General features: G+C 34.1%; 3 pseudogenes; 2 read left to right on the forward strand and 1 right to left on the reverse strand.

The window, feature by feature from the left end:
- Positions 1-10,204: 10,204 nt before the first annotated feature.
- LOC120143326 lies at positions 10,205-15,665 on the forward strand (annotated as a pseudogene).
- Positions 15,666-17,641: 1,976 nt separating this feature from the next.
- Positions 17,642-19,173, reverse strand: LOC120143327 (annotated as a pseudogene).
- An 18,097-nt stretch (positions 19,174-37,270) lies between these two features.
- Positions 37,271-53,393, forward strand: LOC120143301 (annotated as a pseudogene).
- The last annotated feature ends 12,616 nt before the right edge of the window (positions 53,394-66,009 follow it).

Genomic DNA, 66,009 nt, shown 5'->3' on the forward strand with positions numbered 1-66,009 from the left:
CATGACGTTGACTTCACAACACATTTCGTTATCTTTTTTTTAGTTTATGGTGTAACACGACGTTCCAATGTTCCTGTAAATTTAAATAAATAATCATTAGTAAATATATGATAAGTTACGAATTTAAAGAAATAATACCTACGTGGTTTCTTTTCTTGTAGTACCACTATTGAATAGAGGCTCGAAAAAACTCCATTAACATAGTAATGGGTAATTTCTGGGAATGACGACTTAGAGCGTTGATTGATTCTGCACTATTAGACGTCATGAAACCATATCTTGCTCCAAGTTGATGTACTCTTGACCATCTTTCAAACCCAACATCTTCTAATGTTTGAGCACATTGAGGCAAAACACGTTTTAAAATTTATATGCTTATTAAAATCCACTTCCCGATAAGCTTTTACAGCCTTCCAGTATGTCCATTTGTGATTTTTATACCAGCAGACCTTGATTTTAGATTTCTGTACAAATGAACACCACAAAGTCCATGAAAAGCATCTGGGAAACACTTCTAATAGCGTTGTCAATGAGTTTGCCCTATCGTATATGATTGTCAGATTGCTAATAGGACCTATGTAATCCCTAAGATACCCATAAAGCATGTCCATGAATCAGAGGTTTAGATTTGCCAACCCCGTAAGCTATTGGCAGTATCCCATTGTTAGCATCCATGGCTGCTAATAAGTTTACACCAAGGTATCAACCTTTCAAATGTGCTCCGTCAACTATAATAATTGGGCGCATGCAAGTAATAAACGAACGAATCTACAAAAATCATACACACAAGAAATATAATCATTTAAATGTAAAATGCATGCAACTAACAAAATGAGTCAACAAAATTATAATTATTACTAATCGCAGCACCAATGGCGACAAACAGCAACTCAAAGCGTCCATCTCTATGTTTTGATATGAGTTACCAACCCAGGATTTTTTCAGCTTTAAATTATGACAAATAAACCGGCAGTTGGCCAAACAATGCTTCTGGCGACCCCCTCAATAATTCCAAGGCATAACATTTGGCTCTCCAAGCTTGAGAATATGAGATACTAATCTTGAACTGAGCATTCATGTCAGTCATAATTTCATGTCCCTGATATACCCTTCTATTCAAAAATATTAACTCAGCCAGAAAACCACCCAACACCTTTTTGTTTGCTTGTCTATGGTGAGGAAAAAACTTGGGTTCTTGAACATATATATTATCAATAAAAGTCCTAACTTGAAACATTTCGCAATCTTTTATCCTCTTTGCAATCATACGCCGTATAGTTTTTTTCAATCATACACCTTGTTTCGAAACGATCTTGCTTGATTTGTTAACTTTTAGTTGATAGACATCTTCACACATTTCGTATACAAAGCTATCTTCAAGTCTTCCTTTGTATCAAAACAATCATCTTTCTTGATACGAATAACTTTTGTGTAACAATCAACTGCTATCTTACCAATCTTCTTCGGTATCTGAAGTAATTGGCATATTCCAGTTATACTCCCGTGGCATTTCTTCTTTTTCTTTTCTCGGGGACTTCTTCTTCTTCTTTTCTTCAGAGTTATATGAATTACAGAATGGATGTTCAACATGTTCATTCACAGTCGTAACTTCCACCTCATTATCATCAACAACATATCTCGGCTCGGGCTGTTCATCATCAAAATTCGGGTATTGACCAATATCAAATCATTACATGCAGGGTCTGTTTCTTCTTCCATCACATCATCAAAATGAGTATTGACCAAGATCAAGTCCGGGTATTGACCAAGATCAAATTTGAATACTGACTAGTACTCACAATTTTTTCTGTTGGCTCATAATCGTCTAACTGGTCATACGAAAACCAGAATTTGTGCTGAAAGTTGATTGGGATTTGGATTAGGAAAATGTGTGGGTTTTGAGATTGTGTTTGGTATTGAAAATGTGTGTGAAACAAAATTTTCTTAGTGATGAAATTGTGGTGGAAACCATTAAATTTTGAGGTTGATACAACGTTGTACATTGTGCACCATAAACTGGGGTTGAAGAACTTAGTTGATTACTACCTGCTACTGACCCAACTTCACTACTTCTAGGTTCACACAACATACAATGTAACATCATCTTCTTGCGACACTAATGTAAGCAATGAATCGTTCAACATCTTCATTGTCGGTTAACAAATAAACTTTACCTTTTCTCTGATAAGATAGCCTAAATCCACTTAGAGGCTCTAAATTCAATTTCTTTGCAACGTAACATTAGAGTTTCATAAGTTAACTTTTTTAATGACATTTTAGTGAAGATTCATGGGTAAAGAACATATTGTAAAACACCATGAACATTCTCCCATGACCCTCCAAAACACAAATCTATCCAAACATGATCAACATTAGATGATTTCATTCTACAATTGTAAACTAATTTACTAAACAAATGAGCTAAACTAGATATCATCACTACTTAGAGAAAACATACCTTTATTAAGTTGATAGTTGATAATGGGAGAGAATTATTGACAAATATATATAAATAAAATTATGTAAAAAAATTAGAGATGGGGAAGGATGTCGTGGATATAGGAACGGATGTCGCCGGAGAGAATGATAGATGGAGATGGAATGAGTTGTTGATTTAGGGATTTAGGTTATGAGTTGTTGCTGCTGCGTTGTTATATACCCAAAAAATCTGTATTGAGAAACTAAACCTGTACGAAATTAATTCGTGTTGCGAATTTGAAATTCAGTTGCGAATTTGAAATTCAATTGCGAATTTGAAATTCATTTGCGAATTTGACTTTGTGTTGCGAATTGACTCGCGTTGCGAATTTGACTTCTGTGTTGCAATTTACAAATTCGTGTTGCGAATTTGACTATCGCGTTGTGAATTTGACTTCGTGTTGCGATTTACAGATTCGCATTGTGAAATTGGAAACTGGGTTGCGAAATTAGAGTTCGCGTTGCGAATTTGTTGGTCATTTGGCAAACCAAAAAAAGTTGGTTAAATCGTATATAAGAATTTTCAGTCACTGAGGTTATTTTCTCTTAATAATGATAATTTTTTGTATAATTAAAAATATGATTAAAAATTATAATATTTTAAGCAGGATAAAATTTAAAATATTATAATTTTTTTATTCTTGGTTAAAATTAAATATTTCAGAGAATATAAATTTTCAATTGTCAACTGAAAATATTGTAAAAAAATAACATTTGAATTCAGCCGAAAATGTAAAGAAAATATAACTTTTAAGTTACGTTCAATTTAAAATATTATGATTTTATTATATTTTAATTGAGTTTAAAATTATCATGCTTTAACTTAAATCAAATTATCGTTCGTTAAATTTTCCTGAATTCTACATAAAAATTCAAATAGGTAATTTCATTTCACTTAAAATTGCATACACAGACACCAAAGAAAAAAAACTGACCTAAAAAAATTGCATACAGAGACACCAAATTTAATCTCATCTTTCTTACATAAAATTATATTCAAATAAAATAATAAAAAATGTTACTTTATACCAAAAACATACCATATATTAAAATCTAATCAAGTTAATATTTTGTTATCAATATTTTTTGGTTGCCACTAGTTTCAAGATTTGTCCTGACTAATGTGAACTGACTCGAGTCACACTCATAGCTTTGGTGGTGAGTCTCCAACGAGAATTTTTTACATACACAAGAACTCGAACCTAAAACCTTACTTAAGCGATTACAAGTACTTACCACTTGAACCAATCTCGTTAGAGTTATCAAATTTTGATATCCTAAAATAATAAAGATTCAAAATTTTCATTTCTATTTATTTTCTTACCCATCAAAACAAAAAGAACATAAACAGACGATAAAATAAAATAAATCCATGATTCTTCAATAAGAATAATATATATATATATATTATATATATATATATATATGTGTGTGTGTGTGTGTGTGTGTGTGTGTGGTGGAAAACTAAGGTGAGAAACTAGATTTTTATCCAAAAAATATACTTTTTTTAATCAAATATTATTTCCCCTAATTTACCGATCTACACCCTTTCTGACGGAGAGAGAATAATGTGCATTAGCTTTACATGAAACGCGTCTTGCATACGTGGAAGAAAGGCGCGTTGTTGGGGTCATACCTTTTATGGGTTCTGGCTGAGTTGGTGCTACAGTGTATGCTATAAGACACACCTTTGAAGGCTTGTTTAGGGGCACGCGCATTTTAAACCATATACTGTTTAAAGTTTTTGGTTTAAAGTTTTATGGGGTTAAAGTGGTTTAGGGTTAGGGTATTTTATGTTGTAGTGGTTTAAGGTTTTAAGTGATTTTAAGGTTAAGTGGTTTAAGGTTTGTTTAAATGATTTAGTGTTTTTTAAAATTATATTAGTGTTTATTTTAAGGTTTAGGGGTAAGATAAAAATTAAAACTTGATTGTGAGAAATAAACCTTAAACCAAAAATAATGAATTTTAAGCATTAAATTGCAAAAAAAATGACATATTTTACAATAAACAAGCTCAAATTACATTAATTGAAAGTAAAAAAATAAAATAACACAAACAAAGATTCAGAAATTATAATTACATGAATGATGCTCAACGGTTAAGTGCTGATTAAAAAGAGATTGACAGTTTTTCCTATTGTGGCATAGGTTTCTATAATGCCCACATACTTGTTTTCTTTTGATTCATATCGTAATGAATTCGAGTAGATTTGGACGACTGCCTCCCTTAATAAGAATGGATCTGGTACAATCGTAAGCCAAGTCTGAATCTCTAGGTCTTTCTCATTACTATGGGGGAAACTCAAATTCATATACCTTGAATACTTCTGAAAGTTTGTATACGAGATCCACAAAAACGTTTATAGTCATGAGGGGAATGTGAGCAAGCTTCTATGACATTGGAGCATGAATGCTTTAAAGCTTGAAAAAACCACAGTCACACCACCTTTCTTGTAGATTAACTCTGAATAGTTAGATTCAAATCCTTAAAGAGGCCGTGACATTTGTGCCACAAAATAATTCATGGGTTCGAGAAAGTTTGTTACCAACATTCCATTTAATGCGACAACTTTTTTCTGTAGATTGCTAGTAATATTGGGTGATAAACATGGTTGTTTGCATCCAAGTTAGAATTTATCCCCGATCTTGGCAAAAAAATGCTCCAAATAAAAAAACATCATTTAACCAAAACAGATACTGGTAAATAGCGCCCCTTTAAGGTCGAATCAATAACCTCAACCAAGTTGGTTATGATATATTCATATTGATAGGAAAAGTAATTGGTGTTCATCATTCTTCTTAAATTTCCGATAGTTTGCAATAATATGTTGGATACAGTATAATGTTATACATGGGGTGGTTTCCACATTGGACCAAAGAATTATTATTGCTTTGATCCCAACTCTGCAGTCTAAAATGATGTATATGTTAACCATCGTGACAATATGTAAACGTGAGTTTTTTAAGAAAAAAAACCCAAGAATCTATATTTTCTCCTTAACAAGGTAAAAGAAATGGGAAGAATGTTGCGATTACCATCTTAGAAAATGTCAATAATAAAATTTGCTTGTATTTTTCATACAAGAATGTTCCATTAATTTGGACCATAGACTTACAGTATTTCACAGCACTAATGCATTGTGGCTAAGTCCAAAAAAGATGGTAGAATTAGCTTCGATTGTGAAGCACTGGTCTTATCGTATGCATGGCGAGTTTCAAAGTCAACTATGTCCCAAGATTCAATTTGTGCACTACATTAAACTAACTTGGTAGTTTTTTGTAAAATGAATCCCTCACATTGTAGTTTTATAATGGCATATTTTCTTTCCATGCTTTCCTTAGGAAATAGTGTACTTATATTAAGACTGTATAGCTGAAATCAGCACACAATAGCTATGTGGGAGCTTGCTTGACCATGAGCATGATAGCTTGGCAAATAATGTTGGAGTCCAAGTTGGGATGGTCCTAGTGATCCCTCTAGCACAACATGTATGAAGATCGTTGTATCTTGTTAGTTCTTATATCATCGTTGTATCTGTTAGTTCCTATATCTTATTCTTCTTCTTTGGTACACGAACCATCTAGCTGCATCTGTTATCATATTGGACACAATGGCAGACATACTTTTCGGTGGTGGATCGATCAACTCTAAAGTGAACAGAATTATGAATATTGTAATTCTTAATTGCAATCATAGCTTCATCTTTGGATAGAAACTCTATTCCGATATATAACTCACTATCATTGACTGATGAGTTAAATTCGTAGTCACCAACATTAGGCATATCCGGAAATTCTAGCTCATACATTGAGTCATAGTCAGCTTTAGACATGTGTGTTGGAGGTTCGATTTGTACCGTATTTATGGGAACTTCATATATATCATCATAAGACTCAATGTTGAATTGTAGTGATTCAGGCGCAACGAATAATCCAGTCTCAACACCATCCGCACATGGCTCACGAAGAGGTTCTTCTGGTAGAGATGAGGATTCATCTATGATACCGATGTTTAGGTCGAACAAGCTCGCAGTTGAATGCCTTCCCCTTGAATTTGAAGGCATCGTGTCATATGGGTTTTGAACTGACTGTTGTGTCAAAAGCATCTCCATATTGAGGTTGAAGAAGCTCGTAGTTGAATACATCCCCCTAGAACTTGAAGGTAAATATTAAAATTTAAATATGTACTTCTATAGTAGCCTTTTGATCAATGAGTAACTGAATTTCATCCAATTCGTCTGGTATATCACGATGATTTTTCCTTGTAGATGACCACCTATTCAATGTAAAAATATATATTTCATTATATACTCAAAAAATTATTTATATACGAACTCTATATTAAAATTAGCTTAACAGTAACAGGAAGATAAATTGTTCATTCACGATCGAACATAAAAGGGCATGTGATACCACACCAATGACTGGAGAAGAATGAGACATTGCCAATAGCAATTTCTCGATAATTCGTTACCCGACACATTTCTCTATACATAAATGTCAAAAATACGAAGCCCCAACTCAACGTGTAGGTAACTCAAAAATCAATCAGGTGACACAACCACATATAATGAACTTGGTTGCAAGATTTTTGGGGCATCAAGATCAATCCTATGAGTTGTAATATGTATGCCTGAGAAAATGTATTAGTCTGATCCTCGGAAGAGTTTTCACTCAACTGTTTAAGATTTTTTTGCAGCCATAATAACAATATTTGACCACTATTGAACCCAGGTGGGATATCTCCAAGACACTCCTGACACAACGAATGTCAATTACCATCTGCCACACCAGAAATAACATATTCATCTACCGGAAGCCCTAAATGCATGAAAACATCCTCCAGCGTAATAGTGCACTCCCTACACGGAAGATGAAATGTGTTTGTCTCTAATCTCTACCTCTCAATTAGTGTAGAAATAAGGGTGGATTCAAGTTTACAACGTCTTTCATATTTCGCTATGCAATCAAATTCAGCCTCGGCTAAATACTGCTAGATAGGATGCGATATGTCTATCTCAGTTTTACGAATAAATGGTTCTAATATACAATAATTTCTCTAATTAAATAAATATTCTACGAATTAAAATAAAACTAATAAAAACTTAAATTAATAAAATATTCTCAATAATTAAAATAACACAATTTAATAATGTTATAGCATCGGCAAAATGACTTGAGATATGATTCACATTCACATTCAATCGCAGCATCCCGCCTTTCATTTACAAATACAAGTAATAAAATAATTATATAAAAATATTATAAAAAAAATAAAATATTAAATAAATATAATATAATATAATAAAAAAATTACCTTCTATAAACTATGACAAAACCTACTTAGAGCTTAATTTAAAATGAAGAATGAGAGAGTAAGTGATTTTTTGTGTGGTTTAAGTGTGGATGAGGGGGTGTTTATAAGGATGGGGATGGATTTTTGGGCGGGATTTATGGTAGGGTAGGTAAAAATTAAATGGAAAGCACGCCCCTTGCAATGTGCATTCCCACGTGTCATTGTTTCTCCACAAAAGCGTATAATTGGGAACGCACCTTCTCACCTCGTGCTAGGTCGAAAAAAACCCATGAAAGACACACCCCCTGCAATGCACCTTCCCTCAACGTGTTCATGACGCATTTCACGGAACACGTCTTATTCTCTCTCTGTCAGAAATGGTGTTAGATCGGTAAAACTTGGGGAAGAGGTAATTTTTTTTATTATAATATTTAGGTGATTTTTGGATAAAAAACCGAGAAACTCTCTCTATTTATAATAAATTAAGAAATAAAATGTTTTGTTAGAAATTTATGAGTAGAAATATACATATGTCAAAATTTGACTTATCTAAATTTTTTTTAATACTTTAATAAACTAAAACATAAACTCAAAAAATTACAAAGATTTTAAAAAGATTTAATCTCTTTAAAATAATTCTAAAATTAAATACTTGATCACCAATAATAATTTTAAAATAAGAATTCTCAACTAAATAAATTTAATCATCCAATAATTTGTAATCAGCAATATCATAATAAACCCCAATTTAAGAAACCCTAAATCAACAATCTAATATATAGTTTTATTATTTTCATAGATATATTAGTAATATATACCAATTATATAATATATAAATTTATTACTAAAACTTTGATTTAATTTAATGAATTTAACAAACTCATTGCTTGATATTAAAAAGATTATATTAAATCAATTAATTTTTTAGATATTTTATAGTTATTATAAATTAATATTATTTTAAAAATTTTCTAATTCTATTGATAATGTATATATTTTACAGATATAATTATTCGAATTTAAAATCTAAATTAATTTTTTACATTAAAATTACTCTATGAATTCAACTAGAATTTTATAAAATAATCATTTAGTTCAATTTTTTGTATTTCTTTTCCAACCGAACTCTATCGCATCCTTTATCTACAAGTGTAATGATCTGAGCCTTTTGCTTTGGATATCTCATCGAACGGTTGATATTTACTTTAAATCATGTGACACCATGCTATGGGGAGCACATTATTTTTCTCCTTTTTTGCCCATGCCGGCACGCATCTCCCAATCGCCAAGCTTATCTAGTTTTGAACTGTACTAGTCCACTCGCGTTGCAGCGCGTGTAGTTAGTTCCTCTTTACATTCATATCCGTTTCTATTGCTTGGTAACAACTTCCAATCTAGAAGGATTACATTTACATAGTTGACTTTCGTTATTTAGCGTAGATGTCAAAATCTTCCGAACAAAACCATATAATTAAAATATTATTTTCACATTGGCTTGCCACAAGCAGTTGCTGAATTCTCTACAAGCGCATGTTGAAGAGCAGAAACAGGTGTACAAAAGGATCGTTAACTAACAGTCTTATGATTGGAGAGAAAGTTAAATTTTTTCTTTAATTTTTAAACGATTTATATTAAATCTTGTTCTTTTTTTTAAAATTGTATGTAAAATTTGTAATTACTTTTAAATAGATATATTAATTAATAACATAGTTAAAAATTTTTTTTAAAATTAAATTTGAATTGAATTTCAACTCCATTAATTAATTAAATAAATATATTAAAATTATCTATTAACTTTTAATAAGTATTTTTCGATGAACAACATTATATTTGCATTAAAAATTAAAAATAGTGAATTAAAAATTTTAAGTCCAATTATTACCGTGATGATGATGATAGTTGACGATCATAATAAACAATGGTCATGGTGAAGGATTTTGATTGAATTATATAATTAAATTAATATTTTATTTAAAGTTAAAAATATATCAAATTTTTAATGTATCATTTTATCAAAATAACATGAGTCGATGACTCAAAACCAAAACAAACAAATAAAAATATAAGTGATCAAGCATAACTTTTTAAATTAATGATCAAAACTATACAAAATCAAAACAAATGTGACCAACTTATAATTTACCCTTATATTATTTATTAACAATTTTAAATTTATAACTTTTCACGTCCAATGTTTCCTTCACCGTCACAAAATCTAATACTACAATATTTAATTATATTTATATTATGCCTCAAAAAAAAATTTTATATTATATTTTTATTTTTACCATAAAAATTGATGGAAGAAGTAAGAGACGCACGCGCTTAAATCGAGACGAAAGATTAGCAAAGATAAGGCTAAAGACATATAATATTTATTTTTTATTATATTTTTCCTTTGTTTCCTCTTATAAATATCTTACGCAACTCATCCCGATTTTGCCGTCTTTTCTCGAACTCCAAACAGAAGACTCGTCTCTCTCTCTGATCTTCCTCTCCTCATCCCTTTTGTTTTAGATAGAACCAATGGATAAAGCGATCAGTCGACAGCAAATTCTGCTGCAACACCTCAGCCCTTCACTTCCTTCTTCTTCGTCCGAACAGACTTGCAACCCTGCTCTATCTGTATGCTCTATTATTTTCTTTCTCTGGATTGTGTTTTTTTCACCGTTTCATTAGATCTTGATTACCTTATCTTCGATCCAGTTTAAGTATTTAGCCAATATTTTTATTTAGGACTTTAATTTGATTATTTAATTTTTTTTACAAATATTACTGCATCTTTTATCTAATAAGTTAATGATTGAAAAAAATTCTTCAGGCATCGGCTTGTTTGGCTGGAGATAGCGCTGCATACCAAAGAACTAATTTATTTGGAGATGATGTGGTTATTGTATCGTAAGTAACTTTTTTGAATTTATTGATCTATAGTTTTTGCAATTTTTTGTGGGATAATATGTGAACACACACACACACATATATATATATATATCTATATTCATGATTGTTGTTAAATTTACAGATATGTTGGATGAATACTGTAAATTTCAACTTCCTATAAATATTTGTCAATTTGAAATTCACATTTTCATAGCTTTCGAATGTATAATCATGGTAAATTTTAGTATTTTTGCATCATATGTATATTTCATATTTACAAGAACTGAACCAAACTTAGGGGCCGTTTGTTTGCCTCTTAATGAAATCATTCAGTATTCAGTGTTGATTGATTCAGCAAAACAGTGTTGAATGCTTCAGCACAGAAGTACATTCTGAATGCTTCAGCACAGAAGTACATTCTGAATACATTCTGAATGCTTCAGTTCAGCACAGAAGTACATTCTGAATGCTTCAGTTCAGCACAGAAGTACATTCTGAATGATTCAGCACAGAAGTACATTCTGAATGATTCAGAGCCAGTAAACAAAAGCATGTCACATTCAGAACTAATTTATCCAGAGTCTCTGAATCATTCAGCATTTGAATCATTCAGTTTTTAATCATTTTGAAGTAAACAAATAACCCCTTAAATCCAAAATTTCAAATTCATGCTTTCCAACTTAGCATGAGATTTTTTTTTTGTTTAATTATTGCTTTCTTTTTACAGAGCTTATAGGACTGCCCTCTGCAAATCAAAGAGAGGAGGTTTTAAAGATACTTATCCTGATGATTTACTTGCACCTGTTTTAAGGGTTTGTATCCTTTTCTTTTTTAAAATAGTTTTTCTTTGTTATTTTATTTTTCAATTGATTTATATCTTATTTATTTTGTTGTTATGGGTATGTTGAGATCAGGCGGTGATAGAGAAAACAAATTTGAATCCTAGTGAAGTTGGGGATATTGTTGTCGGAACAGTCTTGGCACCAGGATCTCAACGAGCCAGTGAGTGCAGGATGGCTGCTTTCTACGCCGGTTTCCCTGGTATACAGAGATATTGTTAATTATGTGTTGTGGGTTTGTGTTTATTTTAGTGTTTTGTTTGTTGATTGTAGCAAATTTTTGATGGTACAGAAACTGTGCCTGTCAGAACTGTGAACAGGCAATGCTCATCTGGGCTTCAGGCGGTTGCTGATGTAGCTGCTGCAATAAAAGCAGGGTTTTATGACATTGGTAGGAGGAAACCTGTGTTCAGAGGATATTCCTTTCTCTCTCGCATAAAATGTTTGTGTTGTATTTATTACTGACTACTTGTAATTAATGTAGGCATCGGGGCTGGGTTGGAATCCATGACCGCTAATCCAATGGCTTGGGAAGGATCAGTTAACCCAAGGGTACTCTATCTCTCTCTTTTTTGTGCTTGCATCTATTTATCATTCCTAAGTTACTAAAACTTGGTGTGTGTCAAATATTGGTACTTGTTTGATGCTGGTATGTTCAATCTTTTATAAGTTCTTTTTCACATATTTGGAGGGTACTTGGAGGATCTTATAGTCATACCTATCATTCCCGGTATGATCTTTTGCTGATTTTGTGCAGGTGAAGCAGATGGAGCAAGCTCAGAATTGTCTCCTTCCAATGGGTGTTACATCGGAGATGTTGCTCAAGTTATCTATATAAATTTAATTTCTTCGTTGCTGGTTGTTAGGTTGAATCACACAGGAAAGCGGCAGCTGCTACAGCTTCTGGTAAATTTAAAGATGAAATAATCCCTGTGAACACCAAGGTACCTACACCTTATTCCTTCTTTTCCACCTTATAAATTCAAGCTATGTTCATATACTCTTATGGAATGCTTTGTGCCAGTATTCTCATATTTGGATTGTAATATTTCATGTATGAAGATTGTTGATCCAAAGACTGGGGACGAGAAACATGTCACAATTTCTGTTGATGATGGTATCCGACCTAACACTTCGGTGTCGGATCTTGCAAAACTGAAGCCTGTATTCAAGAAAGATGGGAGCACCACTGCTGGTATCGAATAATGTACCATTTTCTTCCAGGAATTCTTTGCTTCTCTGATGGATTTATCTTATTTGTTTGAATTTTGTTTGTATTGTAGGAAATTCTAGTCAAGTGAGTGATGGTGCTGGGGCTGTTCTGCTAATGAAAAGAAGTGTTGCCATGCAGAAAGGGCTGCCAATTCTTGGTGTATTCAGGTGTGTAATGCCTGGTTCTGTGTCCTGATATATATATCTTATAAATGAAATTTGAACAGTGACCTCATGATGTTCTTGTAGCAAATATAAGCTAGAACTCTCTGCTCTGCTACATCTGTTGTCCTTTGGACTTTTGGAGTGTTTACCATAATTGTTATTGTTTTGAATATATTATGTTGTGAAGGCTATATTCCAAGCTTTGTTTCTTGCTTTATGTGCTTCTAAAGAGATCTGAGTGTTTACATTCACTGTTACCAGTTACATTACTTGGCCTCTGGTGTCAGTGTCGAACATGGGTATAGCTGGTTGCCTGGTTTTTATCTAAGTTTTCCTATATATTTGGAGGATCCTTAGGGTGAGATTCCCATATTCAAGTATCAGACACTCTTTTTCTTTTGTTTTCTTAACTGTTATCTATACTAAATTATTTGATTTCTATTTCTTAATTTGTAACACATTGTGTTAAACTGCATCCTTAATAAAACATGCATGACTGGGTATAGAAGATGGTACTGTGTGTGGCAGTTGCCTTCTATGACAGACTCAGGGTGCGATTGTTGAATATGATTGTCTAATACAGGTTTAGCATTTTTAAAGTTCTTTCATGTTTCTGAAAGGTCTTGGAGAGTTGTGTTCTCATACTCATGTCTGTATTTGTGTTGGACATGGATATTTCAAGAAAAATGAATGGCTGGATTTAAAGGAGGTTGCGTTCGCATGAAATGTTTTTATCTTGTCCATTTTGCATGATGTGTCTGAGAAATTCTCTTTTTCCTGGCTGTATGTTTTATATTACAGCTTTCTATAAGTTTTAATGGGAAAAATCATTCAGGGTCATTTGTTCTATTGACCAGTCAACTTCTCATTCCCTGAACTAATGAAACTTAATATTTTCTATTAACTTAATAAAGCAATTGTCAATCTTGCAGGACTTTTTCTGCGGTTGGCGTGGATCCGGCCATCATGGGTGTTGGCCCAGCTGTGGCAATTCCAGCAGCAGTTAAAGCCGCTGGTCTGAAACTTGATGACATTGATCTTTTTGAGATAAACGAGGTACAATGTTGTTTTTCACATAGCTACAAATTTATTAATTAAAGAGAACATAATAAAAGGAAGTCTCTAATATCTTCGTGTATTGCAGGCATTTGCATCTCAGTTTGTATACTGCCGCAAGAAGCTGGAACTAGATCCGCAAAAGATTAATGTTAATGGAGGTGCAATGGCAATTGGACATCCATTGGGTGCAACAGGTATTTTAACGGAATAATCTTTTTTCCTGATTATTGTCATAATCTGTTTATAGTCTGAAAGTAATCTATGGATAAAAGATTATATCTATCGAGTAAAGCATGCCAAGCCTAAAACGATGCTCGTAACTAGATACTAGAAATTGGAAGAACTCCTTTATGCTATATATTCATTCTCTTAGTGTTGTTAAGTGTGCACATAATTCACCTAGACAATATGTCATAATGTCATGCAACAAAAAAGCCTCGGGTCCTTTTGGGTTTGATTAGATGCATGTTTGGTGCATCTGACTTGCTTTTTATAAGATGATAGACATAGGGAAAGACTGGTAGACACCAAAAGCTTCATAATCAGAGCCCATGCCTTCACACCAAAAGCTTCTTAGACCTTTTCGGCGGCGAGGCACTTCTAATTAGGTGTGTGCATGTATGCCTAGACAAGCTTTTCGTTATAGGTGATAGGAAAAAAAGCCTACCTCTTTAGTTTCTTTTATTTTTAATTTCTGAATTTTTGAGTATTCAGTTGATCTACAAAAGAAAATCAATACATGTTTTTACAGTAATATATATCACTCTCTAATGTTTTTTGCCGCAATTGTGTATCTTGTGCTCATAAACAAAAACACATGCAAATGCATACAAATATCTTCAGTTGGAAGTGCATATTTGTAGGGATCTAGTGTCTGTGGAATACATGTTGTGCCTTTGATAACATTGATCTTTCTCCATGGACATAAGATAGACATGCAAATGTGATGAACTTGCAATAATATATTTGTTGTGGGTTGTGTTTTTTGTATCATGATATTTTATGTTTATACAACTGTTAACAGGTTACTGGTTTGTTAAATGTAAATTTTACATTCTTGTATTTGTGTTTCTTTTCCTTATTATATAAAATTTCTTGTGTTTTTGTTAAATTTTCCAATTTACGGCGTAACCTTACTTTAGTGCTTTTGTTGAAGGTGCTCGTTGTGTTGCTACACTTTGCATGAAATGAATCGGCGTGGCAAAGACTGCCGCTTTGGTGTGATCTCAATGTGCATAGGTACTAAAACTTTTTCCCTGTTGAAAAATCTTGTGACTTCGACACTGACTTGATTTTACGGCTTGATAACGGCATGAAAAATAAATTAACTTGAAGACGAATATAAGATCTTGAACTCGATAATAACATAGAAAACATTACACGGAGTCGAAGATTGTCAGATCTTATTGAGCATATATTTTTACCATTGAAAAACAGGCACAGGGATGGGGGCTGCGGCTGTTTTCGAAAGAGGTGATAGTACGGATGAGCTTTGCAATGCTCGCAAAATTGAGAGTAACAACCTCTTATCCAAGGATGCCCGTTAGATTGGTGCCCCACACACAAAAAATCACTCTACATTGTGGGCAAACTTTCAATAAAACAGTGTAATAAGAGCCTCTATGTCGGCATTGTCTTGAGAATGATAATTTGCTGCTATATATTTTCATGAGAATCCTAGTAGTATTGTTTTTATTTAGTACAATTTTATTGTTAAATTTGATAATCAGTTTATTATAACATCAAAGCAAGTGAATCTTGTCACTTTCCAAACATTTCCAAAGGTGTTCTTCCTATTTAGATGTGGTGCCTTAACATTAATTTGCTCAGTTTCTTCGTCTTCGGTTTTTTTTTTTGGTCTTCTCACTTCTAATTTGGGTATGGTATAGTAGGAATGTTCGTGAAGTTACCACAGAGCACAGCAAATTTGATAGTTTGTGTATGGGTTCGTTTGTATATTTATCATAGTATATCATATTAATAATTTTTGTTGCATAGACTACCTACATATTATATTGGGATTAGATGTCAACGATCAGAACTGAAACCCGAATCTTGGGCTTTGCTTGCCCCAACATTATTCAATCATAAATCAAGTCATTCGCCAGTGTCCAACAGTGAATGCACGGGTCCTCCATATTTTCGAATCTTTGTTTCTTCTTTAAAAATGATGTCGTGATCCATAATTGCATCATTCGCCAAACTTTTGCATACGCCAGCATAGTTGATCAATGATACAACGTAGCAATGTCTACTATGTAATCTTCAAATTCTTCAACGTAAACTCTCTACTCAAAGATTTCTAGAACACGAGAAGTGGTAATCATCATATATCATGGCTATTATATGAGGATATTTCAGACATTTTAGCGCTCGAATTGCTTCTATGTCAATGATATGGATACGCGATGTGGAGGTTCATGTGGCCGAAGATCGCAACTAGCCCTACCAAACTACGACAAAATTGCATTAATAATAGCATGTACTTGGTCAAATCATAGTTGCCGAACCAACCGGGTTTATTCAAGTGGTAAACAATTTGATATCGTTGAAACAATGTCTTATATTTGAGTCATTGTGTATGTAGAAAATTCCCCCGAAGAGATTCACTCACCAAAACCATGTGTGCGACTTGGGTCGGTCCATATTAATCAGGGTGAAGTCTTGGAACTGGAGGGCAACAAAAAAAAAGATCATAGTCTTCTATCAGTGATCTAATCTAAGAGAAAATCGCAATTATTCCATTTTAACTTTTCATTTTCATCGGTGTGACGTCCATCTCTTTTCTTTTTCGTCTTTATTGATAGGCAGCGACACCAACTTTAATGTTGGTTGTCAACCATTCGTATTCTTTATTGTCTTTTTCTTCTCTATATCATATCTTTATTTCCTTTTATTTTTTTTATTTTCAATAAGTATGTCTGTGTTGCACGTTTTTTATATGTTTTTATAACACGTTTTCTTGTGTTTTTGGCATATTTTTCAGTTCTTTGATATTTTTTTATTTATCTTTTTTTTTCTAAGAGTTGATGTGACATCACTACGATTGATCAAGATGACACTTATATGATATCTTGTTGATTTTTCTTGTTTTGGGCCTTCGGATTGGATTTGGATACCCGATTTGTGTTCGTGGATAGCTTTTTACGTTGCTTGAGTATGATTTTCGGTTTGTCTGTGGTCTTTCAATAGCTTGATCCCCTGTGGTTCATTTTTCGATGCGATCAGATCTGCTTGTATCTATCTTTGTTCGAGTTTTTTTGTTAAATTTAATATTTTCTTGTATGATCCTTATATGATCTTAAGTTGCTAGTTTTTTTCAATGATTATAGGAAATTTTCCTAATTATGTGTTTAATTTACGATTGTGATTGTAAATCTTTATTATAATTTGAGATATTTCCTATTTTGAATAAAATTAGTTACTTCTATAAAAAAAACTTTCATTTTCATTTATTTATTTATTTTTCATATTGCTGATTGAGTTTTATGTTGGCCCTTGTTGAATTTTTAAGTTGGATGATAAATTAGCCATTATCCAATCCTGGAGATGCAAGGTAAAGAAATTTGAGACACCATAAAATTCAGCTAAGGCAGTCCACAAAGGCTAAAGTTAACAAGAGTTAATTGTTAAGGGATTTAAATCAAAACGAACCGATAACGTAAGCGACCAAATACACTTAATTTTTAAATCGGTGGCCAAAATTAATCAGATCGAAAACAAATGAGACTATTAGTATAGTTTACCCAATAAAAAAATGTGATAAACACAAAACTTAATAACATTGATTGTGTTTTTATGTGTTACAAAAGGATATGACAAAGCTAAGTTACAAGACACAACATGTAGCACCAAATGTCCCATTGACGGTCATTTTGCAACTTGAAACTCCATCATCTTTCTCCATCTTCCGCAATGCTGTACTTGAATAGCTTCTTCTCCCTACAAAAGTTCATCAGAAAATACCATCCAATGGCGCCAACAGTCATGACTCCACTAACCAAATACACTATTTTAGTTGCAATCACCATAATAACTACCAGGAATGCCGATGGTATTAAGCACATTAAAACCAGTCCTGGAATCCTTAGAGGAACCCTGTAAGGTCTCTTTATTTCAGGCAACTTTCTCCTCAACCAAACAAAAGATGCAAATTCCAGCAGCATTCCCAAATTGTACAAGAAATTCGCCGACGATATGATATCGGTGAAATACATTTACGACATTCCGATTGTGATCAGAGTGGAGATCAGTATTCCCACCCAAGGTGTGTCGAACCATTTGGATCTGCTGCTGAAAAACTTGGGCAGAATCGATAAATCCGCCATTCCCTCCAGTTGATAAGCACAGGCACTTAGTTGAGCTTCGAATAAGCCAATTGCCGATAAAACGGCGCCGACTTCTATCCAGACTTTTAGCCATTTACCGGCAATCATCTCCGCTGCGTATGCGTGAAACCCGGACTCCCAATCGTTTTGGTCGACGGAAACGGCGCCGATGACGGCGAAGAGTGGAACGAGGTAGGCTACGCAAGTGAAGACCACCGCCACTAGAAGAGCTCGAGGGAATGTTTTCTGGGGGTTATCTACTTCGCCGGCGAGTACTGACGTTGTCCCAGAAGTTTAGATTCCAGAAAAGGGTGTTGAAGAAGAGATTACAATCTCTTTTAACGCCTCTCTGACCTAGACTGATCCACCTATGGGGTTGGATCTTGGGGATGGCTACGAGCGACATGATGACGAATGGCGAAAGCGAAACGAGGCCGAGCAAAACAGCGCCACAACCGACGATGGCTAATCCGGTGTAGTTCACGAAAGATAAAATCAGGGTCGAGAGCAAAATAGAGATCTGGCGCGGCCAGCCTGACTCCAAAGGATGGATGATCTTCTCCAGGTAGTCGACGCAGAGAACCGGAAAAGCGGCGATGTTAATGACGCCACTCAAAGAACTTCCAGGATCCCATCAGGGACCCGAAGAATGGACCGATGGCCCGTTCGGCCCAAATAACGAAGCCTCCGTTACCGGGAAAAGCAGAGGAGAGCTCCGCCGTGATGAGAGCTTCGGGGACGCTCCAGATAAAAGGGAAGATGAGGAAGCCGAGAAGTGCGAGAAGGGGTCCGGCAGCCTGGACGGCGGGCTCTTCGCCATAGGGGCCACCGGCGACTTCGAAATAGATGAGGAAGATTAGAGGGATAAGAGTAAGTTTTTTTGGGGTCTTGGGGGAGCAGGTTGTGGAGATTGGTGGTCAAGGTTTTGTTCAACGTCCATGGCTATTGGGTTAGAAAATGGGATCAGTTTAGTAATAATTGTGGGAAAGACAGACAATTTTATGTGTTGCCTCATATTTATTCTTGAACATCCGAATGTGGTATGCTTGCTTTTCCACATCGTCCCTTGCTTTTAGGATTTATCCTTGAACGTCCGGCTGTGATATGCTTGAAACGTCCAATTCACTGGCCTTTCTTATTACATGTAATGTTTTATAGTTACATGTGTATTTGTCCATTGCATTTGTTAGAATTTTCCCTCTATGATCATTCCTTGTGCCTTTGACTTGCATTTTCTAATGTTTCTTGTTTTTTTTAGTTCTCTTGTTGTTCATGATTTTGGACTCTAATCAAATGTCACCAAACTTTCTGGTATGTACACACTATAATTCAAAAGGAGCATGAGTTTGTCTCCGGTGGACACGCCACTGGCTTATCAAGATGTTTAATCTTTAGGAACGGAATTTACAATGTTACCAATATTGAAAAAGAAAACATCCAACCCTAAAATTACTATGAAATATAATGCTCTGTTGGGCATCTGGAGGCGCAGTGGAGGAGCCACAACTTGGTGACGGTGGGCACGCACATCCTAAAATCTGAGTTTTTTTTTAATTAATTACTTATTTTACGGACGAAACCCTCTCCTGAAATTTTATTTGTATCCATCCTATTTAAAAATTATGTTGTTAACATATGCGTGTGAATACACTAAATTTCATCCTTATATTATATAATATATATATTTATTATAAATTATATTTACATTTTTTTTTTCTTCAGGGCCCAACAGTGGACCAAATCCGTCTCCCACGTAACCCTAGCACGCCCCTCATTCCTTGTTTCCAGCCGCTCGAGGACACCACAGCTTGCACGCCTCTCCAACGGTCCCCGAGTCATCCGGCGCAAGAGTCACAACCGTCCTCAACAACCAAAGCAATAATCCAGCATTAGAGTTCCATTAGGATTCAAAAGTGTAATCAAAAATAGGTTTTTTTTTATTATTATAAATAGATGTAAACATCCATTGTAAACGGGGGATTACGAGGAATTTGGTGAGAAAATCACACAAAATATTGAGAGAGATATCAAGCAAACTCGAAGCCTTTTGTAACAAGTTCGAAAGGAAATAAAAGAAGGTTTTTTTTCTTTTTACCTTGCTTTCGGTTCATTCTTTGCTTTGCATGTGTGTCGTTCATGCTCTTTCTTTGTTGGTTCGAAACAAGAAGCCAATGACAGAGGAGGTGGGGATTTTTTTCGAATCTCCGTTCGTAGATCTACCCTCCCCGAGGCCTGATCTAACATAACTATGGATATTTTTAGAACGAGTGTACGAAGAGCTTTCAAAAAATGAGAACTTTTTATATTTTGCCGTCGGAGAGCGGCGGTCGGCGCCGACAACGGTGGCCGGAGTCTGGGAACTACGGCGGCGTTCATGTGTTCATCAAGAACACATGAACCAAGCAGAGAAAAAGAGAGAAATGGGGGAAAGACTCGGTTTGGAGAAGAGAGAAATGATTATTTTGCTAAAAAATTTTGATTTTTATGCTTAAACATCCGCGTGTTTCTATCTAAAATAGGGTAAACTGCCCTTTTGATCCCTGTTACCTCGAAAAGAGCCGTTTCCCCCCCCAAATCGAAATTACCCCTAATATTGCTTTAGAATTTCGACCTCAAACCTGCAGTTCTTTCATTTTAGTCCTTTCTCTGGATTTTAATTTTAATTATCTTTTTATATTACATTATAATATTTATATATATATTATATTATTATTAGTGTTTTACACTCGTATATATGTATTATTAGTATAGTATTATGTCACTTATACGTTTTATTATATATATATATATTATTATTGTTATTATTATTATTATACGTATATATATGTATATATTTTATTTCTTTTTATACTATTTTACCATTTTTATTTTTATTATTATTATTCTTTATATTATCCTTATTATTTCTATTATTACTATTCTTTATTTATTCATGTAATTATATATATATACGTATTTTCTATATTTTCATCTATATACTTAGTGTTAATACATATATATTATTTTAATTAACTTTTTGGTCATTTCTTTATCTAGCTACTACATCTTATAATTTTATACGTTATATGTGTATTTTTTTTATTTATTTACCAACCTTACTCATTTTGTCTTATAATTATATTTCTATTAACATTTTTTTGTATTTATGTATATACATATATATATATATATATTCATTTTACCTATTATTGATATTTTTCCTTTTAATACTTTAATATATATATATTTCTCGTTTCATTCATTAATTATTTATTCCACTTTTATTTTATTTATTTCTCCCTTTTACTTTTTACTATTATTATTATTTATTTATTTATGCTATTATATTATATTTTTATTATTATATTCGTGTATGTATTACCTTTTTTTTTTACCTTTTATTTTTATATATCTTTCATGTATTTTTCATATTTTACATATATGTGTATATATATTTTATTTATTATTTTCATCATTATTATTTCATTACTATTTTTACTATTATAACTGTTATTTTTTATTTATATATTACGCATATTTTTTCTTTTTTCATTTTCATTGTTTTGTATTTTATTTTACTCTGTGTAATTTTTTATCCATTTATGTTTTATTATATTTTTCTTCTTTTTCTTTATTTGTATTTTCGTTTGTATTTCTCTTCTGCATATCTTATTTTGTATTTAGTCATATTTCATTCTTTCCTTTTTGTATACATTGTTTTTTATATTATTTCGTTTGTCCGCCTTATTTTTCTATTTTTATTACTTTCATTACCTAACCCTTTCCTTGCCTTTTTGAGAGAACTTCAAACAATCAGTGGTAAGCAATTTGGATCAATATTTTACCTTTTAATTTAACTTTCAATTTTCTTAATTAAAGACAACTGGAAATTACACAGTACCGAAAGGGCAGTTCAAGGGTGCTAGCCCTTCCTTGACTGTAACCGACTCCCGAATCCGACACATCTCTGGTAAGACGCAGATCAGGTAAGAAATAGGGTATCCGATCAACCCATTTATTTTTAAATAAATGATCGGTGGCGACTCCAATCCACATTTTCCTAAGTCGAAGCCCAATTCCGGGGCCCAACCGAAAGACGGTTGCGACAGCTTGGCAACTCCGCTGGGGACACAGGTAAGTGAGTCAGGCTAAGGTAATTTCCAGTTGTCTTTTAACGAAAAGGGTAAGTTTAAATTTTAAGATAATATTTCGATCCTTATTACTTATTTTTGATTATATTTTTCGAGTAAATAGTTGGACTGACCGTTTTCTAATGATTTCAGCTTTCCAAACATTTTCATCTAAGGCTCTAAACCCGAGCTCCGAATCCGTTTTAAGTGGGGGTGAAAGCGACGCCTTCGTGTGAATTTATTCACCGTATGGGCCTAGCAAGTAGCCTTCGGGATTCATATACCTTATGCCTTCGTGTGAATTTATTCTCCGTATGGGCATAAGGGAATGTGTCCTCTCGAGTTTAACTTAGTCCACACAAGCCTGTGATGGGTTTCGGACTAAGGGTCTGGTCGGTCCAAGGGGGCGCCAGCAAGGAGAACTCGAGTACCGTTTTTTAGAACCCAAACCGGGAGGCTTTGAACAAATAGAGCCTACCCCAAAAACCACATTCCAAAACCTAGGACATTTCTTTCCTAACCTTTCTATTTTTTATGTTTTTTTCATTTACCATTTATTTATTTTTATCTATTTCTATTTTACTAACGCTTTTGCCTTTGTGTTTGTTTTCTAGTATTTGCATCATTACAAGAGGCTATTGATCCCTAAAAAACGTTTGTTATACACAAAATAATTCGAGTTAATGGACAAAGGTGTTGTAATACAAGAGATTGAAAACGCTGAGGCACGACTATGGTCCGAGATGGCTCAGAAAGAGAAGGGAGACAGTCTTCAGGGAAACTATGTGTCAGAACTGGTTAGTTATGCCGCTGTCAGCCTGAAACAGAATAATGTCCAGGAGCTGCGAAACATTTGGGACAGTTGGAAGAATGACAGAAAGCAGAAGTTCAGCCAACGATATGGTGATATCGCCCTCTTGCTCCATGTCAAGACTGATGAGCCCTTACTCCGAGCATTAATTCAATTCTGGAACCCGGGATATAGTTGCTTCACTTTTAACCAAGAGGACATGGTGCCTACCATCGAAGAGTATACTACTCTACTACACTGCGAAAGCATCAAGCTTGAGCGAGCCTACATTAAACACATCAAAAGTCAGCCCTTCAAGAATGCACTGGCCAAAGTTGCAGGAGTAGATGAGAAATGGGTAATCGATCGGACTCAGCGTAGAGGCAGTGGAGAAGGAATTGAATGGATACACATAAAGCAACTAATGAAAAACCACCCTGATGAGTGGAAGACTATAGACCTTTTTGCACTGGGTCTGTACGGTTTGATTATCTTTCCGAAAGCTTTGGGGTGCATTGACGTTGCCGTGGTGGAACTATTTGAGCAACTTTCTAAACGAGTTAACCCAGCACCGGCCATCTTGGCCGAGACCTTTCGATCGCTCAACCATTGCCGAAGAACTGGCGGAGGAAGATTTACCGGGTGTATTCAGCTCCTTCAGGTCTGGATTCACAGCCACTTCTGGAAGACTAACGGAGTTGCCTACCGCCGTTTCAGCACCACCTATTCACCTCTAGGTGAATTTATTACCTTAAAATGGCATGAAGGCGCCTCGAAAGAAAAATGGATGAAGGTCTTTACGCATCTTCAAGACCGAGATATTGTCTGGAGAGCCCCTTGGTTATTCATCAGTGATGTTCTTTTTCGGTGTGGTGACTCCGACACTGTGACCTTACTTGGACTTTGGGGAGCAGTCGGGTATGCTCCGCTATTAGCACTTAGACAGTATGGAGCACGTCAGTTTGTCCCAGTAACATGCGGGTTAGCTAGGTCAGAGTTTGAGTATCACGGCGACAGCTATAAGAAGATGATCAAAGAAGCAGCCGATTCGTGGAGGAAAGTATTCCGGATGGATGTTGTAGCTGCCAGAAGCATGCTCACTCCGGATTATATGGAGTGGCGAAAATTGAGAAAGAATGACAATATCCCGGTGCCAGACTGTGATGACACCCGGACCATGGAAGAACATCTCAGGCATGTCCCTTCTGAACTCGAGATAGCCAAGACCGAGTTTGAAGCCGTGAATAATGAGCTGAAGCAAAGGATAAAGGAACTTGAAGCTGAACGTTATCAGTGGAAGCTCGATGCTGACTCTCAGAAAGATCGGGCAGAAAAACTGGAAAAAGAACAAAAAAGAGTCCGTTTTGAGCTTGAAGACTTGAGAAAGGGGTATCAAGACAAAGTCAAGGATAACTCCAAGTTGAAGGTAACCTCTGAATACTGGAAAGACGAGGCTCATAGCCTGAAAAGGAAGTTTGAAGGGCCTGATGAGAAAGCTTGGAAGGAACAGATGAAGACTGCCCAAAGACGCTTGGCAGATAGTCAATATCAGAACCAGCGCTTGAGAGTCCGGATAGCTGACTTAGAAGAACGACATGAGAAAGATGGCAAGACAATAGCTGAGTTAGAAGCTATTGTAGAGGGGTTCAAGAGGCAAGCAAACGAGCTTCAGATGGTGCCTTTCGACGGAGGATTACAATGGCGTTTCCGTTGGGAACAAGCACAGCGAAGGGTGAGGGCCCGAGACGCAACCATCCGAGATTTCCTGGATCAAGTGCAAAAAGCAGCCCGTCATCTTCACGGCCTAGCAAGGGAAGCGGGTGTGGTTCGACAAGGCATTCAACCAGTGACAGATGAAGGCAGAAGACTTGTTAACCTACTGGAAGCTGTTCGGGGTCTAGAGGATTTAGTCCAAATGTACCTTTAATCTGTTTTTATGTCTTTTAAAAGATAAGACATTTTTGTCTGAACAAGGGTTATTTATAATAATGAACACTTTTCTGGATCAATGCCTCCAATTGCATACATCATGCATTGCATTTCTTGCATTTTATATTTCATGTCTGTTTATTTTATATTTTTTTTCCATGTTTTTACATTCGTATTAACTAACAGAACATGTCTCAGACACCGAGCTTACCACCACAAGCATCAGATACACATCACCCGCACAATACTCGAACAAAAAAGAGACAAATGGAAGCCAGAATGGAGAAAATCGAAGAGCACATGGCAAGACTTCAAAAGGAACTAGAAGATAAGATGGCTCAGAACAGTGAAAGTACTCTTGAGTCCATCAAGAAAAATCAGGAGTCCTTGGTCGACCAAATCGTAGCCAAGTTGTCAGGTCTACAGCAAGCTAGTGCATCAGGGGGCATCTCTTCCGAGGGGGTGGCCATACCACCAACCCCGCAAGTGGTTCTCTCACCCGGAATATTACCAGGGGACGCATCTGCTACTAAAGGGAAAGCAGCACTACCCGGGGACTCATCCGCTACCAAAGTGAAAGTTGCACCTGCTGTGAAGATACAAACTTCTACAATCATCCCTGATGATCATCCGGATGCTTATAATGTCCCAGACTTTGACGAGGAAGATAAAGCCAAAAAGATGGAAGAAAAGATAAAAATATTAGAAGATCAAATAAAGATGGTCCAGGGAGACCATGATTATTATGGAGTGGACGCAATGGAGCTAAGCCTAGTTCCAGACTTGGTGCTTCCACCAAAGTTTAAAATTCCTGAGTTTGAGAAGTTCGACGGGAACAGCTGCCCTTCAGCCCATATCACTATGTTCTGTCGAAAGATGACAGGATATGGAGGGAATGATCAACTCCTGATCCATTGTTTTCAGGAGAGCCTGTCCGGTTCAGCTATTCGGTGGTACAACCAGCTTAGCCGAACTCATATCAAGACGTGGAAAGACTTAGCCAAGTCTTTCCTGGAGCAGTATAAGCATATCAACGATATGAGACCAGACCGGGTCATGTTACAAAGCCTGGAGAAGAAACACAATGAGAGTTTCCGGCAGTACGCACAGAGATGGAGGGATTTATCTGTGCAAGTTCATCCACCTTTGGATGAAAAGGAAACTAGAAAGCTGTTTGTACAGACCCTGAGGGCACCTTACTTCGGGCATTTGGTAGCAATCACGTCGGGGAGTTTTTCAGATTTAGTCATGGCCGGCGAAATGATCGAGTTGGCCATTAAACAAGGAAAGATTGAGGGAGGAGACTCCAGTAAAAAGCCTTCCACGAAAAACAAGGAGCGAGAGATCAACAATGTGAACACCTACAACGTCAACAAGGGGGTTACGATCTCAAGCTCAAATTCCACAGCAGCTGTACCATCCGGTACTTCTAGACAGAACCAGAGAGAACCGAGAAGAGAAAGGGAAAGGGAGCAGTTTGACCCCATTCCCATGACGTATAAAGAATTATACCAACAGCTCTTCGACACCCATGCAGTGTCGCCTTATCCTATGAATCCAATAAATCCCCCTTACCCGAAATGGTATGACGAGAGCGCTCACTGCGAATATCATGGCGGTGTGCAGGGGCATTCGATTGAAAGTTGTCTCGCATTCAAGAGACTTGTGCAACGGATGAGAAACAAGAATTGGATCACTTTCAACTCCGGAGCACCAAATGTCGCCCAGAATCCCTTGCCCAATCATCAAGAGACAGGAATCAATGCCGTTACTACCGAAGGGGGCAGGAAAGTTAAATTAAGTGTTTCAGAGGTTAAATCTCCTTTGGCTTGGGTATGGAGCCAAATGGTAAAGGCAGGATTTCTTGCACCATATTCAGATACGATAGAAAACGAAGATGGTAACCATTGTTGTTACCACAACAAAGAAGGGCATAAAGTGCAAGATTGCCAGAGTTCAGATTGTTAGTCCAGCTCATGATGGATCGAAAGGAGCTGGAGTTTTACGAAGAAATTCAAGATTCTTTGGAAGCAGATGTTTGTGCCACCGGAGAATCATCAGATAGAAAATTTGGTAGGGGTAGTCCTTTGATAATTACCCCTAAGGCAAGCATGACAGTGACAACACCAGCCAAGGTGGTAATCTCCGCACCGAGGCCTTTTCAATATAAGGACAATCGGCAAGTGCCATGGAAGTACGAGTGTCAGGTGAGCACTTCCGGAGGAGGTAATAGTAAAGTGGGGCAAAGACCACTGGAGCCGTTCCAGGAAGATGTGCTAGTTGTCAATGAACCTATAAAGGAGGAAGAAGCTAAAGAGTTCCTCAAGATCTTGAAGCACAGCGAATACAACATTGTAGAACAGCTCCACAACTTACCTACACGTACTTCAATGCTAGCACTATTTTTAAGCTCGGAAGCACACCGAGAAGCGTTGTTAAATGTCCTTAATCAAACGTTCGTGCCACAAGACATACCAGTCAGCAAGATGGATCGACTGGTGAACAATATTCAAGCTGATAATCTCATCTCGTTTTCAGATGATGAGATTCCATCCGGAGGAAGAGGCCGAACAAAGGCGTTACATATTACTACCTACTGTAAGGGGCACGCTTTACCAAGTGTCTTAATCGATAATGGTTCAGCCCTGAACGTGATGCCTTCGATTACATTGAAGAGGCTACCAATAGATACCTCTCATATGAGAGCTTGTCAGAATGTGGTCCGAGCATTTGATGGGACCAAAAGAGAGGTAATCGGAAAGATTGAGGTACCATTGACCATCGGACCAGCCACCTATGATGTTGAGTTCCTTGTGATGGATATCATGCCGTCCTATAGCTGTCTTTTGGGAAGGCCGTGGATTCATCAAGCAGGTGCAGTACCATCCACGTTGCACCAGAAAGTTAAATTTGTCATTGACGGGGCCTTGGTAATCATCAACGCTGAGGAAGATATCGTGGCAAGCGTGACCACAGAGGCTCCATACATCGAAGTAGATGAGGAAGCGGTAGAATGTTCGTTCCGCTCCTTGGAGTTTGTGAATGCCACATTCGTGGCAGAAGGAAAAAGAATCCCAAGACCTCGACTCTCCAAATGCACAAGGATGGAGATCAAGCAAACCCTAGGCCGAGGCGCAAGAACCGGGAGAGGTTTTGGGAAATATTTGCAAGGAATGATCAACCCTGTCCGTCCTATCCCAAAGTTAGACCAATTTGGGCTCGGTTTTCAGCCCAGTTATCATGAAAAGAGAAAGGAGATCCAAAAGAACCGGGAGAGAAGATTAGCCAGATTGACTGGGAACGAATTTCAAAGGAAGCCCATGACATTCCCGCCGCTTTTCAGAATATTCAAGTCAGGTGGTTATGTGTTTGAGACCACCACATCCGAGTTAGAAACGGCTCTGGAAGATCTGAACGTTAATGCCGTGACCACAGAAGATGTTGACAACGGAGATAGATCCGGGATATGCCTTCTGCCACATGGGTTCGTGCCTAGCAGTTGGTCGGTGGAAGAATTACCTGTGGTTTACAAGAATCTTTCAGAGTAATATTCGAACTATCCCTATTTGCCTATACCCGGGGCAATAGGTGATCTTTTGTAAGGGTGAATAAATATTTCGTTTAAGTTTAATAAAAGATGCATTTTTCTTTTCCATGGCAAACAAACTTTTCTTTTATTTTTGAATTCATTCTCTATCTCCTTCATTCCAGTACTTCATTTCCAGTTACTCTCAAAGTTAGTTCTTGACCGTTCCGTGTGGGATATTATCCTCTCACACATGCATATTTTCTTCCTTTCAGGTTCTCAGATAACGATAATGGGGGTACTAATGATCCTGATCCTGAGGTGGATTTTGAATCAACCATTTGTCTTGGGGAATTTGAAGAATGCGATAATGAAGAAGAGTACAACTTACCTACCGAATTGTTGAGAATGATAGAAAAAGAAGAAAAGCAAATACTGCCGCATGAGGAGGCGATCGAAATCTTAAATTTGGGCACTGAGGAATATCGAAAGGAGGTTAAAATCGGCACAACTCTTTCGACTGAAGCAAGAAAAAACCTGATAGCCTTACTTCAGGAGTACGAAGATGTGTTTGCTTGGTCGTATCAAGACATGCCAGGACTAGACACAGATATGGTAGTTCACAAACTGCCAATCAAACCAGAATTCAAACCTGTGCAGCAAAAACTGAGAAGAATGCGACCAGAAATGCTCCTTAAGATCAAGGAGGAAGTCAAGAAGCAATTTGATGCCGGTTTTCTCGAAGTGGCCAAATACCCTGAGTGGGTAGCCAACATAGTGCCTGTGCCGAAAAAGGACGGGAAAGTACGCATGTGTGTCGATTACCGGGACCTTAATAAGGCCAGTCCCAAGGACAACTTTCCTCTGCCACACATAGACACTTTGGTGGACAATACGGCCGGGAACGCCTACTTTTCATTCATGGATGGATTTTCGGGGTACAATCAGATCAAGATGCATCCCGAAGACATGGAAAAGACCACTTTCGTCACAATGTGGGGAACTTTCTGTTACAAAGTGATGCCTTTCGGATTAAAGAATGCTGGGGCAACATATCAGAGAGCTATGGTGACCCTGTTCCACGACATGATGCACAAAGAAATCGAGGTTTATGTCGACGACATGATTGTCAAGGCACAGACCGAGAGTGAACATGTCAAGAATCTGAGGAAGCTCTTCCAGAGATTGAGAAAGTTCCAACTGAGACTAAACCCTAGCAAGTGTACCTTCGGGGTAACATCTGGAAAACTATTAGGCTTTATAGTCAGCAGGAGAGGCATACAGGTCGATCCTGATAAGGTTAAGGCTATCCAGAATCTACCTCCACCACGAACCCAAAAAGAAGTCCGAGGTTTTCTGGGCAGACTAAACTACATAGCTCGGTTCATCTCTCAGTTAACCGACAAATGTGACCCCATCTTTCGTCTCCTCCGGAAAAATAGCCCTGGAGCATGGGATAAAAATTGTCAGATTGCATTTGAGAAGGTAAAAGAGTACTTGTCTCACACTCCTGTCCTGATGTCCCCTATCCCAGGAAAACCTCTGTTTTTGTATCTCTCCATATTCGAGAACTCCATGGGGTGTGTTCTGGGTCAACACGATGAGTCTGGGAAGAAGGAAAGAGCCATCTACTACTTAAGCAAGAAGTTCACCGATGGCGAGGTCCGATATCCTCCTATTGAGAAGGTTTGTTGTGCCCTGATATGGGCTACAAAAAGACTTCGACAATACATGTTGTATCACACCACTTGGCTGATTTCCAAGTTAGACCCATTAAAATACATGATGGGTGTACCTGCTCTATCCGGAAGGTTAGCTCGATGGCAGATGCTTTTGTCTGAATTTGACATCGAATACGTGAGCCAGAAAGCGGTAAAAGGCAGCGCCATATCCGATTTTTTGGCAAGCAGAACTGATGAGAGCTATGAGCCGCTGGACTTTGATTTCCCGGACGAGGACTTAATGGCCATATCTTTAGAGGAAGCAAGCATTTCAATGGACGGTTCCTGGAGAATGCACTTCGATGGGGCATCAAATGCACTAGGACATGGCGTCGGGGCAATTCTAGTCTCCCCAGAAGGGAGTCACTACCCATTTACCAGCAGACTGAACTTTGATTGTACCAATAACATGGCAGAATATGAAGCCTGTGTCTTGGGAATTCGGGCTGCACTGGGACAAAATATAAAGACTTTGCGGGTATATGGAGACTCAGCCTTAGTAATCTATCAGCTCCGAGGAGAGTGGGAAACCAAGGATATAAAGCTGTTAGAGTACCGAAAACTAGTGTTGGATCTGCTCGAAGAGTTCGACGAAGTCACCTTCCACTACGTGCCTAGAGAAGAAAATCAAATGGCTGACGCTTTAGCTACCTTGGCTGCCACATTCAAGGCTGGCGGGGAGTCTGAAATGATGCCAATTAACATGCAGTCGTATGAGTACCCAGCTCATTGTTACCAAATTGAAGAAGTGAAAGATACTAAGCCTTGGTACTTCGACATTCTGCAGTATATCAAGCATCGGAGTTATCCAGAGAAAGCCACCGAAACGATAAGAGAACCCTTAGAAGGTTGGCAGCTGGATACGTCCTTGACAGAGAGGTTTTATACAAGAAAAGCCATAACCAAGTTCTGTTAAGGTGCGTCGATGCTGAAGAGGCAAAAATGATAGTGGAAGAAGTACATGATGGGGTTTGTGGAGCACATGCAAATGGGCATATGATGTCAAGACAAATAATGAGATGCGGATATTTTTGGTCCACACTGGAAAGTGATTGCATCAACTATGCTAGGAGATGTCATAAATGTCAGATTTATGGAGACAAGATAAATGTTCCACCCCATCCACTTCATGTAATGACGTCACCATGGCCTTTTTCCGTGTGGGGCATGGACGTTATCGGGCAAATCCATCCGAAGGCTTCGAATGGTCACCGTTTCATTCTCGTAGCAATTGATTATTTCACGAAATGGGTAGAGGCCGCGTCATACGCCAGTGTCACTCAATCCACTATTTGCAAGTTTCTGAAGAAAGAAATTATATGTCGGTATGGTCTACCTGGAAGGATTATCACCGATAACGCAACAAACTTGAACAACAAGATGATGAGTGCTGCTTGCGAACAGTTCAACATAAAACATCACAATTCCACTGCTTACAGACCAAAGATGAACGGAGCAGTAGAAGCAGCAAACAAAAATATTAAGAAGATAGTGGAGAAAACAACTGAAACCTACAAAGACTGGCATGAGAAGTTGCCTTTTGCTTTGTTCGCTTATCGAACCTCGGTACGTACATCGACTGGGGCAACTCCATTTTCACTAGCCTATGGAATGGAAGCAGTGCTACCCATTGAAGTCGAGATTCCGTCTCTCAGGGTCTTGTCAGAAGTCAAACTAGATGATGCAGAGTGGGCACAATCCAGATATGATCAGCTTAATCTGATAGATGAAAAAAGACTGAAAGCCATTCATCATGGTCAAATCTATCAGAAACGAATGATCAGAGCACACGACAAAAAGGTGCGCCCGAGAATATTCCGTGAAGGGGATCTAGTGCTGAAAAGAATTTGGCCCGTCCAGAAAGATTTCCGAGGAAAATGGACGCCAAATTGGGAAGGACCTTATGTCGTGAAGAAGGCTTTCTCCGGAGGAGCCCTTATCCTGGCTGAAATGGACGGACCTGAGCTGCCACATCCCATTAACTCGGACGCCGTCAAGAAATACTTCGCTTAGGATGAAAACCCGAGAGGGCGTCCTAAGTTGAAAAAAAAAAAAAAAAAAAAAAACTTTAGGGTGAAAACCCGAAAGGGCACCCTAAATTGAAAAAGAAAAAAGAGAAAAAAGAAGAGAAAATAAGGTGGGTTCAAGATGAAAACCCGCAAAGGGCGTCTTGCAACTAAGGATGGGTCCAAATTGAAAACCCGGAAAGGGCGATTTGGATATCAACAGTGGAAACATCCCGGCACATGAATCTTCTACGAACTCAACAAATCGGAGAAATGTTGTACCCTCCCAAACGTTGTCGCATCTTCAAAGATCCTTTGGCAAAGGCTACATTCAAGATCACCAAACGGCTTTTCAACTCAGAAGTGCCCACGTTATCGAGATCTAAGACATTCATTTACACATCATTGTGTATTCATTTTCTAGAATGTTTGCCGTGTATTATTTGTTCTTCTCCTCTCTTATGAATAAAGACCATCTTTCCTCCAATTCCTTTTGAGCATCGTGAATTAGATTTAAACCTAATGGTTTATTTATTTTTATGGAAGATAATCGCATATTACTGTACAAAGATTCATTGAAAAGTACAGGTACCCAGAAGCCGATCAAGGCTCATGCACATGCTTGAGATGGTTGAGGAGCATCTTCAAAAAAAAAAAAAAAAAAAATCATCAAACATTTGAAGAATTCAAGATCAGAGATCGGAACTTCAAGCTCAAGAATCAACAACGACAGGCCACCGGAGATCGAGATTACTCTCCAGAGCTCAGAATAACATATGTTGCATATGCATTTTAGGCATAACTAAGAGCATGACATCCATAACATCACATATATGCATATCTTTGCAGGTTTTACCCAGAGCCAATTTCAACTTCACAACGAAGGATATTGGACTCCAGACAACGCAAGTTCAACTTCACGACGAAGGGACCGCTGGTTGTCACCAAACATTTCTCAAATTTAGAGCCAATTTCAACTTCACAACGAAGGATATTGGACTCCAGACAACGCAAGTTCAACTTCACGACGAAGGGACCGCTGGTTGTCACCAAACATTTCTCAAATTTAGAGCCAATTTCAACTTCACAGCGAAGGATATTGGACTCCAGACAACGCAAGTTCAACTTCACGACGAAGGGACCGCTGGTTGTCACCAAACATTTCTCAAATTTAGAGCCAATTTCAACTTCACAGCGAAGGATATTGGACTCCAGACAACGCAAGTTCAACTTCACGACGAAGGGACCGCTGGTTGTCACCAAACATTTCTCAAATTTAGAGCCAATTTCAACTTCACAGCGAAGGATATTGGACTCCAGACAACGCAAGTTCAACTTCACGACGAAGGGACCGCTGGTTGTCACCAAACATTTCTCAAATTTAGAGCCAATTTCAACTTCACAGCGAAGGATATTGGACTCCAGACAACGCAAGTTCAACTTCACGACGAAGGGACCGCTGGTTGTCACCAAACATTTCTCAAATTTAGAGCCAATTTCAACTTCACAGCGAAGGATATTGGACTCCAGACAACGCAAGTTCAACTTCACGACGAAGGGACCGCTGGTTGTCACCAACATTTCTCAAATTTAGAGCCAATTTCAACTTCACAGCGAAGGATATTGGACTCCAGACAACGCAAGTTCAACTTCACGACGAAGGGACCGCTGGTTGTCACCAAACATTTCTCAAATTTAGAGCCAATTTCAACTTCACAGCGAAGGATATTGGACTCCAGACAACGCAAGTTCAACTTCACGACGAAGGGACCGCTGGTTGTCACCAAACATTTCTCAAATTTAGAGCCAATTTCAACTTCACAACGAAGGATATTGGACTCCAGACAACGCAGGTTCAACTTCATGACGAAGGGACCGCTGGTTGTCGATAAACAATTTCCCAATTTCATCTTCACAACGAAGTATCTTTGGCTAGAAGACGATCCATGAACTACCTCCAGAACTCTGAGTTCGACTTCAACTTCACGAGTTCGATTTCAATTTCACGACGAAGGATTCAGGCTCAGAATCTTCCAGTTTTAACTCAACCTCACGACGAGGGAGCCATCTCGTGTTTTAAAAAAACCAGACTCAACATCGAATTTCAACTCTACGACAGAGGATATTCGATATGGACGAAATTTATGTCTTTTAATCTTTGCTCTATTTTCGTTACACAACAATGAGCAAAGAGGGGCAGCTGAATACACTAAATTTCATCCTTATATTATATAATATATATATTTATTATAAATTATATTTACATTTTTTTTTTCTTCAGGGCCCAACAGTGGACCAAATCCGTCTCCCACGTAACCCTAGCACGCCCCTCATTCCTTGTTTCCAGCCGCTCGAGGACACCACAGCTTGCACGCCTCTCCAACGGTCCCCGAGTCATCCGGCGCAAGAGTCACAACCGTCCTCAACAACCAAAGCAATAATCCAGCATTAGAGTTCCATTAGGATTCAAAAGTGTAATCAAAAATAGGTTTTTTTTTATTATTATAAATAGATGTAAACATCCATTGTAAACGGGGGATTACGAGGAATTTGGTGAGAAAATCACACAAAATATTGAGAGAGATATCAAGCAAACTCGAAGCCTTTTGTAACAAGTTCGAAAGGAAATAAAAGAAGGTTTTTTTTCTTTTTACCTTGCTTTCGGTTCATTCTTTGCTTTGCATGTGTGTCGTTCATGCTCTTTCTTTGTTGGTTCGAAACAAGAAGCCAATGACAGAGGAGGTGGGGATTTTTTCGAATCTCCGTTCGTAGATCTACCCTCCCCGAGGCCTGATCTAACATAACTATGGATATTTTTAGAACGAGTGTACGAAGAGCTTTCAAAAAAATGAGAACTTTTTATATTTTGCCGTCGGAGAGCGGCGGTCGGCGCCGACAACGGTGGCCGGAGTCTGGGAACTACGGCGGCGTTCATGTGTTCATCAAGAACACATGAACCAAGCAGAGAAAAAGAGAGAAATGGGGGAAAGACTCGGTTTGGAGAAGAGAGAAATGATTATTTTGCTAAAAAATTTTGATTTTTATGCTTAAACATCCGCGTGTTTCTATCTAAAATAGGGTAAACTGCCCTTTTGATCCCTGTTACCTCGAAAAGAGCCGTTTCCCCCCCCCAAATCGAAATTACCCCCTAATATTGCTTTAGAATTTCGACCTCAAACCTGCAGTTCTTTCATTTTAGTCCTTTCTCTGGATTTTAATTTTAATTATCTTTTTATATTACATTATAATATTTATATATATATTATTATATTATTAGTGTTTTACACTCGTATATATGTATTATTAGTATAGTATTATGTCACTTATACGTTTTATTATATATATATATTATTATTGTTATTATTATTATACGTATATATGTATATATTTTATTTCTTTTATACTATTTTACCATTTTTATTTTATTATTATTATTCTTTATATTATCCTTATTATTTCTATTATTACTATTCTTTATTTATTCATGTAATTATATATATATATACGTATTTTCTATATATTTCATCTATATACTTAGTGTTAATACATATATATTATTTTAATTAACTTTTTGGTCATTTCTTTATCTAGCTACTACATCTTATAATTTTATACGTTATATGTGTATTTTTTTTTATTTATTTACCAACCTTACTCATTTTGTCTTATAATTATATTTCTATTAACATTTTTTTGTATTTATGTATATACATATATATATATATATTCATTTTACCTATTATTGATATTTTTCCTTTTAATACTTTAATATATATATATTTCTCGTTTCATTCATTAATTATTTATTCCACTTTTATTTTATTTATTTCTCCCTTTTACTTTTTACTATTATTATTATTTATTTATTTATGCTATTATATTATATTTTTATTATTATATTCGTGTATGTATTACCTTTTTTTTTTACCTTTTATTTTTATATATCTTTCATGTATTTTCATATTTTACATATATGTGTATATATTTTATTTATTATTTTCATCATTATTATTTCATTACTATTTTTACTATTATAACTGTTATTTTTTATTTATATTACGCATATTTTTTCTTTTTCATTTTCATTGTTTGTATTTTATTTTACTCTGTGTAATTTTTTATCCATTTATGTTTTATTATATTTTCTTCTTTTCTTTATTTGTATTTTCGTTTGTATTTCTCTTCTGCATATCTTATTTTGTATTTAGTCATATTTCATTCTTTCCTTTTTGTATACATTGTTTTTTATATTATTTCGTTTGTCCGCCTTATTTTTCTATTTTTATTACTTTCATTACCTAACCCTTTCCTTGCCTTTTTGAGAGAACTTCAAACAATCAGTGGTAAGCAATTTGGATCAATATTTTACCTTTTAATTTAACTTTCAATTTTCTTAATTAAAGACAACTGGAAATTACACAGTACCGAAAGGGCAGTTCAAGGGTGCTAGCCCTTCCTTGACTGTAACCGACTCCCGAATCCGACACATCTCTGGTAAGACGCAGATCAGGTAAGAAATAGGGTATCCGATCAACCCATTTATTTTTAAATAAATGATCGGTGGCGACTCCAATCCACATTTTCCTAAGTCGAAGCCCAATTCCGGGGCCCAACCGAAAGACGGTTGCGACAGCGTGTTCATCCTGAAAAATATTTTTGGATCCATCATTGTCTGAATGTCGTGATTTCATTAAAGTTGTTGGGACGAAATGGTGCCTAGAGAAAATTGAAAATTAAGGGACAAATTAAATACCAAATCATTGTTCAAAGATCTAGTTGGTGTTTTAATAATATTTTAAAAGCAAAATTAAATATTAATTTTTTTAGTGTTATCACGTCATCAATTTAATAAGGATGACAATGAAATAATCATTTGTTAAAAATCGTTAATGAATATAATATCACTTGTCAGACTTTAATAGGGGAAATAAAAACTTATGTAAATATTAGTGACCATTAATGTAATTTACCCTTTAGTTTAATGCACTTATAAAAAGAAAGAAAATAATAAATTTTACATATTTATTTTTTGAAAAAGATATTACTATTTAGATTCGATTAGGACCATTACTATTTTAGACAAGTGAGGTCCGTTAGCTGCTGGATGGAGGGTTTTCATGTGTTAATAACAATAGCATCTCATTTTATTTCCAATGAAAGAAAGAACCCAACAACGTGGTGGGTCTATCTCTACCATTCCTGAAAGAGAATCCCCAGGAAAAAGCTGCCTTCACAATTCCCTAAAATAATGATTATACAGTGATCGATCCACGTTTAATAATATTATATAAATTATAAAAAAGTAAAAAATGTGATTGTTTTCTGGTTAGGGTATTCAACGCTTGGTTCTTAATCAATGAACTTTAGGTACTGAATCTTTTTGGTCACTCAACACTTTATTTCTTAACACCGTCAAGACCTGAAACTTTTTATTAATTAATATTTTATTAATTTCTTCTCCCTTCTATCAATTGTTTTAAAAATCGGACCGAATCGGCCTGTTCAATCGGTTCAACCGGGAATTATTATCTAGTCCGGTTTAACTAGATCGGTTGAACCGCTACTAGTGAACCGGTCAGAATCGCTGAACCGTTCAAATCGGACCGGCTGAAAATTAGAAAAAACCAGGAAAAATCGAAAAAAACCGCCAATTTTATTTTTTTTAAATAAAAAAAAATAAATTAAACGACGTCGTTTGTTAAACGAGCCAAGTCGAACTCGAGTATTGCTGAGCTCGACTCGAACTTGAAAAATTTTAAAGTAAGCTCAACTAGATTCAAACTCACAAGCTAAAAATTATGAAGTTTAACTCAAACTCGAAATATAATATTAAAACTTGAACTCGAAAAGGCTTGAACTCAAAAAAAATTTAAAAGCTCGATTGAAGCCTAAAATTCGAGCTTGATTGAAGTGAAAGAATAGTTCACTCAATGCTTATCAAAAGGCTCCATGATTTTGAATGTCAAATTACCTCTATTATTTATAGAAGTTAGTTGGGATGATCTTTTATGTTTCTTAGCCATGTGAGATTGTTTTAAAAAAAAAATTAAACCAAACAATATCATTTTGTTATGATTTTTTTAGCTCTAAATTTATTTTTTAATTATAGTTATATAATTATATTTATTATTTAATATGTTTTACCTTAAATATTATATTGTAGTTAATTTGAATCATTTTGTTTCACTTGATTTTATAGTTTTTAACTTATATATGTTATGACTTGATTTGAATATGAATAGTGATATAAAAATTTATTTTTTATTAAATATTTTTGATATTTTTATTTAATTTTTTAAATAATTATGACGTTTTCCGGTTCTTCTGACTGATCGGACCAGTTCGACCGGTTGAACCAGTGAACCTGTAGCATGTTCGCTAACCGGTCCGGTTCTGAAAACCATGCTTCTATCTCTCCACAATCTTCTCTTCTCCATTTTCCCAGTAACCAAACAGATCAGAGGATTGTTTTTGCAGAACACCCTGGGCTAATATACATGTTCCAGTCGATAGAATTGGTCTGCTGACATTGGAGCTTTAGTTGAACCTATCGAGACCTGATCGAGAAATTTCCATAACAATTAGAAATATCTGCATATCAGTCTATAATCTCTTTAATTAGAGACAATGTGGAAGAAGGTGATGGTTTAGGAATCAAAGACTCGAGCTTTTCTCGAACAGATGAGGAGCTAGCAGGACCACACAAAATCCTGATTATGGTCCTGAAACAGGGGATTCGAGACTTGATAATATCCAAACAGGGTAGTCCTTTACGCTCCGGCGAAGCATCCGGCGTCAATGGAACTGGGTGGTTCTTTACCTCCTTGGAAGATTTAACCCACCCGCCAACCCCCACCATCTTAGCAACCAACCCCATATCGCCATCACTACTTTCCAAGATGGTTTTCAACGTCACCCGATTCGAGTACATCGAAGGCGTCAAAGTGGAGCAGGTAGCCTTTGGTTCTTGAAACTCCATCTTCTATTTTTAAATGGGAACGGAGAAAAAGAGGTGAAACAGGAAGGAAAATGAAGGGAACCAAGTGTTTGCAATGATGGATGATTGGCAACAACATGGCTTGCAGGGTGATGATACATATTGAGAGAGAGGGTTGTTTTTGCTTGATAAGGAAGAGAAATTAATATAAAAATATCAATAATATTAATAAAATATTAATTGATTAAGAAATTAATAAAAATGTCATATCACGACGGTATTAAGAAATAAACGGTTGAATGACAAAAAAATTCAATCTCTATAGTTCATTGAATAAATTGAAAAAATTAAAAGTAATGTGAGTAAAATAGGAGAATGATTAAAGTTTAATGAGTAAGCTTGTAATTTACCCTTTTTATTATTATACTTTTTAGGCAAGGATATCTTAGAGGTTATTGTATTTGGGGGGAATAATGTTATCTTTATATTATTTTTTTTAATGTGGATCTCTAACTCATAAAATAAATTTAATGTGACTTTTTTATTAATGTTTTTTGTTCGATCGTTACAGTGTTGATGTGGCAGTTCACAGTACTAACATGATGTGCTAACATGGTGGTCTATATGCTATATTTGAGTTATCAATTTAATCTATATCTCATGCTATTAACCATCGTGGACTACTACGTTAGCACCATGAACCGTCATGCCAACATTGTGAATTATCATGTCAGTACCATAACGATTAAAGACGAAAAAATAGGTTTGTGAACGAACCGAACGCACACGAACGAAGGTATGTTCATGTTCGTTCATTTAATAAAAAAGAGAACATAAACGAACAAATTTTTTTTGTTCATATACGTTCATTAAGGAATATAACTTGTTCATTTTCGTTCATTAAGAAATATAGCTTGTTCATTTTCGTTCATTTAAATGATAAACGAACGTAAACGAACACAAACGAACGAACATAAACGAACATAATAAATGAACATAAACAAACACAATAAACGAACAACACAAACACAAAAAACAAACTTATTCGAACACAACAAATGAATGTAAAAAAAGTAAACAAGAATAACAACTTAAAATTCATTAATATAACTTGCAACTTTAGAGTTAATTTGTTCGAATACGACAAAAACATACATAAATCATAAATAAGCTATATGAACATAATAAAGTCTTAAAGTTAATTTGTTCAACAAAAATAATCTTCTTGAAATCCAAACAACTTCAATAATTTTTGTAACATATTCAACTTGCCCTCTGTTAGAACATAAATGAACGAACATAAACGTCCATATAATCGAACGTTCACGAATGTATATGAACGAACGAGCCCTTTGTTCGTGTTCGTTCATTTAATTAAACGAACACAAAATCTTGTTCATGTTCGTTCATTTAATAAATAAACGAACATAAACGAACTTCTCGTCGCATGGTTCATGAACGGTTCGCTGAACGTTCAGTTCATTTACAGGCCCAACGAAAAACATTAGTCAAAGAATCACATTGATTTACTTTCTGAGTTGGAGAGATGTTGTTTAGTTAATCGATCGATGGAATAGGCCAAGAGGGGGTGAATTGGCAATAAAAATTTTGGTGGAAGCTTTTGCAGAAAATTGAAAGTAATTGCACAGCGATTTACAGTGGTTCGACTTTATCAACCAAAGTCTACGTCCACTACCTTAGCTATCCACACTAAGGATTTTCCAACAAATTCACTAATTTGTTCTTTCTTTCGAGGCCAAATAGATAACCTTACAATTCCCTCAAGAATATACCCCAATTCTTGAGAACACTCTTTTCTCAAAGAGAAGATTACAAATTTGCAAACTTACAAGAAAAACCTCACAAGGAAAATATGTTTGCACAATTCTAGAACAAAGAAATAACACTCAAGAATAAATACAATTGAGCACAATAAGTGTTCTTGAAAGCAAAATGAATATTGAATGAAAAATAGGCTTGAAATGCTCAAACTTGAGGTTTGATGCTTTCTCTTTGATTCTCTCTTGATTCTAGTTGCTTGATGTTTCTTGTTATTGATCAATGGCTTCTAAGCTTGCTTAAATACACCTTGAATCACTTCTGAACGTTGGGGATCATTAATGAAGTTATTGGAGCCATTTAAGTGTGAAAACAATTAATATTTCTGCTTGGAGCGTGGGGGAATCGGTACCCCCTCATGGGGAATCGGTTCCCTAAGTGTAAAATTCAAATATTTCGACCGTTGAACAGTGGGGGGAATCGGTTCCCTCCGAGCATTCTGTTTTTCTCGGAGCCAAACCATTCAGGGGGAATCGGTTCCCTCTGAGAAATCTGTAATTTTTGGCTTTGAAATGGTTCGAAATATTTTGTAAAATTGTTTTGAAATTATTTTAAGACTAAAACTTAATTTTACACTTGAGTAAGGATTAAAAATGACTTTTAAAATATTTGGAGTAATATTTTGATATTCGAATAATTATATCGAATATACTTAAAAAATCATTTGGAAAATCTTAAAATTCATTTAACTTAATTTGTTATATCGAAATATCAAAATGTTTTCAACAATCTCCCCATTTTTGATGTAACAAAATATTTTAGTAATTTTAAGATTTTGAAATCAAAAACGACGTTTTTGAAATATTACTCCCCTTTACTTTAACACTTCTTCCCCTTTTTGTTAAATCAAAAGGACATTTTAAAAGAATTTAAACAAGGTTTTGAAAAGTAATTAGCCAATTGATTATAAATATAGCTTAAGCTGCTAAGATCATAATCAAGAGAAAGATTAGCCATTAGTTCTATAATCCAATATTCATAAACAATGTGAAATGGCAAAAATTGGTCATAATGCAACTAATATGTAAATGATGCAAACACCCAAAATAAAACAATCCATGAACATCAAAATGTTTCATAATTAAAAGTTCTGAGTTCGGGACGATAAACCCATTGACCCAAAGACCGAGTTTGATAAACAAATTACTAAGGAGACAACCATAAACCAAGGTTTCTATATTCTTGGAAGGAACAATGTTTATGGAAACTCACTAAAGATGATCTGTGGAAGATTAATCTTCTTTTTATGTTGGATACAATATATCCACCATATATCTATGTTCCTAAGGGAGGAGTACCTACCTCCAGATGGTATAAACCACCAAGAGATAAAATAATGAAGGACTCTATCACAATGAGTTCTTAGGGTACTCTCACTATCCTTAGACTTATAGGGTGAATCCACAGTCTCTTTTTCATTAAACCTGAGTTATCTAGTCTAAAATGGGTAGCGATTGTGCCGAAGTCAATAAAAATGAATTGTCATAAAAGATGGGATCGAATTCCTATAGTTTCAGATCGACGCTCGTTTTGGACACATACCACATTGGAATAGAAAAATGCGGACTAATTGATGATAAACCAAAGGTTTGAGTTTAAAGAGTTTATCAAACTTCTAGGATTTAAGAGTAGGAAGATATTGGAAGTCCATATCTTCTATAGCTTGGATCGAAGGGATACGCTCTTCCCAGATTTTGTATGACTCAAAACAAATATGGTACATATGGTATAGATCTTGTCCACAACCAGGTACGTTGAAACAAGAGTTCATAATGGTCATATTTAGGTTATTTGGATTGGGCGGAGGAATAAGAGGTCGATTTTGACTTGAGCTACTAGACAATGTCCTAGGTCGTTTAGGATTTGACATAGTTTAAGAATCAGAATATAATATATAACCTGCAAATTTAAACACATGTATGCAATATAATCAAACCCAAAACTCAAATGAGTCCTTAATATTTCAAGGTTCTCTAAACCTAATCCTAAAGGGCAATGTTTTGAAAAACTATTTGGAAAATAATGTTTGAAAATCATAATACGTATATTTTTATGAAAATATAATTGAATCAAAAACATCAATTAAAACAACAATTTTTGATTTTTTTATTTCAAAATTTAAAGATAGTTTTGAAAAATTGAGTGTTTTTTGACGAAATTGGTTGTAAAATCATTATATAACCAATGCCCGATGTAATGTTCATCTTAGAACTAATCAAAACTAGTCCTAAGTTCAAAAATCAATGAAATAGAGGATTTTGAAATATTACCTTGAAAATTTGGATTTTATGAGAATGTGATGTTTGCTTGATTTTAATGATGCTAGCAGGTTTAGGATTTGAAAAATGATGAAATTCCGACTAGAAATAGATGTTATGAAGCAAAGAGGAGATAGGGAGAGAGAGGAGAAGAGCACGGCGATAATGGAAGAAGATAAAGAGGGTTTGAGAAAAACCCATGGGGGTATCGATTCCCCTACAGGAGGAATCAGTTCCCATTCAAAGGGGGAATCGGTTCCCTTATGGGGGTATCGATTCCCTCTGCCAAATATTTAAAAAATTTGTATTTTAAACATCCAATAGTGCTAAAATAATTAATCCTAGTGGTATTGGCAACTCATATTTCGAAAATTAACTATGTTCAAACAATCAAATTTGTCATTAAACATAATTTGAACAAACAATTAATTTTCACTAATAATCATAAACTCCCCCTAACTAATAACAAGAATGCAATCAAAAATATTATTTTAAGCATTTTTCATTTATTCTTAAAAGTGCTAAAAATTATTTTTAAACACTAAGTGAAGATAGGTCAGTTAAACCTAATTCTCTCCTAAGTGTCCAAAATCTTTCCTTATCTAAGGGTTTTGTAAAAATATCTGCTAATTGGTAAAAAGTATCAACAAATTCTAGAACTACATCTTCCTTAGCGACATGGTCTCTAATGAAGTGATGTCTAATTTCAATGTACTTAGTTCTAGAGTGTTGGATGGGATTTTTAGTGAGACAAATAGCACTAGTATTGTCACACTTAATAGGAATAGTACATACTTCAATTTCGTAATCAAAAAGTTGTTGTTTTATCCATAAAACTTGTGCACAACAACTACCGGCTGAAATGTATTCCACTTCAGTGGTAAATAATGCAACACAATTTTGTTTCTTTGAAAACCAAGGAATCAACATATTTTCAAGGAATTGGCAAGTATCGGAGGTGCTTTTCCTATCTAATTTGCATCCTCCATAATCCGCATCAGAAAAAGCATGCAAACTAAAGCTAGAGTCTCTAGGATACCAAAGTCCTAAACTAGGAGTGTCTTTAAGGTATCTAAAGATTCTCTTAACAGCTAGTAAATGTGATTCCTTATGGCATAATTGAAATCTAGCACATAAGCAGACACTAAACATAATGTCCGGTCTACTTGCAGTTAGATAAAGTAAAGATCCAATCATTGACCTATATAATTTGACATCTACACATTTACCTCCTTCATCTAAGTCAAGCTTTGTTGAAGAGCTCATTGGAGTGTCATGAGGTTTTCCATTTTCCAGTCCAAACTTCTTGAGCATATCTTTGACGTACTTAGCTTGATTGATGAAGATGTCATCTTTTATTTGCTTGATTTGGAGTCCCAAGAAAAATGAGAGCTCACCCATCATGGTCATCTCGAATTCACTTTGCATTAGCTTAGAAAATTCTTGGCAAAGAACATCATTAGTAGAACCAAATATTATATCATCAACATAAATTTGAACTACTAATAAATCTTTACCTTTATGCTTTAAAAACAATGTAGTGTCAACCTTCTCTTTTGAAAAACCTTTTTCTATTAAAAAGTTTGACAATATTTCATACCAAGCTCTTGGAGCTTGTTTTAAACCATAAAGTGCTTTTGTCAATTTAAGAACATGATTTGGAAATTTTGAATCTTCAAAACCTGGATGTTGTTCCACATACACTTATTCTTTTATAAAACCATTTAAAAATGCACTTTTAACATCCATTTGATATAATTTAAATTCATGAAAACGTGCAAATACTAATAACATTCTAATTGCTTCCATCCTAGCTACAGGAGCGTATGTTTCATCATAGTCTATGCCCTCTTCTTGAGTATACCCTTGAGCAACAAGTCTAACCTTGTTTCTCATTATATTATCACTCTAATCAAGCTTATTCCTAAATACCCATCTAGTACCTACAGTAGATTTATGACTAGGCCTTTCAACTAATGTCCAAACTTTACTTCTCTCAAATTGATTTAACTCTTCTTGCATAGCCATAATCCAATGTTCATCATTTAATGCTTCTTTAATATTCTTAGGCTCTATGCATGAGATAAATGCAACATAATTACAAATATTTCTAAGAGAAGATCGAATTGTTACCCCTTTGGATGGATCACCTATGATTTCACCATCCTTGACATAGTTGTACTATCTTGGATAAGATACTTCCCTTTCTTCAATGGTTGGATTCTCAAGATGATCATGAGTTACCTCATCTTTTGTTTCTTCCTTTGATGATGGTTCTCCAAAGTCATGTCTAACTTCATTTGTATTTATAATACCTACATCATCATTCACACAAGAATCCTTCCTCGGAAGGGGATTATCATCGAAAACAACATGTATAGACTCTTCTACAACTAAAGTTTTTTTTATTAAATACTCGATAAGCTTTAGAATTTAAGGAATAACCCAGAAAAATTCCTTCATCACTTTTAGCATCAAATTTGCCAAGGTTTTCTTTACCGTTGTTCAAAACAAAATATTTACATCCAAAAGGATGAAAATAGCTAATGTTAGGCTTTTTATTTTTGAAAATTTCATATGGAGTTTTCTTTAAAATTGGCCTAATCATTACTCGATTTACAACATAACAAGCGGTATTTGTGGCTTCCGCCCAAAAATATTTTGGCAAATTATTTCCACAAAGCATGGTTCTAGCCATTTCTTCTAAAGTTCGATTTTTCCTCTCAACAACTCCATTTTGTTGAGGGGTTCTAGGTGCTGAAAAATTATGGCTAATACCATTAGAATTACAAAACTCATTAAATCCAAGATTTTCAAATTCAGTGCCATGATCACTTCTAACACTAGTGATAGAGTAACCTTTTTCGTTTTAGATTACTTTTGAAAATGTGATGAAATTTTCTAATGCTTCATCTTTAGTACTTAAGAATATAACCCAAGTATATCTAGAATAGTCATCTACCAAGACAAATGCATATTGTTTTTCACCCAAGCTAGTAGTCCTAGTTGGCCCAAAAAGATCTATATGGATCAATTGTAATACTCTACTAGTTGACACATCATTAATGGATTTAAAAGAAACTCGATTTTGTTTTCCTTTAGCACAAACATCACAGATTTTATCATTATCAAATTTTAGTTTAGGCAGCCCTCGAACCAATTCTCCTTGAACTAACCGTTGCAAAACACTCATGCTAGCATGTCCTAGTCTCCTATGCCATAACCAACTATCATGCTCATCCTTAGCAACTAGACACAAATTAGTCATATCAATAGAATCTAAATGCACCATGTAAATGTTTCCTATTCTATGACCAATAAGTATAATCAAAATAGATGCAATGTCAATTAATTTTGCAAACACTTAATTTAAAAATAAGACATTGTATCTTTTGTCAAATTTATCTAATCAGATTATGCTTTAATCCATTCACATACAAAATATTATGCAATGTTGATTATCGATATTAAAAGCACATGCATAAAGTTTTTGAAAATGTTATGCATTTAAAAAAAATCTATGCATAAACATTAAGAAAAATTTAAGGTCAAAATTTTGTAGAACCAAAGTTCTTGAAAAATCGATATCAATTGTTAAATATATTTCAATTACATTTTAAAAACCAATTTTGACCTAAAAAAATTAATATGATGAACTAGAGTTTATAAAACATTACCAAAAATTACTATGTTCATCATACAATATTTTTCAACATATATGAGATAAAACATAATCATTTAGAATTATTCAACAGTTAAAACCTCATGCATGCATAAACTAAATGAGCAACCAAATAAAATAAAAACATTAAGTTTAGAGGTTACCCATTCATTTTTCATGTGTGGCTAGAGCATCTTGAATATCATCATCTTCATCACCATTGCTCCCACACACACCTACAAGAGACATTTAAGTAGATTTTGGTATCCAAATTGCTTTGGATCCTTTAACATTAGTTTCAATACCTCTTGTTCCTTTTGGAACACATACTTGTCTAATTTTAAATCGTTTTCCTTTCTTTAAAGGATAAGTATGTTCCTTATAACCATGATAATGACAATGTGAACATATTGTCATTATTGAACTACATGAATTATTTAAAATGATCTCTTTTTCTTTTGTTAAGCATTCAAGCTTAACTTTCAAATCGAAGTTTGCATTTTCAATACTTTCAAATTTCATTTTTGAAAGCTCTAAATCCTTCTTCAAGATTTCATTTTGATTTTCAAAATCCATTTTCGTTTCCAGAAGAAGTTTGTTTAATTTGAAAATTTCTTTTTCAAAGTTTTCAGATTTTATTTTTGAAAGATCTAAGTCCTTTCTCAACATTTCATTTTGATTTTCCAAGTCTGTTTTAGCTTTCAAAAGATCATTTTTAGCAATAAATTTAGAAATAAGATTTTTATATTTGGAGTTCATGGTCTCAAACTCCGAAAATAATTCATCATAAGCATCTTGTAACTCATTAAAATTTTTTGAATTTAATCTATTTGAGTTAGAAGATACCTTTGGCTTTGTGAGAGCTAATAGAGACATCATCTTTATCGGTTCTTCTTCTTCCTTGTCTCTATAGATCTTCTCAAGCCCATCCCACATCTCCTTGGCATTTGAATAAGAAGAAACTCCTTTATATACATTAGGATCAATTGTACAACACAACATGTGCAGAACCTTTGTGTTTTGTTGAGCTTTCTTCCGTTCTTGATCACTCCACTTCTTTGCCTTCTTTGTAGGAGAAGAATATCCTTTCTCGATCATCATCCAAGCTTCCATATCAAATGCTTGGATAAATATCATCATAAGCTTCTTCCAACGACGATAATTTGTTCCATTGAAGTGTGGAGGCACGCCAATTAGTCTGGATTCTTCCATGGAGAATGAACCGGAAGTGGACGCCATCTTTATCGATTTAACTCTTCCCGGATCACTCAAGAGGCGGTTAAACCTTCAAATGATTCAATATCTGATGCCAATTGTTGAGTTAATCGATCGATGGAATCGACCAAGAGGGGGGTGAATTGGCAATAAAAATTTTGGTGGAAGCTTTTGCAGAAAATTGAGAGTAATTGCACAGCGATTTACAGTGGTTCGACTTTATCAACCAAAGTCTACGTCCACTACCTTAGCTATCCACACTAAGGATTTTCCAACAAATTCACTAATTTGTTCTTTCTTTTGAGGCCAAAGAGATAACCTTACAATTCCCTCAAGAATATACCCCAATTCTTGAGAACACTCTTTTCTCAAAGAGAAGATTACAAATTTGCAAACTTACAAGAAAAACCTCACAAGGCAAATATGTTTGCACAATTCTAGAACAAAGAAAGAACACTCAAGAATAAATACAATTGAGCACAATAAGTGTTCTTGAAAGCAAAATGAATATTGAATGAAAAATAGGCTTGAAATGCTCAAACTTGAGGTTTGATGCTTTATCTTTGATTCTCTCTTGATTCTAGTTGCTTGATGTTTCTTGTTATTGATCAATGGCTTATAAGCTTGCTTAAATACACCTTGAATCACTTCTGAACGTTGGGGATCATTAATGAAGTTATTAGAGCCGTTTAAGTGTGAAAACAATTAATATTTCTGCTTAGAGCGTGGGGGAATAGGTACCCCCTCATTGGGAATCGATTCCCTAAGTGTAAAATTCAAATATTTCGACCGTTGAACAGTGGGGGGAATCGATACCCCTGGGGGGAAACGGTTCCCTCCGAGCATTCTGTTTTTCTCGGAGCCAAACCATTCAGGGGGAATCGGTACCCCCTTGGGGGGGAATCGGTTCCCTCTGAGCAATCTGAAATTTTTTGCTTTGAAATGGTTCGAAATATTTTGTAAAATTGTTTTGAAATTATTTTAAGACTAAAACTTAATTTTACACTTGAGTAAGGATTAAAAATGACTTTTGAAAGATTTGGAGTAATATTTTGATATTCGAATAATTATATCGAATATACTTAGAAAATCATTTGGAAAATCTTAAAATTCATTTAACTTAATTTGTTATATCGAAATATCAAAATGTTTTCAACAGATGCATTAAGAGAAAAAATAATGCACGAGTCACACTAATTTTCTTTAAAGTACAAAGCCTCTTATTTCTTTTTTCCCACTTTTAATTATTAATTTATAGTTTTAATTTATTTAAACTAAAAATAATTAAAATTTATTATTTGATTATCAAGTATAAGGTTAGTTTATATATATATATATATATATATATTAAAATAACTATTATTTTCTTTAATTGAATGGACTCAAATTAAACTCAAACTCGAGTTGACTTCTTAACAAGCCGAAGTGATTTACTTGATATTTGATTCAAAAAGTTCGCGAGTAACTCGAAAAAAATTATATTTTTATTTTTTTTAATTAAATTATTAATAATATTAAAATTTATATGTTGCTTTTAAAAGGATAAACTACTCAGTTGACCATTTAACTATTTATCCCTTTTACTTTTGTCACCGATCTTTCAATTTTGTCAATCACACCACTTAATTATTTAATTTGTTCAATCAAACCACTAGCCGTTAATATTTGACGAAAATGCTGGAGCGGCAGTTAAAATAATTGGTTTATTTTTACATTTAGTCCTTAATATTTATATATTATCTCAATTTGGTCTAAACTTAAATTTAATTTAATAAATCAATCATTCAATCAAGATTTGACATGTGTCGTTAATGACACATGTCAATACATGATTGGAGGATATTTTTTTATTAAAATAAATTTAAATTAATAATCGGATATCCAAATAAAAAAATAAATAATCAGATTAGATACGGATGAACAAAAATTTAATTTTAAAATATTCGAAATCCGATAAAAATTAGCCTTTAAAATATTTTATCCAAACCCAACTATTCAAGCCAGCCCACCCCAATAGCCAGCGCCCCGGCTTTAGCCTTGTTCGACCCATGAGTAAATCTTTTGTATATTTTTATATATGATGTATTTTATATTTTGACAGAGAGTCCCATGCATTTTATATTTTTATCTAATGAGTAAAATTGACGTGTAAAATGGAATTCTGGGGACCACGTTTTATATTTGATAAATCTTCTGTATATTTAAGATTTTATTTAATAAGTTTTATATTTTTATATCTTATATGTTTTATATTTCGGTACAGTTTTGAAATGACTCCATTAATTTTTTATATTTTTATATTCAATCATCATATTTTTACAAATTAAAATGAATTTTATAATTTTGTAATTTTATGTATCGATTATAAAGATTTTCAGTTTTTCTTTTTTAATTTTTAAATTGCTTATTTTTCGAACTTTAAAATGACATAAGAACTTATATTAGAATTATTTAAATATATTTTGATAAATATGTATAGTAGGAATATAAAACATATTTAATTATAAATTTGATTTTTTTATCAAATTAAAGTTTATATTTGAATCTGATGTTTTAAAAAAAATACATTATTTAAATATTTTAATAAATATATTGTATAAAATTATAAAATATTTTAATTTTGTTATTAAATTTAAGTTTATATTCAGATTCGGATATCGAAATATCCAATTCAAAAATTCGGATATCTGATTTTTCGGATCAAACATGGATCACAATTTTAAATGATCCGAATTTTTGAGTATCCAAATTTTGAGATTATATGATATTATGGAAATGGAATTGTACACTGATAATGTTGGATGCAGGTTTGTATGATTTAATATAATGAAAGTAAATAGAGTAATAAATAATTGATAAAATATAAGAGAATAAATGAATATTTTTAATTATAAATAAATGTATTTTATACTAAGCCCGGAAATAAGTGTTTTTGGCCGATAGAAAAATGTCTAAAATGTAATTAATGAACAGAAAAAATGTTATGAGTTATACCCATAACAGAAAAAAAAAACTTAAAGAAAGTTAATTAATGGTAAGTTTTGGATTAAAAAATAACTAGACAAATTCTCACATGGAAATATTAAACATAATAATAAATGAATGATATGCTTTAAACCATTGTAAGTTCTCTTTATTTACCAGAAATTCTAGAAAGAAACATGCCTTGACGTTTTTCCATGTAAGCCAAAGTTTGATGTATAAATATTAGTTCTGCTGAGTTGAAATACAATTAAATTTCGAGTGTTTTTCAAGAGATCGTAGCCTCACAAGGTAAGTCCTTTTTTTTATTTATATTACTTTTTCATTAGCTTATAATATTAACATCTTTCTTTCTTCTTATTTCATTTTTATTTTGATCAAAAAGTTAAATTGAAAAGATGATCTAACTTGAGGTATTAAAAGTTGCTTTATCCATAGTTTTCATTAGGTTAGAGAGAAAGACAGATGCACCTAATTCACATGTCATTTGGCATGCAATCTTATGTAGTTGCAGGTTTTAAAGGCTTAGCTCTCAGCTTCCCGCCTCTTCAAATCTCTTATTTATATGCACCAAAGCTCTTTGCAAGCTTCAACAGCAACACTCTTCCATCAACCACACATAGCCAGCTTATCAAATCCATTCCATCGCCACCGCCGCCACCTTCGTTTCCGCCTGCTCTTAACCTTTCATTAATTTTTTTTTGAAACAGAAAAGAATGGTGACAGTTGAAGAAATCCGTAAGGCACAACGTGCCGAAGGACCGGCAACCGTGTTGGCGATCGGCACATCGACTCCGTCGAATTGCGTTGATCAAAGCACGTATCCTGATTATTATTTTCGTATCACAAAGAGTGAGCACAAGGTGGAGCTGAAAGAGAAATTCAAACGCATGTGTAAGCTTTTTCTCTTGTATATCTTGTAAAGCGCAGAAACTTGGATGCTAAAATGATCTTCTTGTTATTATTCTTTGCAGGCGAGAAATCGATGATCAAGAAGCGATACATGTACTTAACGGAAGAGATACTGAAAGAGAATCCTAATATATGCGAATACATGGCACCTTCACTCGATGCTAGGCAAGTCATGGTGGTGGTTGAGGTGCCAAAGCTGCGCAAAGAAGCCGCCGTTAGAGCCATTAAAGAGTGGGGACAACCCAAGTCCAAGATCACCCACCTCGTATTTTGCACCACCAGTGGCGTCGACATGCCTGGCGTCGACTACCAGCTCACCAAGCTCTTGGGCCTCCGCCCTTCCGTTAAGCGTCTCATGATGTACCAACAAGGCAGCTTCGCAGGTGGCACGGTTCTGCGGTTGGCCAAGGACTTGGCCGAGAACAACAAAGATGCTCGAGTCCTCGTTGTTTGTTCCGAAATCACCGCCGTTACCTTCCATACGTGGACCTAGTGACAGTCATCTAGATAGTATGGTCGGTCAAGCATTGTTTGGGGATGGCGCTGCTGCTGTCATCATTGGTTCAGGCCCGGTGGTTGGAACCGAGAAGCCATTGTTTGAACTTGTTTCAGCGGCTCAAACGATCTTGCCGGACAGCGACGGTGCCATCGATGGTCACCTTCGTGAAGTGGGGCTTACGTTTCATCTCCTCAAGGATGCTCCTGGGCTTATTTCTAAGAACATTGAGAAGAGCCTAGTTGAGGCGTTTCAGCCATTGGGAGTCACCGATTGGAACTCCCTTTTCTGGATAGCCCACCCGGGTGGTCCGGCCATATTGGACCAGGTTGAAGCCAAGTTAGCCCTTAAGCCTGAAAAGCTTCGAGCCACAAGGCACGTTCTTCGGAGTTTGGCAACATGTCGAGCGCCTGTGTGCTGTTCATTTTGGATGAGATGAGGAAGAAATCAAAAAATGATGGGGTTCAGACAACAGGTGAAGGGCTCGAGTGGGGAGTTCTGTTTGGGTTCGGACCAGGGCTCACGGTTGAGACGGTGGTGCTCCATAGTATCCCTGCTTAAACATGGCCCTGCACCGCCGCCGCAGTCGTCGTCATCTTGTTATATCTGGTGTCACTTGCCTTGTTGGGTTTATATGTTATTTCCTTTGAATTTGTATGGTTGTTAAAATATTTGATGGTGTAGGTGCGCTTAAGGCCAACCGAACTCATGTACCAACTTATATTGCGATAATAATAAATTCCCATTTCAACGTTGCCCTGACATTAAATATGATATCTCCATAATATCCACCGTTGCAGGAGGCCCGGGAGAAATAGTTTTTCTTAATGTTAGACACTTTTCTAAAATTTGTCTGTTGTAGTTAGGTATTAAGTAATAAAGATTTCTAGGTAGTCGATTGGTTTTGGTGGTACATGAACGTATGCTTTTTTTTTCCCTTTCTAGGATGCCCAGGTGAATTAGAAACATCCCGATCTTTTATTGGTATTTTCTAGTGTTTTAAAGGGCCATAAGAAGATTACCAGACCATTGTTGACTGAGGCTAAGGTCTGTAACTGATGACTGTGACCAGGACTAGGTCTAGGAGTGACTCAATTTATATATGTATGTATGTTGCAGAGGGTTTGATGATGAAATTAGGGCAGTGGTTGCTAGGAAGGGGAATAAATATAACTGTGTCTGATTTTGGGGATTGAATTGTCTACATCTGAAATGCCCTTCTTTAAGTGACACTTTCTGTAGTGCATTTGCTTTTGTTCGTGTACTATGTTAACATTTTCCATATCAACTATATGAAATATGATTTTATTTTTGCAATTTTCCTTTGTTAAGGGTTTTGTTGGATTTAATTGCTTTGTGTATGTTCTCGCACACTGGCAGAGACATGTATATTTATGTTAAAAAGAGTAAATTTATAAAAAAAAAAATTAAAAAATAATTTAATTTTTTTAAAAAAAATATTATAATCGAAATTATAAAAAATAATCTAAAATATAAAAAAATTAAAATACTCTGTCCACCAATCCATCCCTGCTCGCATATCGTCTAAAAGCAAGAATTGTATAAACTAGATTATTACAACACCGGTGTATATCCATCTTTATCTCGCAGGTGGACCGTGGATGTGTACTAATGCACTAAGGCGGATCAGAAATAATTTTTTTAGAGTGGTCACATATTCGTGAATAATATAAATTTTTTTAAATGAAATAAATATAAATAAAATTTTAAAATAGATACCGTCCATAAAATAATTTATTAATCGAAAAAAATTTAATTTTCAAGTTGATCACAATAAATTTCAAGTTAAAACTATTAATAAAATAAATAATTGATTGAAGAAAAATTAAATTTTAATAATCATCCTCGCCTAGCTAAGACTCCGATACTGTTCACTAACATTCCCGTACATGGGCCGTTGGTGTGTTGAACGTTGCCTAAAAACACTTGTCTAATACAAATTTGATATCTAAAATATTTTTTTAAAAAAAATAATTATCCCAATCCATAATATATGAATGTTAAAAAAGCAAATAATTTTATGAAATACATATTTAAAGGATTTTTATTTTTATAATTAAATTGCCATGGGCGTAGAACTCACGCTCCTTCTATGCCAATGGGTTTGTTTGCTCTTATCATATTGTATAGTATATATAATATATTCTGAAGAACAAAATAAGTGCATTTTCCACGTGGCCACTTGAAAAGGTATCCAATGTCCATCTTCCCGTGAGTCGTGAGATAATGAGATTTAAGTCCTACGATTATGCTCAAAATTAGGATGTCATGTACTTTAATCTAACATTATTTATGATATTAATCTAATTACGAAAAATATTATATATTCAAACTAAATATGTAGTAATTTTTGTACGCTTAAAGAATAAATTTTTGTACGTTTATAGAATAAATTTTATAAATTAATATTTATATTATCATACATTATTAAATTTTGTATTTTAATATGTTTTTTAAGGTAAGTTTGGTACAATTTTTAAAAATTGACTTTTGAAAATATTGTATAAACAAATTTTTAAAAGGGTTGTATAAAAGTGAAACTTAAAATTTAATTGTTTGAGATTGATGTTAAAAAGTAAGTTTGAAAAGATAAAGTATATATGTTAGACATTATATTATAAATTAAAAATAATACAAATTTATATTTGCATTTACATATGAATCATTTTTTTGAAAGATAATAATATTAATTAAAAATATAATAAATTAAAAAACTAATATTATATTTAAATTATATCAATTTAAACTATAACATGAATATAAAAATACAAATAAAAAATATAATTATAATAAAAATATATTTTATATAATTAACTATTAATATTCTAATATATAAGTTATAAATTGTATTTATTTTTAAATGCTTAAAATAAAATATTAAAAGTAATTTTAAGGAGGTTAGTAATAAATTATTAAAATAAAATGTAAATACATAATTGAGTGAAACTCATGCATTAGTAAGAGTAAAATTATAGTTTGTTTCTAAACGTAAAGTTAAAATTAAAAAATTAAAAATCCTAACTTTTGTGGTTGATTTAAAACCACCGTTTTTACCATAATTTTATTTTTATTCGTTTGATATTGATTTTATGATCAAAACAATCATTTTAGCTTAAAGTAATTTTAAAAAGATTTATCAAACGCACTCTAAGTATAGCTGAGGACGTATGCTAACATATTTTACATTTCAAAACGGATTAGTATGGGAGTATATTTTTATTTTATTTTTTTTATAATGGGATTGAATGTTAAGAATTATTATTTAATTTACTTGTTAATTTAAAAAAAATTAAATTTATGTATTTAGAAAAAATAAATTAGGTGAATTCAAATATCTTATGGATAATATTATTTGATTTAAATTATATTTAGTTAGGTTTAATTAAATGATAAATAAATCAAATTATTATTTGATGCACTTTCTTTAAAAGAAATTCACAAATACCTTTGAAATGGAGACAAGTATTCTATTTAATTATGTTTTAATTTTTTTAAATAGATGAAAAAAAAACAAAAGGTAACTTTTGTCCATGTATTTATTATGCTCAATTTATCACTTTCGTCCCTATTGTATTTTCGCATCAATTTCGCTTTAGAAGTTGCTCGATGACATCATTTTATATCCTACCCTTAACTTAAAACCCTAAATCATAACCCTAAGCTTCTAAACCATAAACCTTAAATCTTAAAAACTAATTTAGGATTTATAATTTAAGGTTCTAAATTAGGGAAAGTGTATAGAATAATACAATTAAAGAACCTTGAGGATTAAATTGATGTGAAAATACAATAGAGACAAAAATAATAAATTAAATTTACCACAAGAGGAAAGATGATACTTAAACCATAAAAAAATACATTTGTCACTAGTTCAATTGTGATTGTGAAAACTATTTTTCGCGCTTTACGTGGAAAAATAACTCGTACATGTTTTGACAATTGTCTCGTTTAATTATATTTTCAACTTTTAGATAGATTAAAATATATTTGTCATTATTTCAAATACTTTTTTAACTATTACATCAAATAACTGTCCTTAAAATAGAAAAATTATCGCATTAGCTCTTATATTATTTTACAAATAAGGTATCTTTAGTTTTTATTTCATCTATCACTTTAATATTTCTATTGTTAATTATACATAATGATTGGTCCCATTGGAAGAACTATGTTCCAAGTTCCATCTCATTAAAAATTTTATCTATAAAAAAATCATATAATATTTGTTCGAAAAATAATAATATTTTAATATAAATTTACACTTGTAGGTAGTAAAATTTAAGACGATTACCATTGATTTTCTCAAGTAGAATTGAATTCCACGACTTACAGTAAAATGGTTAAAGAAGCCACACAAGGCTCATTATCATCTACAAAATTGGAATCTACGGCTTCATGGCCAACGTCATTTTCCAGGTCTTGTTTGAGCAAAGCACCTTCTTCAAGAGGTAATAAGTAATGGCGATAAAAGATGAACCAAATCTTGTCCAGCTAGTGTCGTTGTTGATGAAGATTGCAGACGTTGTGCCATAAATGCATTTATGAACAAGTTCCCAGATTATACTGTCCACTTCCACTCTTCAAAAGAATGTTAAAAGGGAGCTGAAGGAAATATAATTTTCTGTTCTAACAGCATCAAAAGGTATTGGGAAATTGGATTTGAGAGGGTTTATCCAAGATTATGTTAATGAAGATGATATATTGAGTTGTTCTAGTCTAGAAAAGGTATTCCCTAAATTATATGTGATAAATAGTCGTGGTAAATGAAATGGATATGATATAAAAAAATCGCAAAAATAGAATAATAATTTTAATAGATGGGTGTGATTGAATATACGTATAATGTAAAAAAATATCACTAATGTTTATTAAATAATCACTTTAACATCTATTTTTTACAATATTTTGATCTCTAATATTTTACTTTAGAGTAAAAAAATCTTTAATATTTAATTAAATAGTCACCTTGATTCTATTTTTTTAAAATATTTTGGTTCTCAACATTTTATTTAAAGATAAAATGACTCATATTTTAGAGCGTTAACCGTTTGTTAACTAATAATTTTCATCAACAGATGAGTTTTTACCCTAAAATAAAATATCAAGACCAAAATTATCCAAAAAAAAAGAAGCAAAATGATTATTTAATCAAAATTTAGGCATATTTTTGATATTATATCTTGATTATATATTAATATTTTATAATTTTCATTCATTATTATATCAATTTTTAATTAAATATTTAACATAAAATAATATTATATTTAAAAAATTAATAATTTATTCTAAATTTCAAATTTCGATGATTGGTTGGCGTTTTTACTTCAAAAGTACACAAATAATCAATAATTACCTGTCAAACATCCATTAACCAATTTTTACCGATCTAACACCCATTTGTTGACATGGACGGAAGGCGTAGATCACCAAATACGCTTTCTCTAGGTTTTCATCTGAGCTGGAACCACGCGGGCAAAGTGCGGATCACCATCAGCGTCTTCGCGGGGAAAACTGACACACGGCGGAATGAGCGTATCACCATCCGTGCCTTTTATTATTCACAATTATTGGGTACTTCATTATTATCCAGGCCTTAAAGTTTGGCGACTCACCCATCTCCATCTCCTATAAATACCCCAAAATACAAACATCAAACCTCACCAAAATTACTTCAAGCTAAGTAGATTTTGTTATAGTTCTTAGAATGTAAAACTAATTTTTATTATATTATATTTATTTTATATTTAATTATTTGACCAAATTTTTTGAACTAACTATTTCATATTATTTTTTACAGTTATAAATGAAAGGTTGGATCAAATCTGGAGACATTTTACCGATACGATAACACTATTAAATTGTGTTATGTAATTTACAGTTATTTTTTTAAAAAAATTTTAGCATTAGTTTATATTTTAATTTTTATACTATTTATTTAATTAGGTGTATTTCAACTATTGTTTTTGCAGATATAAGACTCCCAATCTTTCAAACTTTCAAACTCTCAAAATAAGGCGTATTTCAGCTATTGTTTACTATGATGGAGAAATTTGGGAAGATGAAACCGACGTTGTCTTCGCATCAAATCATTCTGTCAGAATATATTTCAAGAGAAACATCATTATTGAGAATCTGATCACTAAAATTTAAGGAAGGTTCATGTTGAAAGTATTAGAAGACTATCCTCATTTCAATACAGATTTCCAACCACAGTATTCTGTTAACTTATACTGCGTTCGAACTCTCCAATAATGACGATGTTGTTATGATGATTAATTCTCAGAATCAGAATTCAGACGTTGATACAAAAATGTATGCGACATTTGTTGAAGTGTATGCGGTTCGTGGTATGTCATTATGCTCCCACTATGAGCTGGCTCAACAAGTTGATCAAGTTGACAGCCCAACTCAAGTAATGTGTAATGATTTTAACTCGTTAATGGGGAATCCACACCCTGGTACCATCCCATCAAGTTCATGGGGAGACATCTATCAACAACTTGTTATGATCTTCATTGTAACACCCTCAACCCATACACGACCCGGATACGAGTCTGAGATGTCACATTGACTTTTTAAAACATTATTCTTACAAAATAACAGAACATTTGGACTTATATTAAGAAAATATGATAATATACTGTTAAATCATGTTTCGTTATAACAAATTTAAGTCATAAACATGTTTTTATGAATAGCACTATATTGTATGAATAGTATTATACTATATGAATAGTATCGATACTGTGCAAATAGTACCGATACTGTGTGAACAGTAATGAATAGTACCGATGCTAAAAAATTATAGAATGTTACAGGGGTATCGATACCCTGCTACAGTAATTTCGGTAAAACATATATAAAACTCATAAAAACCTTAAACTTCCATCACTATAACGTTACCACTTACATAAATACATTTAACACATTACAAAACTCGATCAGAGCATACATACTTAATTTAACGACTTTGTTTACATGTCAACCTATTTATCACATAGCAATACATACTGTGTAATTTACTTCTGATTTGATCTTCGAGCGAAGATATAATGTTCCTTTGAACTTATATTGGACCTTTCTGCTTTTCGGTACCTACGTGTAAAACACTTACACTCTAAGTCATAGACTTAGTGAGGCATAAACATATAATAAAGAATTTCTATAATTATAAACATCTAATCAAGTATCTAATAACAATTATACATATTACATTATAAATCCACACCGTCATATAGGAATCAGTATAAACAATAATAACATTTTAACATGCAAACATGTACACACTATTTACATCTTTTATAAGACCATGCACACTAATGAGAACTCAAGGTATACGAGTACTATAAGGTTGTGCACACTTATGTTGTCACCACAGCGCGTATAAAATCCACTAAGTGACATATGAAATCTGTATCCCGAAGGACCTATCCATATGTTCATAAGAACATATGTAACTGTCCATATGTCCCGAAAGACATAGGTAATCATGTGCATATGTCCCGAAAGACATAGGTAATCCTCGACTCTTGGCATGCCAACTATACCTATAGCTCTCAAATAATATAATATGGGTATTCTCTTATAATCATATGTCCTATTTCCTATCTTGTAATCATGTAAGCACATCACTTAATTCCCCATACTCATAGAGACACATGGTTCATTTCCATATAGAGCATTTTCATATGACCCATATTCACATTCGCTTAGTCATATAATATCTTATATCAAGTCTTATATAACTCTCTCTATATATATATATATTATCTTTTATCATATAACACATAGTTCTTATGACATCATTTATATCCTATTATTATATCACTAATTCCATACATTCATCTATGTTCACACAACCATGTAATATATATATAAATTAGATGCTCATAATTATGATTCATGTATACTACTATAGGAAATAGACTCATTGCGAGTCTTATTTCCGTTCATCATACATCATTAATATGCACTCACCTTAGTCTCGTGTGAATTGAATCGATTCTAATTCTTCGATTGCTCTGAGACAAAGTCACGTTCAATATCTACATAATTATACATTGATACATATCAGTATACCACTTTATATACTCTAATTGTTCACTCCTTAGACTAAAAGAAAGGATGATTTCATCTTTTATTTAAGGTAGGCATCGATACACTATGTAGTGTATCGATACATTCCTTAACATGTGTATTGATACACTAACTATACATCAATACACAAATTACATTCGATGTTTTCATTTTAAGGGGTGCATCGATAGACTTCATGTGCATCGATACACATTGAATAATTTCTGGAAATTTCCCCTTGATGTATCGGTACATGTTGAATGTGTACCGATACACTCTAGCCCAAAATTATATTTTGAGCACGAAAATCACTTCCTTTTAGCTCAATTGTTCCATATTTCAACCCCTTTCATATCTTTAACTTACATACACCTACTTAAACCAATTAATACTCATTCAACACTTTTCTAACTTCAAAATACAATCCTCTACATGGAATTCAAGAATTATACTAAATTTTCCATGTAATCCAAACTTATTTCTAACACTTATAACTTCTTATTCACACCTATGACAAGTCAAATTCCATCTCAAAGTTCCATTATTAACTCTTTTTTTTTAAATTCACTTTGAAACCCATTCTCTTTAATCTTTCATAACTTCTTCATCTTTTGATTATAAGACAACCTAAGCTTTCATTAAGCTTAAGTATCACCTAAGGATCAAAACCCACTCTTAAAATCAACAAATAATCAATTAACCATAAAACTCACATTTGCTTGGGGTGTTTCACGATGGAGAAGAAGAGAGAATAAGAGAATTGTCCGGAAACATTTGTTTCCACAAATGTGTTCCACATGGGTTATAAGATAAACCCAAATAATATTTTATTCTTTCATTTGTTCAATGAACCTTTTACCTTTTTACTTCTCCTTCATTTGTTAATTCATCCTACACCAAATATTTTAATTAAATCCTTGAATTTCTCAATTTATCTAATTTAGTCACCGAAATTTAAAATCTCACACTTTGGTCACTAACCCGGTATTGAGGATGTTACAAATCTCTCCTTTAAAAAAATTCATCCTCGAATTTTCATTGCATAAGGAGATAAGATATTGTCTATACGTCAACTATTCATTTTCACATATCACATCTTCAATAAATCCTTCGTGCTATCATAAACTTCACTTCATTACCTTAATTATTCCATTACCTTTTTCCCTTATGCTTTCACAACTTTATCCCTTCACAATTTATAATCAATGATTTGCCTTCAATTTCCAAAGAACCCAATCCATTTATGTCTTTTCTCTCCTTCGATTTTGCATTTTTCCTTTGACCTTTCTAAAATTCATATAATGTCACTCATCATGTAGACAGTAGTATCCATTTTTATAATTTAACATCATAAATCCATCTCTATTTACCTTATAATAATAACCAAACTCTTATTACATCATCATTTGACCAAGAACAAAACTTTAAATCTTCTTCAAATGTGATTAAACATATACTTTACGAAATCAAACAATCTTTTCACATCATCTTGCACACTTTTCTTACTTCTATATCGAACTTATCATCTACACTTCCATATAACCTTTATCATATATGATCTTTTAAATTCAATCCTTTTCATTTCTTTCTCCATTTATCCTTTTATAATCAAGATATCCTTATTACATAACTAAACCAAATCTTTCACCCATATTTTTCTATTCTTTTCGTATCACTTATACTTGAACTCTTCCAAAACAATATTCTCCATTCCTTGGTCTTTTAATATTCTCCTAATAACATCCATCCCCTCTACTTTATCCTGTCATTGTAGCAAAGAAACCACTATATTTTAGAACGATAAAGTTCCTCTAATACTATAATTTCCAATCCGTCTGAACTGATTAGCTTTATTCTCTTCAATTTACAATTGGCATTTGTATACTAAATATATAACTAGTCCATTTCCAATCTTACTTCAAATCCCTGGAATAGTAATTTCATCAACTTAACAGGGAATTCAATTTTCTGAATTATAATAGAACACCTTCAACACATCTTATTTATCCAAACATTGTGCCCTAATAGATTTGTCACTACCACATCACTATAAATAACTTCTAATTGAATTCTCAATTCTCTCACCAATTTACTAGTCTTATATGAATATACAAGCCCAGATCAACCAATATCACAACATATTTACTATACAATCGAAAGATACCTGCTATATTCTCTGGATCATCACAGTCCTCATTGGTCTGAAGATTAAATACTCTAGCAGTAGAGCGTACTTCCTGTTGAGTAGAAGATCCTGCCTAATTTTTACATTTTCCTCTACCTCTTCCTCTTTGAGACATCGGAACAGATCGTTCCGAATGTATAGACTCTCTTGTCCCTAATGGATAATCTCTCATGAAATGTCATGTTTCCCCAAATCGGAAACAGGCTCCAGATTTAACTCTATATGTCCCACTATGATATCTTCCACAAATCTGACAATGTCTCTATTGTGCTCTTTTATCACTAGACCTTATTGATTGAGTCTGTCTCACTCTCATCTGATTTGATCCTCTAGCGGAGGATGCCATCGATTCAGACCTTACTTGGGATCAAAATTCAGAATCTCTTCCTCTCTTGGATGGTGTAGAACTTGATGAAGTCCCAATTCTTTTAGACGGTTGGCCTCTTTGTTCCCCAAATCGTTCATTTTAAGCTCTCACTAGAGATTTAGCACAGTTTATCACCTCTTGAAACAAAAACAGGTTTAACACGATTAACATTTCTTTGAGCTTCAGGTACAAGCCCTCAATAAACCACTCACATGCATCTTTTTCTGTAGGCAACAATTCTGCTGCAAAATGGCTTAATTTGTTGAACTCATACTCATACACGGTGCAGTTCATTTGCTTCAGGTTCATAAATTCTTGCTTCATTTACCTGATAAACTGGTCTCCTATATACTTGTTCTTAAATTCTTCAAGAAACAGAGACCGTGTTACTTGATCACTGGTCATCCTCATAGTAACATTAGTCCACCAAATTCTCGCTTGCCCACGAAGCAAGGAGATGACTTCGTTTAATTTCTCCACATCAGAACAAAGAAGTCCTTCTAACATGATTTTTACATTATTTAGCTAAAGGTCCACAGCAAAAGGACCTTCATCGGCTTCACCTTTAAACTCTGGAGCTCCTAATCCCTTTAACTCCTTCGCAACATTCATTCTCAGAATTGAAGTAGCAGGAGGTTGGAAACATGTCAATACTGCATCTAACGTTCTAAAGAACACATCTTGATCAGCTACAGGCACTACATAAGGTACATGTTCTTCACCTTGCCTGGCTAGGACAGGTGAATTACTGCTCTCAACGAGTTGATCATCTCCCGCTTCACTTCAAGAGCTATCATGTCCGGACATCTAATAAAACACAACCATATAACTCTCTTAGCAAAACAACATACTTGTTACTCTTGTCAGATGAGAAGTTTTCATATTTATGTTAGCATGTACACCAATAAAGACACTCTAGACCTCGATTTATGCTAAGAATCGGCTAAACCGTAGCTCTGATACCATTAAATATAACACCCCCAACCCGGATACGAGTCCGAAATGTCACATTGATTTTTTAAAAATATTATTCTTACAAAATAACAGAACATTTGGACTTATATTAAGAAAATATGATAATATATTGTTAAATTATGTTTCGTTATAACAATTTTAAGTCATAAAAATATTTTTATAAATAGTACTATACTGTATAAATAGTATTAATACTGTGTAAATAGTACCGATACTGTGTGAACAGTAATGAACAGTATCGATACTAAAAAATTCCAGAATGTTTCAGGGGTATCGATACCCTGCTATAGTATACCGATACCCTGCTACAGTAATTTCGGTAAAACATATATAAAACTCATAAAAACCTTAAACTTCCATCACTATAACATTACCACTTACATAATTACGTTTAACACATTACAAAACTCGATCAGAGCATACATACTTAATTTAACGACTTTGTTTACATGTCAACCTATTTATCACATAGCAATACATACTGTGTAATTTACTTCTGATCTGATCTTCGAGCGGAGATATGTTGTTCCTTTGAACTTATATTGGACCTTTCTTCTTTTCGGTACCTACGTGTAAAACACTTACACGCTAAGTCATGGACTTAGTGAGGCATAAACATATAATAAAGAATTTCTATAATTATAAACATCTAATCAAGTATCTAATAACAATTATACATATTACATTATAAATCCACACCGTCATATAGGAATCAGTATAAACAATAATAACATGCAAACATGTACACACTATTTACATCTTTTATAAGCCCATGCGCACTATTGAGAACTCAAGGTATAAGAGTACTATGAGGTTGTGCACACTTATGCTGTCACCACAGCACGTATAAAATCCACTAAGTGGCATATGAAATCTGTGTCCCGAAGGACCTATCCATATGTTTATAAGAACATAGGTAATTGTCCATATGTCCCGAAGGATATAGGTAATCATATTCATATGTCCCCGAAAGACATAAGTAATCTTGTCCATATGTCCCGAAAGGCATAGGTAATCCTCGACTCTTGGCATGCCAACTATACATATAGTTCTTATATCATATAACATGGGCATTCTCTTATAATCACATGTCATATTTCCTATCTTGTAATCATTTAAGCACATCATTTACTTCCCTATACTCATAGAGACACATGGTTCATTTCCATATAGAGCATTTTCATATGATCCATATTCACATTCACTTAGTCATATAATATCTTATATCAAGTCTTATATAACTATATATATATATATATATATATATATATATATTATCTCTTATCATATAATACATAGTTCTTATGACATCATTTATATCCTATTATTATATCATTGATTCCATACATTCATCTATGTTCACACAACCATATAAAATATATATAATTACATGCTCATAATATGATTCATATATACTACTATAGGAAATAGACTCACTGCGAGTCTTATTTCCATTCATCATACATCACTAATACGCACTCACCTTAGCCTTGTGTGAATTAAATCGATTCTAATTCTTCGATTGCTCTGGGACAAAGTCACGTTCAATATTTACATAATTATATAATGATACATATCAGTATACCACTTTATATACTCTAATTTTTCAATCATTAGACTAAAAAAAAGGTTGATTTCATCTTTTATTTAAGGTAGGCATCGATACACTATGTAGTGTATCGGTACATTCCTTAACATGTGTATCGATACATTAACTATGCATCGATACACAAATTACATTTGATGTT

This window comes from Hibiscus syriacus, unplaced genomic scaffold, assembly GCF_006381635.1.
Source record: "Hibiscus syriacus cultivar Baekdansim isolate YM2019G1 unplaced genomic scaffold, ASM638163v2 tig00110840_pilon, whole genome shotgun sequence".
Taxonomy (NCBI): Eukaryota; Viridiplantae; Streptophyta; class Magnoliopsida; order Malvales; family Malvaceae; genus Hibiscus; species Hibiscus syriacus.